Source organism: Prunus avium, chromosome 2 (genome assembly GCF_965620075.1).
Source record: "Prunus avium chromosome 2, drPruAviu1.hap1.1, whole genome shotgun sequence".
Taxonomy (NCBI): domain Eukaryota; kingdom Viridiplantae; phylum Streptophyta; class Magnoliopsida; order Rosales; family Rosaceae; genus Prunus; species Prunus avium.
Window position 1 is genome coordinate 28,411,610 of NC_142285.1, and position 71,397 is coordinate 28,483,006.

The window sequence follows — 71,397 nt, forward strand, 5'->3', positions numbered from 1 at the left end:
ACCAAATCATAAGCTAGAAGGGTAAGAAATAATATACAATTATGAACCGATCAAATACCCCCAAACCTAGATTTTGCTAGTCCTCGAGCAAAACAACACAAAACAAAGTTAAAAACAAAACTAGAAGTTAACTAAACCACTTTCGTAGGTAACTCGATTGCATTTAGCATATGCAACAAGCCTTTAAACCTCTAGGCATCCCTAGTAGGAGGAGTTGTGTCTCCTGAGGGTTTAACAGATACGATACCCACAAACGTTTTACTGACTCTGTAAAACAAAGTAATTAGAAAACTTAAAGATTGTTAGTCCTTAAGCAAAACCAAAAACAAAAACAAACACAAAAACACAAAGAACTTAAAACAATTTTTCCGAACATTTTCTGAAGAGAAATGACTCATGCACATGACTTAAACGTTTTAACAATAAAAGCTCAATTTTTAGACATTATTTACAAAGCGGCAAAGTTCTAAACACAATATGCTCAAAGTGTAGTAGTGTGATAGCCAAATGCAACAAATTCCCCAATCTTAGTTTTCACACAATTTCAAAAATCATACAAAGCATAAGTTCAACTTCAAATCTCACCAAAGTTGTCCTCTCACAAATGAATCACTCAGAAGAGGGCTATAATGCACACTCAGTTATAAACATGAGAATAGAGTTAAACCATAAGGGACTTAACTCGCAATAGAAATATGAAGAACTTGCATTAATATGATCTCAAGAAGGATGTCAAACACTTAAAAGTAGAAAAATGAATGCAATTCAACCACATGACATTTAAGATCAATTTAGGTCTTTAACATGGGTTGTAATGGGGCCAAGGGTGTAAGGTGAGTAAGAAATGAAGGATATGGATAATACAAAGTCCAAGGAACTCGCAATGCAAGAGCATAAAATAATTGTTTACAAGACTTCGAATCATCACGATTAGATTTTTTTCTTTTACCTGATCAAAACTCCTTATACCCTTCATTTACATTGATTCACTCCTTTCCTGAACAACCACCAATTTATTTTGAAGGCCCAAAAATGAAATTTCATTCAACCACCACTTAATTACAACTTTTCTCTTTTCTTTCACCAATTGTGTGATTTTTTTTTTTTTTTTCTTTTTCGAAATGTAACACCCATTCCCTATGAGTTCCTTAGAAAAGTAAATATTTGTTTTTCGGGCTAAGGCGAGGAAATATAATTGGTTAAATGAAAGAAAAGGTTTACATGTAGGCTCAAAATGGTTAACAATGGAAAATCATGCTTAAGCATGCATAAGGTTAGCTTGAAAGGCACAAACGATCCAAAGAGGGCCTTAATATCACTTCTTAAATGTCGTGAAGTCAAATTGCATAAGAATGAATGACTTTTAAGTGTTCAACCAAATCAATAAATAATGAGATCAAACAACAACTTTGATGACAAGAAAATAAGAGTATGTATATAACACTCATGAATTGAAGTACAAGGCTCAAAAGCTCACTTTATATGGTTATATAAGTCTAATTTGTGCTTGATACAATTCTTTGGGTCATGCAAATCCTTTAATTGGAAAATTATGAAACAAATGGCAAGTGTAAAGAAGGTTTCAAACATATCATGCTAGAACAATGCCAATTTTTTTTTTATTTTTTAATAAAGAAAAAAAAACACTAAAATAAAATGAAATCCAATTTTTATTTAAGTCATGCAAACATTTATCACTATCTCATCATAAGTGTTCGGAAAGTGACTCAAAACAAAACAAAACAAAACAATACTTAAAATAAAAACAAGCAAAAAAATAAATAATTTTTTTTTTTTCAATTATTATTTTTTTTAATTTTAAGAAAAACCAAATTTACTTGCTAAACTCCAATACCCCCAAACCTAGAAATGAACATTGTCCTCAATGTTTAAAAATTAGCCACAAACAATGTCATAACAACAAATGAAAGGTATTAAAGCAAATAAATAAAAAATCACAAAATCACAAAAGAAAACAAAAACAAAATAATTATAAAATAAAAATTACAACACAAACAAACAAACAAACAAAAAAATGAAACAGTAAACCCTAATCACACAATTCCGAAACCCAAAAAAATTTTGAAGCCCAAAGCCCACAATTTCGAAACACAAACCACGGTGAATTTAACCCACTTTGAAACCAAAACAATGGTAAAAACCCGACCCACAATGAAATCTGAAGCCCACACGTTTGTTATTATTATTATTATTTTTTTTATATAAATAAAATGAAACTTGAATTGGGAGCGCAAAGGCGGGATTTCTGAAAAGAAAGTGTGTGGTCCCTGATGCCTTGGTTCCTGGGAAGTCACGGGTGAAAGGGGTGAGGGACGTGTCGCCGCGCAGAAGCAGCTGTCACATCCCCCAAGCCAGAATTATTGGCTTCTTGGGTGAAGCGGGACGACTTTTTCACTAGAAGGTGGTGAAAGGTGAAAATGCAATTAAGGGGGGTTGGGAAACGGGTGCGGCGACATATAGAGATAAGCCGTAAGGGCCGCACAGAACTCAGAACCGCAACGGCTAGGGTTTAGCAAACTAAGTCTATAAAAGGTAAAAAGAAAGGGTAAAAAAAACACAAACTCAGAAACACACAAAAGAGAAAAGAAAGAAAGAAGAAAAGAGAGTGAGAAATCAAATGGCCTCTAACTACCCATTTTCGTTGGATCTCAACCTAGCTCCACCGACTCAGACACGAGGCCAAGCAGCGGCACCAGTATGGATGCCCTACTTTGCTTCCGCACGGGGGCCTGTGACAGTAATTGACTCAATACTCCTGGACAACGATGTTGCCATTGGAGTGGCTAGAAATTTAGTGACCCCTAAAGATATACGTGTTCTGGGGACAAGGGATGACAACCGGGTCGTGAGCGATGCCCTAGCACTGAGCGTGCAGAGTACGGCAACAGTCGCAAGTTTGGGTCATCGCCTACTTGCGAAGTCCCATGAGGTAGAGGTGCTGAAAGGTCAATTGGCGGCGGAACGAAGTATGGTTGAGGAGTGTCAGACTGCTATAAAAAGCTTGAAAAGGGAGAGGTCAAGGATAGTGGAGGTGAATCGACATCAGCTAGAAGTATTGCGGGACGAGAATAGAAACCTATCAAAGATGGTAGAGTTGTACTCTCGCGACATGCGAAAACAGCTGGAAGACCTAGACCGACCGGGTAAACGCAAACAAGCAGATCGCGAGAGTAGTTACGCTCAAGCTAAGATTGCGATCTTTGGGAGCTCAAGTGATGAGCCCCAAGAAGCTGTGCGTGAAGCCCCGGAAGAGGACAGCCAGAGGGCCAAACTCAAAGCTCCAATGGTCGAGACACCAAGCACCGAGAAGAAATGATTTCCTACTGCATTATTGTTGTTTTTATTTTATTTTGTTGTTTTTGTATTTTCGTTATTTTATTTCGGAAATAAAAGAGTAAGGTTGCAGAAAGAAAAAGAAAAAGAAAAAGAAAACAAAGACGACAAACGGAAAAGAAAACACATTTCCCTAACTAAAATAAGATAAAGATGATAGCCGAAAGGGAAAAGCAAAAACACAAAGCTCTAGAAAATGAAAGTAACGGGCAAAAACATTAAACACCAGAAAACACGGAAAAAAGAAAAGTAAAGTAAAAGTAAAGGTGCTCCCCCTTGAAGTGATTAGGTCGAGCATGCCCGGGAAATCCGAAATGGTGTTGGCTCTCTCTCATCAGCATATGTCTATTTAAACCACACCTCTGCAAGCGGATGATACCCAGCATTTCTTCCTGCAACTCAAGGAAAAACATCAAAAAATCCAGAAACAGAAAAAAAAAATGGCATCCTCATGCACTCACCTTGATGATCTCAACCTTGAGCTCTCACTTGCACCACCGAATGCCCAGACAAGGGCTCCTCCAACTCCTGTCTTCCCAAACTCCACATATCATCACGGCACGGCCTCAAACTTTGCTGAGGCAATACCGAACTTTTCTGAGGCACTGTCGAATAGAGCAGTGCTGCTAGGAGGCATGATTAGCAGCAAGCTCACTCCGACAGATCATCTGCATGTGGCACAGAGGTCTGATAAGGCAGCGGTAGAGGAGTCCCACAATTTAACTGTGCTCCACGCGGTCTCCGCTACCAATTTGGGCATGCGATTACTGGCGAGGACAAGGGAGTGTGCCGCGATGAGCGAGGAAATAGCTTCCTTGAAGGCTATGGTGGCGGACTTGCAGAAGCGGCTCTACTGTGCCAATCAGCACGTGGAAGCACTGCAGAGAAAAAATGAGGACCATGTGGAGCTGCTGCAGATTCTACAAGTGCGAGAAAATAGAGGCAAGCCATGATGATGATGGAGATGAAGAAGATGAAGAAGATGATGAAGAAAATGATGATGATGTTGTTTTTTTTTTTATTGTTTTTTTTTTTTATTGTTTTGTTTTTTATTGTTTTTGTTTTTGTTTTTGTTTTTTGTTTTTTGTTTTTGTTTTTATGCAATGTTTGAAATAAAAATGTGTTTTAACACTCAGAAATAAACTAACTAACCATACCACGTAAATAAATAAATAAACTAACATAACAAAAAAAACATAAACAAAACAAAAACAAAGACTCAACAGAAAAGAAAACAAAGAAAATAAAATAATAATAAAAACTTAATTTAAAAACACACGAATATACAAGCAACTCACGGATGACCAGTTAAGGGCCTCAGAAAACACAGCCAGGGGATCCGGGAAGGTTGGAGGGGTCACAATGGTCCCGCTTAAAACCCAAACTTCTTAGACACCGAAGGTGTCGCCTAAAGAACTCCTAGACACTGTATTGACGAAGGTGCTCACTGGAGTTACCATAAGTCAGCTCATATGAAAAATAATTTTTTTTTTTTTTTATAAAATTTAAAAAAAAAATATATTCTCGTAAGAAAAAGAAACAAAAACAAATTGAGATAACATGAAACAACAAACCATAAACGAAAATGAACTAAGTACTCTAAACAAACTCAAACAAACGATATAAATTTTTGTACTAAAAGAAACAAACCAAGAAACCAAAGAAAATCACAAACAGCACTTTCTATCACCTATTTATCACCATTTGGACAGATTCGTTTCTATGTTTTTCAGCTTCGACCTATGTTCAGTTTTTAGGCTATAACTTTCCAACCGTAAGTCCAAATTTTACGTTCTTTATATGGTTGGATTCAGCATAGAAAAACAAAGAACTCATCGCGGACCAAAAGGCAAAAACAACTACGAAAATAAACAGAATTCAAAGAAGAGAAAGGATTGAAATGCTCCCCCTTGAAGCAATTAGGTCGAGCGTGATGCATTTGGAGGTCGCGACTTCTCCCACTACTCCACACTTCCTATCTTTGAAGTTGCCATCTCTCTCCATTTTTATTGAGCTATTTACATTGCTAAAACAAACACACACAAAAACTTGAAACGGAATTAAAGGATTACGAAATATAAAAAAAAACTAAAAATGAAAGGGAAAAATCAACACAAGTCCAATTCCATGCTTCAAAGCAACAAGCACCAATGGGTTGTGTAAGCTGGGACTTAAACCCAGTTCTCTTGCTTGTTGGGCAATTGTCCTTTTCTGTTGGACTACAAACACAACTTGTCCATTAACGTCATTAACTTTAAAACTTGAAATTGTCTAGTTAAGAAAAAAAAATAAAGTAGGAAAGCCAAATAGAATCAAACAATGTTACCGATCCCCGGCAACGGCGCCAAAAACTTGTTGTGTGGATTTCAGCTGCACCAAAATGGATTCAGCTGCATCCTCAACTTGTGATACTCGCAAGTGCACGAGCCGTTCGGTAGTATAGCGTATGTAAGTGCGAGGTCGATCCCACGAGGATTGGTGATTGAATGATTCAATTCATTTTCCCTACACAAAACAGAAATGAAAAAGAAGGGAAATAAATAAAACAAGGAAGAAAGAAAATAACTAACTCAAGCAGATAAGTTCCCAAGTTCAATTAGATTAACGGATTGATTCTAGCTAATGTATGATTAAGCCATGGTGTGTGGTCATAACCTTGTGTTCCTAATTCCCTAATTTGATCATTTGTTGTCTAACCTAAAATTAAGCATTAGGAACCCATTAAGCATAGAAGAACAATTTAAACAACCAAGCATGTATCTAATCCCTGTTGTCGAATGTCCATACATACTCTTCCTATTCATAGTTCAATTCGAATTAAAGTATGGTGTCTACTCTTAATTCAAACCAAGATAGCTAACATGCAAGCCTAAATGGTGATCAATCATTCAAACTAGCATATTAACTTATAAGCATAATGAATAAGAACAAAAATCATAATTGAAACTTGGAAACTAATCAAACTTGAAACTAAAGAAAAGAATTTACATAACAATGAAAATTAAAGTAGAACTTGGAAAGACTTAAAGGAAAATTTCAGCACAAAGATCTCATTATAACAATTGAAAACTAGAAAGAGAAACTAAGAGAATTTGAGGGAGAGAAGGGAAGGGAGCTCTAGAGAAGTGTTTGAGAGCTCCCCCCCTTGGGGTGTGTTTACAAGCTTAGAGAACATCCCTATTTATAGGCCTAGGGGAAGTGAAAATCAGAATTCAATAATACTAATGCATACAACACTTGAATTATAAAATCTGAAATGGTTGATGCACTTGTATTAGAAAATCTGAAATGGGTGATGCACTTGTATTAGAAAATCTTGAATTGGTTGATGCACTTCACCACTAAATCCCACCAGCAGCCCTAGCTCATCTTCATGTCACCATGACCAAGCTTCCAACCAGAAATGATAGCTCATACCTAGCTCACCATGACCAAGCATCCAACCAGCACATGCTGAGGTCAGCATGACCAGCAACTTCAAGGGCTTACAACTTGGGCTTCTCTTAATCAAATTAGGACTTTAAGCACTCTAAATTGAAGTTCAGAATGTCTTCTTTCCAGCCATATGTTATTTGGGCCAATCCAAGGTCGGAGGAAGAAGTTAAGGCCGAAACAAATTGCTAACTCATTTTCCGCGCTGATAAGATCCATCCTGAGCATGGTTCTGTGTTTGCTAGGTAACGGACTCCAGATTTATCCAATGGGGCTGAATTTTGGATATGTTATAGTACACACCAATTGGAGCAACCTTCATGAAGAATGTGGCCTCATACGAGCTATGTAGGTTGCTGAAACAAAGCTTGCAATATGACCTACGGAACTGGACTGGCAGGGGGCTGTAGCCATAATGAATTTGTCTTTAAGCTCTTCATCAATTCATCCAAATTAGGCCTTAACATGCTTGAATTGCATGAATTATGTTCTCCAAAGCCATCATTGTTACCTAAAGCTCAATTAACTGAAAGATAAACACAAAAAGGATTAAAAGCACAAGTTTAACTCAAAAACATAACCAAATCATAAGCTAGAAGGGTAAGAAATAATATACAATTATGAACCGATCATGTTAACTACCACATATCCAAATTTGAGCTCCATTGGACAAGTATTGCCTATCCATCCAATCCAACATGTTACCACAGCTCTGGAAATCCGGAATTGTCCAGCTTTTACCTCCTTTGTGTTATCTTGATTTTCTTGTTACCATAACTCTTGGTAACAAGAAGTTACCTTAGCTTTGAGATATTTTCTGAAGCAATTGGCATCTTATTGAGGACAAAACTTCATCATGGCAAGGGGACAATGGGCTAAGGCTTTATCAAAGGTGGTAGTTTAATATTAAAAGGTAAAAGCTGGAAAGGATGAGAGAGGGAAGAGAAGTCAAAGGTGCAATCTGATTTGGGGGAAGCTTGAAACGGGAGAGAAGAGGATTCTATCATTCCAGACAACTAGAGAGCAGATTTTGGAGATTTGGAGCAGCCAAGAAAAGTGGAGAAGAAGACTTCCACCATTGATGATCTTGAAGCTTTCATCATTTTCTGAAAATCTGTAAACTCTTTCTAATTTCATTTTGAGTTTGTATTTGAAATAAGTATGAGCAACTAAACTCCATAACTAGGGCTTAGGTTGAAGCCCTAAACATGATTACCTTAATGTTTTGATACTTGAGTGTATGAATTTCTAGATATTGTTGATGAATTCCAATTCACCAAATTAATCTATCCTTGATGTGTGTTTTTCCTTGGTTGGCCATCTTTGAAAGCATGCTTCTTGAGATTGTTGGGATTATGTGTATCTTCATGTTATCCTAAGCAATAAATGGATGAAGTAAGAATCATCCATGTGAATTGGTTTCTTGAATACCTAATGTAAACACCATGCTATTAGGATTCTTGTGATGTTCATATTCTCTTTGAACTTAATGGGTTCTCCTTGTAATTGAATCGAAGTACGAACCATACCTAGGTTCGGTTATGGGGAGGGCACAAGTATTGTAGCACGAACCATGCACTTTACATACATTAGAGAGAATCAATGCGTCTTGAGCCACGAACCATGGTCTTGATTGCGAACATCTTCATCAACACGTTTAGAGTTCATCACTTGAGTATTTATGAACATAGGTAGAATTGTTTAGGGTGGATTCCGAAACCCTAGTGTTTGTTACATTTTAATTTCACAATTCGATAATTCATCTCTGCCTTTCTCATTTAAATTCAAAGTCCATTTACTTTCATGCAATAGAAATAGATCACTTGAAACAAATCAAAACCCCCCCCCCCCCCAATGTGTGTGTGAGTTGTGAGTTCGACACGTGGTGTGTATTTGATACTGAATTTTATTTGTTTCCGTAATTGTTTTGTACTTTTGGCCCACGTTGTGTTCTTGCATTTTCTGTTCTGAATCCAACCGTATAAAGAACGTGAATTTTCGACGTACGGTTGGAAAGTTATAGGCAAAACACTGGACAGAGGTCGAAACTGAAAAACAGAGAAACGAATCTGCCCAAAAACGACCGGTCGTTACTGTTCACGACCAGTCGCTCATCACACGTTTATTGAAATTTCGACTCTGCCGAAAAACGACCGGTCGTCACTGTTCACGCGACACGAACTGTTCATGTCACTGTTCACGGCACTGTTCACAGGTGATAAACAGGTGATAAAATGGCGATAGAAAATGCTGTTTGTGTTTTTCTTTAGTTTTCTTGTGTTGTTTCAATTCTTTTGCACTTCTTTACTTATTTTTAGTTTCCATTTTGCATTTGCGTATTTGTGGTGTGTCAATTAAGTGTTCTTTACGTACTCAAATTAGAACTTATAGGGAGCCGACAAGTTCTTCGTGGGATCGACCCCGTACTTGTATAATCTATACTTCAATAGACTCGTGCACTTGCGGGTATTTTTAATTGGTTGTTTGCACATTAATTTGTGTCCTCTTAGGAATGCAACAATAACTAGCGATCCAGTCGTTGAAGATACACCCATCATCGGCTTTCAAAAGAAGGACTTGATCGGGCTTGACGTGCCGCATAATGATGCCCTAGTCATCTGCATCCAAATTGAACAAGCTGTGATCGAGCGAGTTCATGTGGATGAGGGCAGTCCAACCAACATCTTGCAACTATCTGTTATCCAGCAGATGGGATTGGAACCCAAGATCAACAAGCTTGCCAGGTCGCTCACCGGCTTCAACGGGGCCACGTCGATTACTGTGGGAACGATCGACCTTGACATCCACTCACCCCCGGTGGTCTGCTCGCAAACCTTCATGGTCATCAACGAGATCTCCCCTTACAACGGAATCTTGGGCCGACCGTGGATCAGCAAGATCGAAGCTATCACATCGGCTTTATACCAGAAGATCCGCTACCCCATCCCTGGGGGCGGGATCGGGCAGATCGACAGTGACCAAGCCACGGCGAGGAGATGCACAGCCCAAGGGCTCAAGAAGTGCAAACAGTTGCAGTTCACACCAGTAATGCAGGCTACTGACGTAGCAGGACACACTCCCAGTAGACAAGCAAGCCCGAACAAGATGGGAGTTACTACCTCAAAATAGCAATTAAGGAGCCAGGATCAAGGCGAGGGAATCCGCCTGGAAGACTCCCCTGAAAAGGGTTGGAAGCTTGAGGATGACGTTGAGTTAGTACCCCCTGATCCTGGCCCGCCAGACAAAGAAGCGCAGATCGGCTCGTGCCAGAACCCAAACAAGAAGGATCGAGACGAGGGAATCCGCCCGGAAGGCTCCCTTGAAGAAAGTTGGAAGCCTGAGGAAGACGTTGAGTTAGTACCCCTCGATCCTGACAAGCCAGACAGAAAAGCGCGGATCGGCTCGCGCCTAAGCCCAGATGAGAAGGTGGAGCTGACCACCTTCCTCCAGAACAACAAAGACATGTTCGCGTGGTCACCATCTGACATGCCTGGCATCAACCCGAACATCATCTGCCATCCGCTCTATGTCAACCTCGCCCACATGCCAGTGGCGCAGAAGAGACGCAACTTTGCTCCTGAACGAGTCGCAATCATTGAAGCCGAGATCGATAAGCTCCTAGCTGCTGGCTTCATCGAAGAGGTCTCCTACTCAGAGTGGCTGGCCAACGTTGTTCCGGTGGCTAAACAAGAAAATGGCAAATGGAGAGTTTGCGTCGATTACACCGACCTCAACAAAGCATGCCCTAAAGACAACTTCCCATTGCCAAGAATCGACCAGCTCGTAGATTCAACTTCTGGCAACCAGCTGCTCAGCTTCATGGATGCCTACTCTGGCTATAACCAAATTATGATGCACGAGGATGACAAGGCGAAGACCTCTTTCATCATCGAAAGAGGGACCTATTGCTACAAGGTCATGCCCTTTGGGCTGAAGAACGCCGGAGCAACCTACCAAAGGCTCGTGAATAAAATTTTCAAGGAGCAGATCGGCAAAACCATGGAAGTCTATGTGGACGACATGCTGGTCAAAGCCCCTAAGCGTGCAGATCACATTAAGAACCTCACTGAAGCATTCAGCCTGCTCCGCCAGTATCGCATGAAGCTGAATCTAAGTAAATGCACGTTCGGTGTATCGTCCGGTCGATTCCAAGGATACCTAGTAACTCAACGAGGTATTGAGGCACACCCACGCCAAATCAAGGCAATTCTCGAGATGAAGTCACCTTCAACGGTAAAAGAAATACAAATTCTGACGGGCAGAGCAGCGGCCCTTAACCGGTTCCTCTCAAGATCCACCGACAAGTGCAGACCATTCTTCAAGGCTTTGAAGAAGGGGCAAAAAGACAAATGGGACTAGGAGTGCGAAGAAGCTTTCCAGAATCTAAAGACTTACCTCACTTCACCTCCCCTGCTCTCAAAGCCAGTTCCTGGTGAAGACTTGTTCGTGTACCTAGCGGTGTCCAACTCGGCCATCAGCTCAGCTCTCATCCGAGAAGAACTTGGGGCCCAACATCCGGTATTTTATACGTCAAAAGCTCTCCTCGATGCAAAGACTCGCTACCCGAAGTTAGAGAAGCTCATTTTTGCACTTGTAGTGTCCGCAAGAAAGCTACAACCGTATTACCAAGCTCACCGGATCATCATCATGACCGACTTTTCTTTAAGATCAATCCTCCATAGCCCTGACGCGTCTCCGCAACTCATGAAGTGGGCTATAGAGCTAAGCCAATACAACCTCCTCTACCGGCCGAAGACTGCGATAAAAGCCCAGGCTTTGGCAGACTTTGTCGCAGAATTCACGCCATCGGCCGAAGAAGAGAAGCTGGTCAGCAAAAAGAAGGAAAGTTCGAGAGCAGACAAGACCTCCGCTGAACCTGACCAACCCAAAGACATGTGGCAGTTGCGCGTAGACGTCGTCATCATCGCCCCAGATGGAACCCTATTGGAGCAAGCTATCACGCTTGGCTTCCCAGCCTCAAACAACGAGGCAGAATACGAGGCATTGCTCGAAGCATTCTTGACCAAAACTGCAAGCAGATGAAAGTCAACCTTGATCTGCTCAAAGAATAACAAGAAAGGGTCATTGTTCGAGTTGTAGCTTTCCAGCAGCAGCTGGCATCTTACTACAATAAGAAGGCCATTGTTCGAGTTGCAGCTTACCAGCTCGACTCCAAGCAGGCGACAAGCCTTTCCTCCATTGCAGGCAAGCTACTTTTCGAGTACAAACTCAATGGAGCCTTTTTCGAGCGTCATGTCCCCGACATACGCCCGTAGGCGACAAGCCTTACCTCCACTGAAGGCAAGCTACTTCTTGAGTACAAACTTCATGGAGCCTTTTTCGAGCGCTATGTCCCCGACATACGCCCGCAGGCGACAAGCCTTACCTCCACTGAAGGCAAGCTACTTCTCGAGTACAAACTTCATGGAGCCTTTTTCGAGTGTTATGTCCCTGACATACGCCAGTAGGCGACAAGCCTTACCTCCATTGCAGGCAAGCTACTTCTCGAGTACAAACTCAATGGAGCCTTTTTCGAGCACTATGTCCCTGACATACGCCAGTATGCGACAAGCCTTACCTCCATTGCAGGCAAGCTACTTCTCGAGTACAAACTCAATGGAGCCTTTTTCGAGCACTATGTCCCTGACATACGCCCACAGGCGACAAGCCTTACCTCCACTGAAGGCAAGCTACTTCTCGAGTACAAACTTCATGGAGTCTCTTTCAAGTGTTATGTCCCCGACATACGCACACAGGCGACAAGCCTTACCTCCATTGTAGGCAAGCTACTTCCCGAGTACAAACTCAATGGAGCCTCTTTCAAGCGCTATGTCTCCGGGCATACACTTACAAGATACAATGAGAATTGAAATTTGAAAGATAACTGAAAATTCCATAGCAAAGCGGCCAACCAGCCGAGTTCAACAAGAAATGAGCCTCATTCTGCTCAACCGGCACCAGCTGCTCTGCAGCCTCAGCTGCCTCCACCTCCGCATCTGCCCTAACCTCATCAGTCGCGCCACCTTTGGCGTCGTCTTCCTCCATTGTAGCTTCATCAGCTACCTGCTCTTCAACTACTTCTACATCCACTGCATTAATCTGCTCACTTTGAGTAGGGGGCAAGTCAAGATAGAGTTGCTCACTATCCTCATGTTCGAGAGGGAAACAAGGAGGAGCACCGTTCTTGCAGCCCAAGTATCCCAGCTTGTATGCATTAGCAGCAATCTCATGCTTGGATGCCTCCGTGGCTTCCACATGGGTGTGAAACTTGGCCAGCAGCTTGTCGCGATCCTGGACCAGAGCAGCATGTTTACATTCGAGATGAAAGTAGGCTTCCTTGCATTCGAGCAGGGTAGCCATAAGAGACTCAAGCTCACCATCCTTCTGGCCAACAGAACTCTTAAGCGCGGACATACTCTCGTTCATCTCGGAAATCCTCGCATCATGGCGAATCCGCTCGTTCGAGAGCTTGTCAGCCAGATCAGCATTCTTCTTCACTAGCTCGTCAAGCAGGACAGAAGAGGGGGCAACAGTACGTGAGTTCCGCATGGCCCCAACACTAAAAATCATCCCCTTTTGAAGATGATACATGGCAGCTTCTTCTTGCTTATCCAAGGAAAGGCTCGAGAAAGCACCAAGGTCACCAGCTCGATACACGTGGTCAACCAGCTTCGCACAGGCAGTTGGACTTGATAAGAAGCCCGTTTTAAGCAGATCAGACACGGACTCACCCCCAGCAGGGTTACCACCAATTTCCGGACCAGCAGTTCGCACAGCTAAAGGACTCTTTGCTCGAGCAGACGACTCTTTAGCTCTCTTGGCTGCAACTTGCAACATCGAGTCAGCTCCGCGCTTGACTGTTCGTGACATTGCAGACGAGTCATGGTTTCTAGGCAGAGGTACAGTCCTCTCAGTTTGATCTCCGGATCAGCGCAGACGCCCCAAACCTTGCTTCTCAGCAACCTGCTTACAAGGCAAATCACGAGTTTTGGGTAGCACGGGTGGAAACTTGAACAAAATATCTCGAACCTCCTGCATGCCACTGACTGTTTTGCTGTTCGAGCTGACAAGGCGTTTGGTCCCAGCAGACGAAGTATGAACAACTCCCACATGGACCTTCTCAGCAGGCGAGACCCCCCTTGAGGAAGACTTGCTCATGGCAGAAGAAAGTCTCGGCTGCTTTCGTTGTGGAGACGTGTCCCTTGATCGTGAGATTGGGGCTTCATCGAGGGCAGATCTGCTGCTAGCCTTCCTCTCCTCGGGAAACTCGGTCGAGGACTCTTCCTGCTCGACTGGCAGATCACCTAAGTCAGAGCCATGCAGCTTCCATCTTTTAATATCCTCCACAAGGGGCAGACCGCCGACCTCCTCAGCAACAAGCGCCATTCACTAAACCGAACAGGGATGTTCAGAGCTTGTTGAACCTTAGACATGTTCGGGTCGAGATCGAGCTTCTTGCATATGTTATTCTCTGCAAGCAGTAGATGGAAGTCAATCAGATACACAGCAAAATTTCAGAAAGGTTATAGCAGATCAAAGAAGTACAACTTACCATCATAGTAGATGTGAGGAACGAGCGGACCGTCGCTGACCTCCCATTCCCATCTGCCGATGACTTCCAGCACATCTGTATGCCACGCATGATCGCCTTGACTCAAACTATCCCTAGTTCGTGGCACAAAAAATTGAAGCAGTTTGGACCAACCCCAGTAACTAAGCTGGCCCGAACTGCCACTCGCTCTAGCAGCAGACCAGCGCACCTCTAGCCCAGTTACAGCTAGACTGCCCAAGTCAAAGTCCAATTGGCAAGTCAAAAACCTCCTCCACTCAGGAGCCCAAGTCACAGAAGGAAGCCCAGTTACAGCTGGACAGCCCAACAGATAATTCACATCTCCTACATGCCACCACGTGCCATGCAGAAGCTGGGGGGCATTTGTGGGAACCGAATTAAATCACCCTAGGTCAAATAATTCCTTCCATTTGGGGATTATTTGACCTAATTGGGAGTTACTCAATTTAATTGGGAGTTACCCAATTAAATTGGCAATTACCTAATTAAAATGGGGATTGATTTGATTCCTACCCTAATTAGGGATTTGATTTAAATCAGATAAATCAAATCCCTAATTAATCAAATCTCACCTAATCGGGGAGGAATAATTCCTTTCCATCTACAGAATTATTCCTCTGAAACCCTAGCCTCCGAGGCTCCTATAAATACCTAGCTACACACAAGGGTTAAGGTACGTCTAAATTCCTACTGAAACTCTGCAGAAATTATCTTTCACAAACCCTAGCCACTAGGCCTCATCATTTGGCCCGCGGGCTCATGGGCTTACGGGGGCCCGCCCGGCCCATTGAAAAAAAGCCCGGCCCGGCCCGTTATGGGCTTTGAGAGGGCCCGGCCCGCTTGGGCTTGGGCCGGGCTTGGGCTTAGGTGTTTGAAGCCCGGCCCGGCCCATAGGCCCGGCCCGATTAAGCCCATGAAAGCCCGGCCCGGCCCGCCCACAAAAACCCGGCCCGTTAGGCCCGCATACATATATAATTATGTATAAATAAGGGTTTAGAATTAGGATTACATCACTTGAATGACAAATCTCCCTCTTTAATTTTTTTTTGTGTGTTACTTGTTATAAAAATTGTGTTTGTTTCCATTGAATTCTACTCATTCCTAGTTTATAATTGGATGATTAGCACATTAATTTGTGTCATTTATTAATACAACAATTATATATATATATATATATATATATATATATAAATAAGACAAACAACATATCATATCACCAAACATAATCATACCACCAAATATAATCATATTTTTCTTTAACACATCACCAAATGATGAGCACAAAATTAATACAAGTTTTATCCTTAAATTTATAGTTTTTAGTATTTTCTTTTGTTTTATGTAAATCTATTAGAGTATTTTCTTTTGTTTTATGTAAATCTATCAAGGAAATATGCTCAAGACAACGTGAAAATGTGATTACATACAAAAACATGAAAATGCATACATAAATTTAAATTTTCAATTTTGTTGTAGCATAATTTTTTATTTTTTTTTTACACATTATTTTTTAGGCCCATTTCGGCCCGGCCCGTTGGGCTTAGCCCGGCCCGGCCCGATGGGCTTTTTCAAGCCCGACTCATGAGATGGGCTTGGGCTTTGAATTTTCTAAAAAAACCCGGCCCGGCCCGGCCCGATATTTTCTCTCTCCTCTTTAAAGCCCGGCCCGGCCCGGCCCAAGCCCATGAAATTTGGGCCGGGCTAGCCCGGCCCGGCCCATTGACGAGCCCTACTAGCCACCATATTCTTTCTCTCCCTCACACAAGGCTCCGGCCTCCACACACGGCTCCGACCACCCGATTTTCCTTGAAACACCCATCCTAACTTAGGCATCGGAGGGCCTTTGGCCAACACCCCCCGGGTGTGGTCCTTTTACTCCGATCTGTTTTGCAGGGAGAGAGAGGTGCGGAGAAGACGAAGGAATCTTTAGGCGAATATTCTCGTGGGAGGAAATGCTATACTAAAATTTCTTTTTAATTTTTAAAATGTAATTATGTTACTCAAAACTTATCACCTCTTCTTACTTACCCTCTCTCTCCCACCAACCCATCCATCGATCGGAGGAAATTTTCATATCTAGAATAGAGGGAAGAGAAGATCTGAACTAGAGAAGTTAAGGAATTCATATGGAAATAATAGAAAGTAATTTTCTTCATTCAAGGTAGGGTCATTGTTTTGATCAATGGAGTCCTTTGACACTTCCCAGGAGTTGTCCACTTTACTTTGGTTCTTAACAATAGATTAATAAATTTTATTTAGATCTCTTTTGGTTCATATCAATATATTGAGAGATCTGGATTGTTGTTTGTGTGCCGAAGATGGAGGGAGTGGAGTGTAGTTGGAGCAGTTGTGGAGAGGCAAGCATCAAACCCTTGGGTATTTTCTTGGTAGTTTTTGCTTCTTCTTTTTTAAATTTTTTGTTAATTAAAAATAATAAAAAGAAATAATATAATTCAAATCACCTTAGATGATGTGGATGTCCACATCAACTGTCACATAAGGTGGTATACAATTGTAGTATAAAAAAATATGGTAAGAATAGCACTACCCTTATGAAATAGATCAAGAGCAGGATGTGAGGAATATGAATAAAAGTTTACATTGGAAAGTTAAGAAATCTTGCATGGGCTTATAAGGAGTTGGGCTACGTAGTATTGCGAATTGATTTTGAAGTAGAACCTCAACTTCCTTCATGGTATATCAGTGTAGTATCGTAGACAAAGGCCTAAAAGGGGAGAGTCTCTTCATCCCACTACGTACGTAGCCTCAAACACTTTGTCAAAATGGCTATAGCATGGCTCCTACGCTGCGGAAAAAAGTTAGAGGGATCACACATGAGCTATGCCATTAATTTTGACGGAATTAATGATAGACTTGACCGTGAGGGGAAAAGTGAGTCGTAAAACATTATTCAATGGGACAATATGAGTCATTGTAACTTTTGGAGTGCAATGTGGAATTTGACGATTGTTTGAGAAGTACTAGTTTAAGTTAGCCTAAATTGAATTCATGTTGTCTTCCCGATTCTACTTGTGAATAAGTCAAAACGGGCAAGCACTTGCATTCTTTTATTATTATTTATTTTTATGAAAGTAATTTTCTTGAGAGTCAACATGAGTTTTGCCCTTGCTATAGGTTAGACCAAATTCAAGCTACACAGAGTAGGTAGCCTTCCACATGGTTGTTTGAGTTGTACAAGCTGCAAATGTGGACTACCGACATCAACCAAACCAAAAAAGGCCAACCCAAAATTACAAGCACCTATACATGAAACTAAGAAATTCCAACAATTATTGTGATGTGATATGCTTGTCTGAGTGAACGGACATTGTTTTGTTTATAAATTAGATGTTTCCCACAAGAAACATGAAACTATATTCTTAGGTTGTTAGAACTAATTATAGTTCGGAACAAAATCATGGGAACTAAGATCATGTTGTACAACCAATAGTTAAATGAAGCAATATGGGTCTTTGTGATTGTTGAGGGATCATCATGAGATTTGACCATAGAAGGAAGTACAACAACTAAGTTTTTAGTTTATTTAGTTAGAGACTTCCTAGGAGCATTTTCCTCTGCTCAAGTAAAGAAATGAAAATAATTACGGGTTATAACACGAGAGCCATTAGATTTCGTCACCTGATTTATTCATCTGGTATTCGATTTAAATTCAATTTTATAAACTTAAAAACAAATTTAAGTTAAAAGACGAAAAAACCTATTTGGTAGGCTTTTTTGAAAACTCAAACCCAAAATAAGCTCAAAAACATCAACAAATTAGAAAACAAAAAAAGTCTGTCTTTTACAATTTTTTTGTAGTCGTCTCATCGCTCTAGTGACGCTTGCTCTGAGCTCCTGGTAGAGCTCAAATATTTGATGCTTCTCTGCAATTTTTTTCCTGTAGTGGTCCAAAAAAAGTCTTAATAAGTTAATCAACTTGTGTATTCTGGTTAACAAGAATTCTTGAATATATATGTAGTCTTTTGCACATCAGCTTGCCATTAGTATGAGCTCTGCAGTCAAAATTAACTCATTTTATTGTGACTGATCTTTTCACTTAACTTGACAAGTTTTGATAAGACCTTGCTCAGTATGTGGCAGTAAATATCATGTATTTTGAACACAATTTTTTTCTTAGACCTTTGTTCAAACTAGTAGGAATTGTTACAGAAGAAGTTGTCAGCTCAAGTTTTCGTTTTGATCAATTTCATTGACACATAGGTATCAAATGTCAATGTTTAGCCGTAGGGTTCCCTTTGGTTGTGGTTTTTGTGAGTTTTGTTTTGAATTGGTTGAGCATTACAGAGCTCTCTCTCTCTCTCTCTCTCTCTCTCTCTCTCTCTCTCAAAGTTTTATATAGCCAGTTTAATTGGTTTAATTGTCAAGCATTGTCATTGCTAATGGAGAGCTAGTTTAGTTGGTTTAAACGAGGCTTTTGGTCTCTAAATGGTTGAATTGTCATTGTTCTGTTGCTCTTTCCTTAATAAGCTCTGGTTTTTATTTTTATTATTAGATTTATATAAAAATTATGATTTCGTCTGCACTACGTAGGTTATGCTCTATGAAGGCTTGAAAGATTTGACAGAGTCTGAGAAGCAAATATGACAGTGCATGCCTTACCAAGTCATTGGATGTGATCAAAGAAAGTTGGGAAGTGTAGGGATGAACCTTGAGGTACAGTTTTGTCCTGTAATTATTTTTGTTATTATTTTCAATTGACTTTCAGTTGCCAATGTCATTTATTGTCTGTAGAAATGATTGAGGGATTATAAAATTCTATAAAGCATTTTAAACCAAAGAATATTTAATTATTAGTTGGAAGATTATTTGATTCATGTCCCAAATGAATTTGCAATTATTAAGTGGAAGATCAGGTCCTTGCCTCCCTTGATATTTATGCAGTAATTGTTGCCTATACTTTTTGAGCATCCATTTATTCATAGATTGTGTTGTGTGGTGGAAATTTTGTATCTCAGCTATATCATGGAATACTTTATCTGCTATTTTAGTTAGAGACTTGTGAAGATTTATTCTCATTCCAATTTTGCAATTCTGCTATTTGGAATTCTAAAGAAGTGGAATTATTGGGGCCCTAATGGAATTTTACACAATTTGCATGATCTTGATGAAGTATAGGGCAATGAAATTAGTGATGCTAGATATTATATAGACAGATATGGATGAATTATGTTCAGAATCATTAGTCTTAGAATTTATTTAGTCTAGAATATTTTAATTTAATATGTATTATTTAAGACTTGAAAATCAATTGAGTTTAACGATCATATATGCATGTTATTAAAATATAGATTTTAAAATTAGTATGTTTAATATAATTTCAATAATGTTTATCAATTGTATAAAAAAAAAAAATGTTTATCAATAGCTTAATTCAACAAAAATGAAAAGAAATTGTTTTCAAGAATTCAACCAAACAAGTTTGCAAATTTTAAAGATTATAAAACAGTTTTCAAGTTGTATACCAAACAAGTTTTTGAATCTTAAAAAATGGATTTGAGAACTCTTTATTTTTTAAAATAATCAAAGTTTTTGAGTTCCCTATTTGAATGGAATCCAAGGACGACTGCTTTGGGCCTCAGAATAAGGGAGGCTAAAATTTAAGGCTCATATTATAAGTGTTTTCTTGAGAGAAAGATACAATGGCTCAAATGAAAATCACTGCAAATTCTTTAACAATACAATAGCATGCATGTATAAAGTAAATAAAAAAAGAAATGGCCCTCATTTTTTCTTTTTTTGGTTAAACCACTCAAATAAATAGTATAAATCAACTCACAAATTATTACCAACTAGTCTTTGGTTTAATGGTATTCGCCTCAATTTAATTGGAAGAGATTTGATCATGTTCGTCTCATTTGGATAGCGACAACTATATATATATATACAATTATTCTCCCATCATGCTGTCTGCACGTTATTATCGTGCGTATGCCATTGTAAACATGGAGGAACTCAGGGAGGGGTAGTAGAAAATGCATGGCGTCTGCACAATAATATCGTCCGGATGTCCCTAGAGGAGAATTTCTGTATATATATACAATCAGTCATACACAAATCAAGCTATATATATATATATAGTGAGCTTCTATTGAGGGATCCCTCTAATAAGCTTATTAGGGTTCACTTGAGCAAGTTAGACATAATGTGTCCTGAATAAGAACATCTTGTATGATATACGAAGAGACTTCAAACCATTCAAAGTGATCAAGGCAAACACAGCATGCCTAGCAGTTGGAAATAAATTTTTAAAACAGCACAAAATAACTTGGTGTGTGAACAACACACTATATAATGTAGGATTGAAATGTTATTGATAAGAAAGCCAGCAATGAATAGGAAACAAATAAATAAGAATATAGACTTTAGACAATTCAGGCATCTCACTCTCTATTTCCCTTCAGTTTCTGACCTTATTCTATTTCCACATGGATGAGATATTTTCCGTTATAATAGAAATATATGTACAGAAAAATAATTTCATCATATTATTGGGAATATAAAGATAAGCTTTGACTAGTGATTAACACGATGCTTAGCCATCACATCTCTCCCATTATCTGATTAATTATAATTCTCTTATTTTATTAAACTTAACCATATGATCTCACACACTCTCTTGCCACTATATAAAATTGGCCCAATCATTTTATTACCTTCTCTTTCATGACCACTTTTCGGTCAAATCATGATTAGAAACTTGAGCAATCTGAGAGATGATGCTAATGCTATCTTACAAGGCTAGATTTTGTTTTATCATAATCTCATGGAAGTGGACTATTCTTTTCTCAATGAGGTCACATTGTAGCACCGTAGAATTCAGTGTTTCTGACTTTTACTTGCTTTTGTTAGTCTGAATAAAGTTCATCTTCTTTATCAGGAATAAATAAATAAAGATTAAGAAGTGTTAATAGGTTCAAAATCGATTAAGAAGTGTTAATCGGTTCAAAATCGATTAAAATGCGGAAATTGAAAATGTTTGGATTTTTCTGAATTTAGAGATCAAAACAACTCTACGGAAGCCATTGAAAAAGAAAAATTCACATTGGATTGGTTGATTTTGGAGGATTATAGACTGGATTTTGAACCCTCCAAAGAAAATCAAAATAAAATTGTACATTTGAATGAACATATTCTACTTATATATCACCTTAATGTCAAAACACTCAAGCTAAACCAATCGATTACAAGACGCAAAGATCAAAAATATAAGTCAAGTTTTGCCAACTCCATCCATCCATCCGATTGATCAGACGTTTTTAATTTTCTATATTCTTTTTAATTTAAGAATTAAATAAACTTTCGTCTATAAGATTTGAAATAAAAAAATACCAACAACCATTATTTATTTATTTTGGTCGAACTATCTATTTCGTCAAACTACGATGCTCATCAACCCTAATTTTCTATTATTCTGTCAAACTTTGATGATCAAACTCCAAATTTTTTTATTGACTCTGATCTGATTTTTCACCTGGACAGAGTGGTCAGCAATACGGCAGCTCAACGGTTGGGATGGAAATTTATAATTCTGGTTAAGATATAATAATTATGTTTAATTGATGAGAACATGTTGGCCTCGCAGTCCTCGCCGTGTGTTTTGTGAGCATGATTTGAAGCATGAAGAAAATTCAAAGATGGTTGAAAAATGCCCGTCTTTTAATATCACAAAATTATTAGTAATTTTTTATTAAAAAAAATTAAGAAAACTAATAAGCCATGCATGTCTTGCGTTGCGCCCGCAAAATATGATGTGATGTATGTGTGTGATATATCTATTGCAATAGTGCCCAGCCTGTTTTAAAGTCAACTGCCCAGACGGTCGGCTATGTTTTGTATATTTTGATATCTCATCTTCATGTTTATATTTAGTCTATTTTCGACCCCACAATTCACGCAACTTTTCTTTGCCCCTTTGTTCTTAGGAAAATAATCCACAATCACGGTGAGTCGTAAATTTAGGGGTTGATGACCATTTCATTTTTCATTTTCACCTTTTTTGAAAATTAAAAACTGAAAATATTTTTGGTAACCGATTTAATTTTCAGTTTTCAAAAAGTGAAATATAATTTTCAAAATCACCCCTTTTTTTTTTGGTAAAACAACTTGAAAGTGTTTTTTTTTTTTTTTTGCGCTCTTTTTCATTCATTAATTTTACATTACAACACATGAAATATACTCCAGTTACCAAACCTTAGTATTTGAGACCTCCCAACTTGGACCAGCCACTCGATTCTTGCATTTAACCACAGCCCCAATCCAAGCCTTGGGACATCCAGATCCAAAATTCACAAAAAATCATCTTAATTTCAAAAAAATACTACAAACTCTTTGTAGCATGCACTTTCATTCTATAATCTCAAATTCCCAATTTGACCACAAAAATATTCATTTCAAAGTTCCACATAAAATTGAAAATTGAAAACTAAAATCAGTTACCAAACAACTTTTGTTCGGTTTCACTTTTCATTTTTTCTAAAAACTGAAAGTAGTTACCAAACAAGTTTTCAGTTTTTAGAAAATGAAAATTGAAAACTAAAAACTGAAATGGTTATTTCAAAAATACTACCTTATAGGTAAGTATTTTATTTTCGAGAACTAGCTAATCAGCCCACATTAGGTTTGTGAAAGAACCAAGGTGGATAAAATGAGACCTAAGACCTAATCAGTCATTATAATGCTGGAACAAAACAACCATATCTGAAATAAAAAGATGTGATATTTTCATTCAATTTACTACCAGGAATCAGCCAATTTCATACTATATATACATATCTTTATTTGAATTTCTAAACAAAATTATATGGGCTGTCAACTAATTAATTGGCTCAATATATATACATCTAACCTGAATGTGAATAGTTATTTCTGCAACCACTATATTCAAATATATGAATGGCATAATTGGGAAGCAGCAGATTTGTCACTGCATGACTTGGTTCAATTGGAAAGGATAAATTTTAATAAATAAAAAACAAATTAGGTTAGATAATCAACTTTTGCCTTTTTAGTTACCCATTTCTTTTAATTTCAATGTTTCCTGAAAAGGATTTAAATCTTAAACATGAACCCACCAAAGTCATGATGCTACTTATACCATGTATTACCAAGCAAAAATAATGTTCCTTCCAGAGGTGCAGATCTCATATAATTATTAGACTTTTGGATAAGAATGTAACAAAAGAAATTTTTTTGGGTCAGATGGGAATAGACCAGAACTATGGTAGACTTATGGTAGCAAAGAGGCTAATTAGACTTTAATAAACAAATTTTAAAAAAACATAAATAAAATCAAAACAAAGAAACTTTCCTGTGCTTACTTGTAGATTTAATGATACAGCTAGCTACCAAATGCATATCCATATATTGACTTTGAATATTTTTTCCTTTTTGGGATTTCACACCCTCCTCCCTCTTACTTTATATGTGTGCAAAGGTTGGATGTTAATTTCATATCCCAAACTCTCCCTTTCATTTTGCAGTTTTTGTGCAGTGGATTTTGAGGTAGAGAGAAAAACACCTGCAGATCCGGCCATGGATTTTCTTCCATGCCATTTTAGATGTCCTATTTCCATGGAGCTTATGAAAGACCCAGTCACCATCTCCACCGGGGTTACATACGAACGTAAGAACATAGAGAAGTGGTTCTTCACCTACAAGAAGAAAACATGCCCAGCTACAATGCAAAGCATTGAGAATTTCGGTATCATCCCGAATCACACCCTCAAGAGGCTCATCGTTTCATGGCAAAGTAATGAGGATTCGAAATCTTCTTGCTCATCACCATCTTTATCTCAATCTCAACCATGTCCTTCCGCTAAACATGATGAAATACAAGCACTTCTCAGCACAATCGTGTCGTCCCCATTCAAGGTAAATTCGATAAAGAAACTCCGATCCATCATCGAGATAGATGATGAGATGAAGGATGATTTTATTCAATCTAATGGAGTCGAAGTTCTTGTCCAAATCCTTGATCAAACTATCATGGAGAGCTCAGATTTCGTGACGTTTAGGGCTTGTGAGGAGGCTCTTTCTGTTCTTCACCAACTTCCTATATCGGAAGAAGAGAAGACATTTGAGTTGTTATCGAAACAAGAATCAACCAGATCAATGGCCATCATGCTTCAGCGGGGAAGCGCTGAGGCACGGCTACATACCATTACCATATTTCGAAAGATGGCGAAAACCGAATATGATTGGAGCTTTATAGTACAAGATCAAGGTATAGATTTCTTCAAATCCTTGTTGGAGCTTGTTTCAGATGAAATATGTAGCAAAGCAAGTTCATGTGCCTTGGAAGTCTTGATTGAAATATTAAGAGCATCAAAGAAAAACAGGTTGAGGGCAATTGAAGCAGGTGCAGTTTGTGTCCTCATAGAGTTGCTGCAAGACTCCAACAGATCCAAATGTGAAAAAATGTTGCATTTGATAAAATTACTATGTGAGTGTGCTGAGGGAAGGCAGGCCTTGGTGGAGCATGGCATAGGCATTGTTGCCATTACAAAAAAGATGCTGCATGTTTCCAATGCTGCCACCAAGATTGGGGTGAAGATCATATGGTTGGTCTGTAATTTTCATCCAACTGAGAGGGTACTGGAGGAAATGTTGATGTATGGATCAGTGAAGAAGCTTCTGGCATTGTTGCACGTGGATGGCCGATCTTCTACTAAAGATAAGGTGGTGAAGATCTTCAAGATGCATGGTAATTCATGGAAACGATACCCATGTTTCCCTTATGATTTGAAGGATTATTTGGGATTTGTGAATGATTCTAGCTAATAGAGTTTTTCTTTCCTTTTTTTTCTTTTTCTTTTTTTGTATTAAATTTCAAACACACAGCAGGATACAGTTTTCTCAAGAAAATTTGAACTGGTATTTAGTATTGGGAGATTCTAAATTAATAATTTAGAATTTTATATGATTTGGATATTGGTTCATCGGCGGTAACACTACTATTTTATTTTTTGTTCATCGGATAGAACCGAATGTGCTTCTTCTAGATATGCTGTCTAAACTTATTTCCTTCTTCTTTTCCCATTATCGGGATGGGCACACTGTATACCAGCAAGCTTTTAGAACATATTCAACTCACATAGATGCGAAATTCTATGTCTATTTGTTGTGTAATTCGAAACAGATCTCTTGATTTTGTTGTGGACAAGTTATGCCTTAATAAATCCATGAGTCATCCCATAAATAATCATAGCTTTCTAAATATCCCATCGATTGGATATTGGTCACATCATTTCAATTTCTAGCAATTGAAGATTTCAGTGTTTGGATTTATATATGTCGAATTTTATAGATTTTGTAAATGACACTATGGAAATTGTGAAATGACGCCTATTTTAGTGGAAATTAAACTTTGGAATTTGATGTCCCAATTTCCACAATTTTTTTCGCGCGTCATTTAATAAATTCCCCGCTTAAGTTGCCAAACATGGGAATTGTCAATTTTTCCTCTTAAATTCCCAACTTTTAGCTAAATTCTGAGTTATTTTTCCTCATCCAAACAGATGGTAAGGAAAAATCTCAACCGTCGGGTGGCCTCCCTCCCTACCCACCTCCCCCTCTCTTCTTCTCATCCCCTGTCATCTCCTTTGTTATTTTGTTTTGTGATGTGGAAGCAGTCGCCATGAAATAGTCATCATTGTTGGCTCACGCATACAAGGAAGATGTCAAGTTTGGGTTTAGACGATGTGGCACTATGGGTTTAGCTGGTATGGCGCTATAACTCTCTTCGAGTTGCTCTGGAGGATGTGGAGTGGTGATCCTGCTTTCAGTTTGTTTAATTAAGTCTAATAATTCTCATGAACTCTTTAGGAGATTGATGTAGTTTGTCTCTCTAGATTGTTTAATTTCTATTTAGCTTTGGTTTTAAATACAAATTTTCCATTTATGCCGTTGCGCAGTGGATCTGTATTGTAGGTTTATAGTACATGTGATTTTAATTGTTGAATAAGAGATTTTAGTCATCTTTGGGTTATGTGTGATTTTCTCATCAATTCAACATGTTGTTGCGTTTTGGTCACTGGAGAAGATTTACCCATATTCAGCACATCGTTGCTTTGTACTTCTATTTGTTTTTCAATGAAAAACTATCGCTTATTCTAAAAATAAATTTTAAAAAAAGTTACTGTTTCATGTAACAAATAAGATGACACAGATTTTGGCTTCAAATATACGCTGGCCAAGTGACAACCATAAGTTTATTGAGGGAAAAACAAATACAAATTGAAAAGATGAATAATATTCAATCATATTAATTCGAGATGGTCACTTTTCCAATAATGGTACTCTGTCAAATTCATGTGGTAAAAGAAAAAGAGAAAAGACAGAAAATTGAGGGGTGTGATTTAAAAAGATGGTGGAATCCTTCCACCAGTCTTTATTACTAAAGAAAGAAGTCAGAAAACGATGGTACCTAATAAGTCTGTGTGAATGCTATAATTACGTTGAGTCCTGCATTGCAGTTCTGACCAGTGACCAAGACCCTACCAGTTTGAATAGGAGTTCTTACAATATAAGCACCAAACCCTAAATTAGTTGACATTTGGAGAAGATGACCAAGATTTTTTAGACAGTAATGTAAAGACTTCATTATCAAATGTGGGATATTCTCAACACGTTCCTTCTCAGGCATGGCATCTTTTGAATCTAACATGTAAACAACACATATTGAATGGGCGTGGAAGCACATACGTGGATAACATGCAGAATTGTGGTGTAGGTCAAACAGATGATTAAATATTTTCTACTATTGAAGAGGACATGAAGCTAAAGAACTTCACCTAGCCCAACTTTAAACACCTCTCTCAGTCGGGAAACTTGTAATAGTTGGTTCAAAGCTGTAGTGTTTCTTTTCTTCTCAACCACTGCTAATTGTGTACTCACTCAACGCCGACCGCATATGGAACGCTACAAGGACATAAGTTGAATAAGCATAGGTGAACCAACCCAACATCAAATTAATTGACTAATTATTTGTTTACCTAAAAGATTTTTCGTCTATTTTTTTTTTCTAAAAGGCCTTTGGAATTTCCCACAAAACTCTAGAAATGTGGAGATAAGACATGGAATGCACGGATGATTTTAAGAAAATTTACTCCCATGGATGATATTTTTTTTCAAGAACCTTTCTTATTGAAAAAGGTGCGATAACATACTAAACCCAAATACACTGTACGGATGCTAGGATTCGAACCCATGACCTTTCTTGGGGGAGCAATTGCTCCAAATCACTACACTAGTGGATCCTTCGCATTTATATTTATAACTGTAAGTAGGGAATTTTCTCTAATATTAAGCATAAATAAATAAATAAGAAAACAGATCAACCAGTCAATATAGTTGAAGTTTCTATTTGAACTGGTCATTCAAGTTTGGGCGCAGCTGCTTTCATATTAAAGTAACCATGAACTTTCGACATACACATGCTGCTGAAGAGGTTGATAGTCGGTGTGCAGAAGATGCACATCTACAATAAATGCAGGCAACTTTTCAAATATGTTTGCATTGAAATTGTATTGAACAGGATGTGTATAAAATAAAATAAGTTTTTACAAATAACACATAATCGAAGCAATTTGGGTTTCCTTTTCTGATCCAAAAATTTGAGACTGACCCCTCACTACATGAATAAAAAGAACAACAAAATGGGAAGAAAACTCTTAGTTACAAGAAAATAGTGTGACACATGAGGCTTGTAGCTCAAGTAGTTAAAAGCATTTACCCCTGCATCCGAAGGGTTTGTTGTTTGGTCTCTTTGTTGTTGTTTTTCATGCTTTTGTGCTCTTTGTTGCTGCTCCACTTCTTTTCAGCCTAGTTTGTTGGGTTTCACTCTTGCATATGGGTTTTGCAGAATGTGAATTTTCTATTGAAACCCGAAAAACGAACAAAAAAGTTGAACAAAGATTCAGAGAGAGGAAAAAGATGATGAAAGAAGAACATTAATATCATCAAATGAATTCCTCTTTTTATACATTGTGCAGATTTGCATTTATATGCTTTAACAATGCATATACTGATTTATTTTCACCTAGAAATACGTATTACATGGCCGAATAACAAGCCTTTCATTTTTATTAACATGAATTAGAGTGGTGTTTTCTTATGTACCTGCTGAAGCAAGAACTTAACTAAATAGTCTGCACAAGTTACAAAGTTTGTGTAGGTTGAAACACCACAATACTCAAAGCTTTGCAATGGCAGTTACAGGCAAGTTTGATCTTGCAGGAAGTTCTAATTCTTCCCATCCTTCATCATCCAACTTCGAGAAGTACTGCTCAACCATATGGTTAGTAACGAGCTCCAAATTAGAAGGCTCCCACTGAATGATGGACCAAAAGGAAACCAAAAAAATATTAAAGTCCAAGTTGTAGAAATACATAACGCTCGCATGTATTTGTATGATTCAAACATGTTCACGTGCAGATACATATATATATGGGTGTGTATGTGTGTGTGTGAGTACAACGATTTTATACCCTAAATTATTTGCCCTGCCGGCAGCGGAGAAAAATATATAACGGTGATTACTTGCATGGATGATCCTTGAAGGGGAACCGAAAACATACACTATAGATTGTCAACCACATTGCAGGTGGTCCTGCAATATAGTTCTTACATTTCTCCAAATGAGGATATCCTTAATAGGAAAAGACCGTGTGCATGAGTCTTGTATGTGTGTGGGTGCATTTGTGCGTGTGTGTCACAATTAAGAGAAACGTAACAAAATGCCCATTTCATTTACCTTTGGGTTCTTATCCTTGTCTAACAATATAGCTCTGCAGCCCTGAAATTAGAAGCAAGGCTTAAGTCACCCAGAAGAAAAAATAATGAACGTGGATAAGAAAATATGCAAGTAAGCTGAACCTCTCTGAAGTCCTTGCTGACTTCTCCTTTCAGAACATGGCAAACCATTCTATATTCACGAACAAGGCATTGACCAACTCCCTGAAGCCTTCCTTCTCTAATCTAAAATTGCAACATAAAAATTAATACCAAGCCTAGCAATTGTGCAAGTCACACTCTTACAACGTCCTCGACATATTATGAAACTTAAATTCCTAGCTTTAGGTGACATTTGTGTGCCAATAAAGACCTCCTTTTCTACTGAGGAAAAATAAAAAGAAGTACCTAATCTTTCAATTATATACTATTTGCCCTTCACAATAGTGCATATTACATGTTAATGCAGGCCTTAAAGACCTTAGATCACCCCTACATATATTTAGGGTTGAACCATTAGTTTCCTTTCTAGTTTGAACTATTAGTCAAATTTCACTTTACTAAAAGAATTTGTCCAATCTGGCTTCTATTCAACAATAAGAAGATAATCATGATTAGTATCAAGCTTTGTTATACAATTACAAATTTTCAAAGCATGACTTCATATTTTTAGAATGAACTTAAGGAACCCTATACTAGAGACAAACATAAAGAGACAAAAAAGGGCAAAAGACACCCCCTTTCTTCTGAGGGTCATATGTCATACCATGCTTCAAACACAAACTAATCATATCATTTTGATATGTGAGAATTAACTAACTGCAATTACAAGGCCTGCAGGAGACTTACCGATTTCAAGGAAATCTTCAAACTCATTGGCGATGCCTTCTTTAGTGCTTGAATTGTTGAAGTTAGCCAAGCATCCGCATTGTTTGTAGCCTCCTTCTCCTTCATTGGCATGCATAAGGTATGGTCAAGTAAAGTGTAAACGTTTTATCTACAACTAGAATCCTAAAAGAAAACTATTTAAGTATCGAGCCACAGGAGTAATAAACTTCCCAAAGATACAGGGCGCAGAGAGAATAATAAACCAACTCTTCTAATATTTGAAATTCGAATAAACTTACAAGGGCAGATAAAATTTCCTCTACTGTTCTTCTAGAAAAGCACTTGTCTATAACATCCATCCTGTACCCAAAACAGCTGAAAAATTTACAAAAACATATTCCCAACTTTGCATTTCAAGAATATATAATTAGTTTATCAACAAATAATAAGTCTAGACACACTAATTTCTTGAGTATCCAAAGGATTTTTTAAGAATGTAGTTACTCTCCTTAATACCTATGACAAACCAGCAATTTCACCTCTAGAACTTCTACATGTGCAGCAATTTGGACATTTCAAACGTGAGAATGTGCTTTCTACACTGATACAAAGAATATTGTGGTGGAATGAGGAATATACGCAATGCCCAAGGTTTCATAGTGTTAATACAATTTTGTGAACTGCGCTGGGGCCTCCAGAAATGGTGTATAAAATCTTGTGTTCCACTGGCAATTCTACTCGAAGAAAAATAAGACCTTGAGAACAGTAAATTCCATAAAGTGAAAATTCAGAGCATCTGGTGCATGACAATTGCATTTCATAAAAACAAAGCAGAAACAAATTCTAGAATAAAAGGTTAAAAATAGAAATACTAACCGGTAGTAAGCACTTTTCTCTTTCAGAGTCGGATTCTGCGAGTATTTATCTATAATTGCTTGAATAATGGCAAAATCACTTGAGTCAACTTTGCATAGAGCTTCTTCTAACAAAGACAATCTCTGCCAATCAATCAAACACAGTATAAGCCCTCAAAATAACTAAGTAGCCTCTAGATAAATGATTGGGAAATAATACAGAGACAGAAATGAAAGCTAACCAAGAAAGCATAATTGGTTTAAAAGCAAAATTACAACATGTCTAAATGACTTCATGGTTACTGTGAGTCTGAATAATAATGATATTTTAGGATCGAAGAATCCAGTCTAAACTTCGCATAGACTTGGATTGGTTGTCTACATACCAAAAACCACAAACTTGCAGACAATGCCTAGATTGCCATCCCGTACATGCTTTCTAGAGGTTAGTAATGCGCGAATATTGATTATAAAAAAAAATCCTTAATTTCCTTTATGTTTAATGAAGGAAATTGAGGTTCCACCCCAAAACCAATTGGCAATGGGGGGAGTAGCCCAACTCCTTATAAGACCTTGCTAGGTTTCTTAACTTTCCAATGTGGGACTTTTTACCTTCACATTCTCTCACACCCCCACACGTGTGGTGAATTTTCAAGCCTAACACGTGGACAACACATATTGGGTGACGTGGAGCACGTGTGGCCGTTGGGCTTTCACACATGGGCTAACTTGCTCTGATACCATTAAGGAAATTGAGGTTCCACCCCAGAACCAATTGGCAATGGGGTGAGTAGCCCAACTCCTTATAAGCCCTTGCTAGGTTTCTCTACTTTCCAATGTGGGACTTTTTACCTTCGCAAAGTTAAAAATAAATTTGAAATCAATAGATTCTCCTACCCACATTTTTCTGCCAAAAGCAGCAGGCTCTTCCCTTAGTAATAAGAAACCCCAACCATGCTATGCACATTACCTTCCTTTCCTCTTGGTCCTACGAATTTACTTCCTTTTGTTCTTTGATGTTAATTTTTCAATTAGCAATATGAAAATATTTGTGGACTTCAGTTTGCTAGACCTTCAACAGTACTGCACCAGGCTACTTGATCCAGCATTTTGGTTTCCATGACCAATTCCATTCTTCTCCCTCTTTCCAACCATTTTTCATCTGATTTATGCAGCTTATCTACCCACGCTTCCTCAACACAATATTTTATATGAAACCCATATAAAAACAGCGGTGTTTAGTAAAATAGTTGTTAATGTAAGGAGAAGTTTATTGCCCAATGACTATCTGAAAATCACAGGTTGCTACAAAATTAAAACAAATGAAAGAAGAATGAATGATTTATTGACTAAACATATGACACTCAAAATATGTCTCATATTGCAATTCTGCACTAACTTAACATACAAAAAGCTAGAGAATAACCTGCACAAGTCTCAAAAGTAAAACCATGCTGATACTTGTTATAATTAGCATAATTCCTTAACCAATCAGGTCATGTTCTTGTTAAATTCCAATTAAGATCATTGGTATAGATAAAAACTAAAAGTAATGGGTAGCATACCGTTGATGGAACAAAGTGAGTAGCAAGACCACATGCAAGCATTTCAGCACCATCCAATCTGGTACCTGTAAGACCAACATATTCTCCTGCAGCACATAAGGGGTGGGGGCAATCAATAATAAAGGACAAAAGGTTTTCTGCAAAGTTCAGTATCAGACAGAATCATAACACAGAAGCATCACTAATGTGATTAAACATAGCAAGAGATTAAACAATTATACATTTGACAGGAAAAATAATCATCAAAATTCGGTGAATTTTACTACTTCCTGAAAGATAGGGAAAAAATTAAAACAAAGTGAAAAATTCCAAGGTAAAACTAAAATAACTACAAGATGTTATCTCGGATTTAAAACTTAATTTGATTTTGTGGTAACAAACTTAAACATATTTAATAATTAGAAAAACCTTTTCAAATTATAAGTGGCAATGCTTCTATGTTTCATACTGTGAGAAACACACTTTAAATAAACAAGGCATCTATTCATCATAAGTTCAATAGAAATTTTAAAACTATGTTATAATGAGTCATCTAGTTGTAACTTTTCTTAGGTAGAAAAAGACAGTAGATTACAAGTTCAAATATTCCCTGCTCAATATTAAGGATTGAACATCATAGATGTCTGATTTTACTAACATGGAAAAAATATATATATTCTACTAATTTTGAGCTATCAAGGATTATGGAACATGGCTTATTCCAAATCTAAAGACACTTAGACTTTTACTCTTAAATAATTCTTTCTTATAAACTTTTTATATACTTCCAGTTCACCAGGGAGCGGCTTCATTTTCAGGGCTTTTCAATATTCCTTTACCAATCATACAACAGATAGTACAGGGAAAAAAATTGATTTACTTGAGAACACAAATATGTAAACCAAATATATAGCAGGGATTACCAAAGAATCCAGGAAGTCTGGACAAATAATAAGAGGCACCTACATCGGGAAAGAGTCCCAAAGCTGTCTCTGGCATTGCGAAAACCTGCAAAAGATTAATAAGAGATACAAGGGATTCAGAATCAGAACTTCCCACAAAGACAGATTGAAAACCAAACAGATTGAATAAGCACACTTTTTTTTTATTGCAAGAGCAAGGCATTGAACAAGTGAGTGAGCTAGAATAAGTAAGAATAATTATTCCAGATTACATAACAGGAAAAAGTAAAAGTCATAAATAGTTCAATCCAAAGGATGCAGCCGAAATTCTTCCTAACTTCAGACATGAGATAAATAAAGTGAGACATACCGAATTCTCAGTTGCAACACGGAATCTTCCGTGTATTGAAACACCAGCCCCACCTCCCATGACAATTCCATTCAGAATTGAAACCTTCAATGATGTGCATGCTAACAGTAAGATTTTTTTTTTTTTTTCAAATAAATGCTAAATTGACCAAGAATACCTCTGACACCAGAAGTCATAATAAAAGGTAATATGAAACCTACACTTAACAAGTGAACTGGCTCACCTGAGGTTTACTGTATGTTGCCAACAAGTAGTTTAAGGTAAACTCCTTTTGAAAAAAATGTGCACCTAATCTCCAATTTCCTAAGTAATACAAACCACGAACACGGTAATATTAGATTGGAAGTAATTTTTATTGCATCTTATTTATAAATACTCAACAGTTCAATATAATTATGCAGAAAATGGAAATGGATATTATTTGAAAATTTAAGGCGTAAGAGATATATGATGCTTGCACCTAAACTGAAGATATAGTTCATCAGTTGATGTTAAGGATCAGAAAATATGGTCAGTAAAAAAATTTAAAAAAAAAAACAAATGATGAAAGAAGTTGTGCCTTCATTAATCTGACGAACCACGGCAGCTACATCACCACCTGCACAAAATGCTCTTCCTTTCCCCTAAAAACATAAAACAGATGACCTGTCACAATATTTTACTTTCACTGTATAGCTGAAACAGGAGTATGAACATTAAAGCTCTAGTTCATAAAAGCAGCCTCTATCTCCCAATACATAATACATCAAAGTAAAATATGTTTTCAGTTCAAATTCACAATCATGTGACTCATGATATCACAAAAGAGTTCAGATCCTTGGTTGGAAATGACCCACAGAAAACCCCATAGTCAAGTTTCGTCTCACAAATACGTCAGGCTCAGGGCTTGGCACAAATGTGCCTACAGCCTTATGTAAATTTAACCAAGCTAACAAAGGTAATACAATTCCCAAGTTATCAGAAACAGAACTTTGGGTTTGTCAAGAAACCAGTCCTGAACTTTGAACTCAGTGTCAATTGAGTTCCTCAACTTTGGTCTTTTGGATTTACTACATGGTTAGTGCTTACTTATGATAATAGTGTCGGGCTTTGTCTTTCGTGAGTAACATTTCAGATGCTTCATAGATACTTCAGCATTGATATACAATACATCAAATACCCCAAGTGGTATGAAATGCACATACACCGAAAATGAAAAAGCATCAAGCCAGTTTTAGTTAATGCCAAGAAACTGTAAAATTTCTCTTGCTCTCAACCATTCATCATGAAAATGATCAAGATGAATAACTATGTGTGGCTGCAAATGAAACATGAATTATACCTTGAACTTAGAAACCTTTATCTTCAAAAAGAAACCCAATAGAATCTTAAATTCACTTTATATCTTCACGGGATTCTACATTCACCACATCAAGCAAAAGACTTTGATGCTCATAATTGTACAAGAAACTCAAGAAAAAGAGCTTAACATGTAGCTAAAAGTAAATGTAAGCACAGAACACAGGTCTGTCGAAAAGAGAGATGATTAGATGCTTCAACATTAACAAACATCAAACACTCCACAGGAAAGATCAACTTTATATGTCTATTAGCTTCATAGTTAGACGATATTACTTGACTTCTTTCTTGTTTCTCCTTGAAACAGTTTAAATATTATACATGAAAACTTGCATGTGGAAGAAGAGTACCTTGACAATCACCAGCTTGACATTATCATCCTTCTCATAAGCCAGAAAAAGTTCCAACAGACGAGAAATCTACAAATGAAAGAAACAGGAAATTGAAACAACTAAGGACAATGAGTACCACAGAGCACATTTACTGAGGACAATAGTACAGTGCAAATTTTTCCAAAAGGAGTTTACCTAAAATTAGCAAGTAAAATCTTAAGAAATCAGAAACTCTTCAATAGAAGAGCACATAACAGGTGGACAAATCAATGCCCACTGATAAAGAGATATAAGGACAATAAACTTCAACCACTGGACTGGCGGTAGTCTCTTGACCCTCAAAAGTCCTACCATTATCTTGCTCTATAAACACCACATAATACAGTATAACATCCAAATTAAAATGCTACAAGAGTTCGGGAAAACCTCTACAAGGCCTATATGGAATTCCGTCCGGACACGTATGTTCTAGACAGTTTGGAAAGGAAGGAACAGGAGAGTATTTCAATGAGCAAAAACAGGAATTTTTCAGCGTGATGATTTTGTAAATTTCTTGACTATCTAGTGTAAGTTAAGGATTCTCCAGATACCTCAATAACAAGACAAAAATTAATGGGACAATAATATGAAGGAAGTGATAGAGAGTAAATGTGAGTTCAGCACGGAAACAAGTTAACGCCAGTGGATACTTCACTTGAAAAATGTAGCTTATCCTTGAAATGTATAATTTAATCCACAAACTTTAGTTCAAGAAAGTTAAGATATGAACCAAATTGATAAGGAACGCAAAATATGAAGCACAAAGAATAGATACAAGAAGAAAACATGAACAAAAATAAAAATAGCATATCCTCAGCCAAGAAAAAAGAAATCAAAATAGCATAAGTTAGTTAATTACATGGCATTTAAGGTATATAACCTCTGTATTCAAGAAACTAAAGCAGTAAAGTACATCATCATAGGACGATACCATTTCAAAGTTAAGCGCGTTCAATTGCCGTTGCCTGTTCAATGTCAATCTCCTCACAAGAAAATTTTGTTGTACCAGAACCTATCAGATAAAAAGAACAAAACATAAGCTTCAATAACAAAACGTACTAAAGGATCACAAATACTCAAAATAAGTAGCAATCAGAAGGAGGGAATGGTACAAAGAAATATAATCTAATCCAATTCTCCAACAACAACAATTACACAATTAAAAAAAACAACTAAATTTTGGAATTTAAACATTAGACATACTGAAGAGATGACGGAAAATGAATTTCAAGAGCAAAAGGACGCGGCTCAATGTTTCATTCCTAATTTTTCGAAGATAAAAATTCCTTTCTGAGAAACGAAACGGAGAAAATATACACATATATGTATTTTCGAGGGTATGGAATTTAGAAAATTTGTTTACCGAATCTTCTTCGCGTCGGGTAGAGCCGAAAGAAGCCATGGTTGTACTGGAAAATGCACTGAAACAACTGAGACGCAAAAACACGAAGCTTTCTATACTGAGGGGTGGTTATCGAAGAGAGAGAAGGAGGAGGGGTGGGTGGCGAGAGAAGAGACAGATGGTGGAAGGTTGGCAGGATAAGAGACAGGGAGGAGGGCGGAGTTGGGTTTGGTGGCGTTGTGTGGGGTTGGCTTTGGCGGCTGTGGAATTCAGTTTCAGTAATTCATTTTTCAATTTTTTTTTCAATTTTAAAATTGGTTATATTCTTGTACTTTAAATTTTAGTTATTTCCAATGGGTGTGTACTATAACATATCCAAAATTCATCCCCATTGGATAAATCTGGAGTCCGTTACCTAGCAAACACAGAACCATGCTCAGGATGAATTTTGTCAGCGAGCAAAACGAGTTAGCAATTTGTTTTGGCCTTAACTTCTTCATCCGAGCTTGGATTGGGCCAATACTTGTGTGGTTGGATCAAACACATTCTGAACTTCACAATAGACATCTTAAAGTCATCATTTGATTCAGCCTAGCCCAATTCGTAAGCCCAAGAAGTTGCTGGTCATGCTGACATGAGGATGAGCTGGTTGGAAGCTTGGTCATGGTGACATGAAGATGAGCTAGGGCTGCTGGTGGGATTTATTGGTGAAGTGCATCAACCAATTCAGATTTTATAATGCAAGTGTTGTATGCATTAGTGAAGTGCATCAACCAATTCATCTTTTATAATGCAAGTGTTGTATGCATTAGCCATATTGAATTCAGATTTATCACTCCCCTCTCCCTATAAATACCACATCCATTCCACATTCAAGACACAACAAATCCTGGGATTCACAACCCCACAATTCACTCCAGCCATCCTCAAACACTCTCAAAATCCCAAACACTCCAACAATCACCAAAACAACTCCAGCAAACCTCTCTTCCATTTCCCTACGAATTTCATCTTCCTTAGCCATCACCACTCACTCAAACTCATCCCAAATCACCTCCATATCCTTCATACATCTTTCTAGAAGTTGGGAAGCTCTTGGAGAAGCATTAGAAGTGGAGAAGCACTTGGAGAAGCTTTGGACACCACAAGAACTTCAGAAAAAAGGGTTTTTCTACTCTTATTGCATTCATTATGTTTTCTCATTTCTGTTCAAGTCTCTTTTCCATTATGAGTAGCTAAATCCATAACTAGGGCTTCGATGTAACCTAACATGAATATTCTGGGTTTATAAGTTTGGAGTTTCAAGTTTGATTCATGATTCATGTTCTTATTCATTATGCTTATAAGTTAACATGCTTGTTTGAATGATTGATCACCATTAGAACTTGTTTGTTAACTATCTTGGTTTGAATTAAGAGTATACACCATGCTTTAATTCGAATTGAACTATGAATAGGAAGAGTATGTATGGACATTCGACAACAGGGATTAGATACATACTTGGTTGTTTAAAATGTTCTTCTATGCTTAATGGGTTCCTAATGCTTAATTTTAGGTTAGACAACAAATGATTAAATTAGGGAATTAGGAACACAAGGTTAGGACCAAACACCATGGCCTAATCATACTTTAGCTAGAATCAATCTTTGAATCTGAATTAGACTTGTTACTTGAATCTTTATAACCCAGAATTGAATTGTTATGGTGATTCGAATGCCCTAGTCTCAAAATCTGTTTTCCAACTCTTAAAACCACTCTTTGTTACATTTGTTTACTTGTTTTTGTTTGCAATTTCATTTTGCTTCTTTTGTTCAACAATCACAACCACTCTTGTTTTAAATTCTGTTTTAGACATAACCTCCTACTTTCTTGAATTTGGTAATCTAAGTACATAACTAGTTTGAACTTCTCAGTCTTCGTGGGTACGACCTCGTACTTGTCTTGCTATACTACTAATTGCCCCGTACAATTGCGAGTTAACATAATATTAACAACAATTTTGGCGCCGTTGCCGGGGATCGGTAACATTGTTTGATTCTATTTGGCTTTCCTACTTTATTATTATTTTTTTTTCTTAACTGAACAATTTCAAGTTTTAAAGTTAATGACGTTAATGGACAAGTTGTGTTTGTAGTCCAACAGAAAAGGACAATTGCCCAACAAGCAAGAGAACTGGGTTTAAGTCCCAGCTTACACAACCCATTGGTGCTTGTTGCTTTGAAACATGGAATTAGATGTGTGTTGATTTTCCTTTTCATTTTAGTTTTTATTTCCTAATCCTTTAACTCTGTTTCAAGTTTTCTATATTTGTTTTAAGCAATTTATGATAGCTTAATAAAAATGGAGAGAGATGGCAACCTCAATCATAAGAATGGGGAGTGTGGAGTAGTGGGAGAAGTCGCGACCTCCAAATGCATCACGCTCGACCTAATCGCTTCAAGGGGGAGCATTTCGATCCTTTCTCTTTACTTGTTTTGTTTAGTAATTTTAAGTTTCTGTTTCTTTTTATAAAAAAAAAATTAACAAAAGATTTTTCATATAAATTGACTTTTGGTCACCCATGAGTTGCTTGTATATTTGTGTGTTTTTTTAAAAAAAAAATTGAAATTTGGGTTTTTATTTATTTATTTTATTTTTCCTTTGTAAATTTCAATTTGGAACTTCTTTGTTTTCTTTTATTATTAATTTTTTTGGGTTAGTTTATTTATTTTTGTGGTGTGGTTAGTTAGTTTATTTCTGAGTGTTAAAAACATATTTTTATCAAACACTGCATTACAAACAAAGAAAAAAAAAAAACATTCAAGTAAATTTAAAAAAAAAAATTATAAAAAAAAAAAAAAAAAACTTCTTCATCTTCATCTTCATCTTCATGGTATGCCTCTATTTTCTCTTACTTGCAGAATTTGCAGCAGCTCGACATGGTCCTCATTTTTCCTCTGCAGTGCTTCCACGTGCTGATTGGCACAGTAGAGCCGCTTCTGCAAGTCCGCCACCATAGCCTTCAAGGAAGCTATTTCCTCGCTCATCGCGGCACACTCCCGTGTTCTCGCCAGCAATCGCATGCCCAAATTGGTAGCCGAGACCGCGTGGAGCACAGTTAAATTGTGGGACTCCTCCACTGCTGCCTTGTCAGACCTCTGTGCCACATGCAGATGATCTGTCGGTGTGAGCTTGCTGCCTATCATGCCTCCCAGCAGCGCTGCTCTGTTCGGCATTGCCTCAGAAAAGTTTGGTATTATCTCAGCAAAGTTTGAGGCCGTACCGTGATGATATGTGGAGTTTGGGAAGACATGGTTTGGAGGAGCCCTTATCTGCGCATTCGATGGCGCAAGGGACAATTCAAGGTTAAGATCATCAAGGTGAGTGCATGAGGATGCCATTGTTTTGTTTTTGGATTTTTTGATGTTTTTCTCTGAATTTGCAGGAAGAAATGCGGGGTGCTCTTCTACTTCACCGAGATGAGTTTAAATAGACTTATACATACGAGGGAGCCGAAAGCACTTCGGATCTCGAGGGTGCTATCCTGTGCTCTTTTCTCACGGATCCCTTCTTTTCTGGGGCAAATTGCGAGCGCGTTTTTTTTAAAAAGGGAGCATGTCTACACTTTCACTTACTTTTACCTCCCTGTTTTCTGATTGCTTTGTATTTTTGTCTATTATTTCCAGTCATTTTGTTTTTCTTTTCTTTTGTTTAAGTTTGGGGAAGTGTGTTTTCCTTTTTCTTTTTATTTTATTTTATTTTTCTTTATTCATTGTTTTTCTTTTTAATTTAAAAATAACTTGTTTTCTTCTTGTTTGACAGGTTTCTTAAGAATTTAGTTGGAAGAAGAGACAAAATTAAAGATGCGTCTTGGACACCTGGTGCAAGAATCCCATCTCTTCTTTTAAATTCTTGTTTGAATTGAGTGTTTCAGTTTTTATGTATTTATTTATTTATTTTGTTTTTATTTAATTAGGTAGTACAATTTAAAACTCATAGGATATTCTTTGAAGGAGCTAAACTTTTGGTAACTCCAGTAAGCAACCGCGGTCTATACAGTGTCTAGGAGTTCTTTAGGCGACACCTTCGGTGTCTAAGAAGTTCGGGTTTTAAGCGGGACCATTGTGACCCCTCCAACCTTCCCGGAACCCCTGGCTGTGTTTTCTGAGGCCCTTAACTGGTCATCCTTAAGTTTTTCTCTTAAAAGAAGAAGCAGCTATTTGTGTGTTTACTTAACTAATAAAAATTTCATGTTTGGGTTTTCGTGTTTTTGTTTGATTGTCATTCTTTAAATTTTGGGTCAATCGTCTCTTTGAGATAGCATAACATTTTTATAAAATTTTAAAAAAAAAAAACTTTAAAAATAAATAAATAAATAAATAAAAATCGAAATCATTTCTTCTTGGCGCTTGGTGTCTCGACCATAGGAGCTTTTAGTTTGGCCGTCTGGATGTCCACTTCTGGGTCTTCACGCACAGCCTCTTGGGGCTCATCACTTGAGCTCCCAAAGATCGCAATCTTAGCTTGAGCATAACTACTCTCGCAATCTACTTGCTTGCGTTTACCCGGTCGGTCTAGGTCCTCCAGCTGCTTTCGCATGTCGCGAGAATACAACTCTACCATCTTTGATAGGTTTTTATTCTCGTCCCGCAATACTTCTAGCTGGTGTCGATTCACCTCCACTATTCTTGACCTTTCCCTTTTCAAGCTTTTTATAGCACTCTGACAATCTTCAACCATACTTCGCTCCGCCGCCAACTGAGCTTTGAGCACCTCCACCTCATGGGACTTCGCAAGTAGGCGATGACCCAAACTTGCGACACATGCTGTACTCTACACGCTCAGTGCCAGGGCATCACTCGTGACTCGGTTGTCATCCATTGTCCCGAACACACGTATATCTTTGGGAGTCACTAAATTTCTGCCAACTCCAATAGCAACATCGTTGTCTAGGAGTATTGAGTCATTGACAGACACAGGCCCCTGTGAGGAGCCAAAGTAGGGCATCCATACTGGTGCCGCTGCTTGGCCCAATGTCTGAGTCGGTGGAGCTAGGTTGAGATCCAACGAAAAGGGGTAGGAAGAGGCCATTTGATTTCTCACTTTTTTCTTCTTTTCTCTTTTGTGTTTCTGAGTTTGTGGTTTTGTTTTTATCCCCTTCTTTTTCCTTCTTATAGATATAGTCTTTGACAAACCCTAGCCATTGCAGCGTCTAAGCATTTCTGAATCTCCAGCATTCATCGAGTCCCACAACCTTCTCACTTTCCAACCATACCCAACTCATTTATCACGACATGTCTTTTCTGAACGGACGCGTTTAGTAAAGTCGTCACGACTTTGTATGAGCCCGTAATTTCTGCTTGTGAAATCTGCGGCGCTTCTATCTGTCGACATGTGGCTCCTGCTTTCTGCCCGTGACTAACCAGGAGACGACATCAGGGACCACATTCTCTCTTTTCAGAAATCCCGCATTTGCGCTCCCAATTCACGTTTCAAATAAAATTTCAAAAACATTTCAAAAACATTTCAAAAATTAAAAAATTAAAAAATTAAAATTGAAACGTGTGGGCTTCAGATTTCATTTTGGGTCGGTTTTTCACCTTGTTTGGGTTTCAAGGTGGGTTAATTTAATTGTGGGCTTTGGGCTTCAACATTTTTTTTGAGTTTCAGAATTGTGTGATTAGGGTTTACTGTTTCATTTTTTTTTTTTTGTTTGTTTGTTTGTTTTGTAATTTTTATTTATATTTATTTTATTTGTGTATTTTAATTCTTGTGTGTTTTGTGATTTATATTTACTTTAGTACATTTCATTTCTTGTTATGACATTGTTTGTGGCTAATTTTTAAACATTGAGGACAATGTTCATTTCTAGGTTTGGGGGTATTGGAGTTTAGCATGTAAATTTGTTTTTTTTCCTTATTTAAATTTTTTTTTTAATTTTTTTTTTTATTTGCTTGTTTTTATTTCATTTTTATTTTGTTTGAGTCTTGCTTTTTATTTTATTTTATTTTATTTTGATTTTGATTTTATTCACTTTCCGAACACATATGATGAGATTGTGATAAATGTTTGCATGACTTAAATGAAATTTGGATTTCATATAAATAAATTAAAAAAAAGAAGAAGTTAAAATTTTTAAATTGTTTAAATAAAAAAAAAAATTGGCATTGTTCTAGCATGATATGCTTGAAACCTTCTTTACACTTGCCATTTGTTTCATAATTTTCCAATTAAAGGATTTGCATGACCTAAAGAATTGTATCAAGCATAAATTAGACTTATATAACCATATAATGTGAGCTTTTGAGCCTTGTGCTTCATTTCATGAGTGTTATACATATACTCTTATTTTCTTGTCATCAAAGTTGTTGTTTGATCTCATTATTCATTGATTTGGTTGAACACTTAAAAGTCATTCATTCTTGTGCAATTTGATTTCATGACATTTAAGAAATGATATTAAGGCCTTCTTTGGATCGTTTGTGCCTTTCAAGCTAACCTTATGCATGCTTAAGCATGATTTTCCATTGTTAACCATTTTGAGCCTACATGTAAACCTTTTCTTTCATTTACCAATTATATTTCCTCGCCTTAGCCTGAAAAACAAATATTTACCTTTCTAAGGAACTCATGAGCTTTAATTGGGATGTGTTTTTCATACTAAGTTTGGGAAGAGGTGTTACATTTCGAAAAAAATAAATAAAAAATCACACAATTGGTGAAAGAAAATAGAAAAGTTGTGATTAAGTGGTGGTTGAATGAAATTTCATTTTTGGGTTTCATTTTTGGGCCTTCAAAATAAATTGGTGTTTGTTCAATTAAAGGAAAGGAGTATGAATCAATGTAAATGAAGGTATAAAGAGTTTTGATCATGTAAAAGAAAAATAAATTCTCATTGTGATGATTCGAAGTCTTGTAAACAATTGTTTTATGCTCTTATATTTTGAGTTCCTTGGACTTTGTTTTATCCATACCTTTCATAACTCACCTTACACCCTTGGCCCCATTACAACCTATACTAAAGACCTAAATTGATCTTAAATGTCATGTGGTTGAATTGCATCCATTTTCTTACTTTTAAGTGTTTGGCATCCTTCTTGAGATCATATTAATGCAAGTTCTTCATCTTTCGATTTCGAGTTAAGTCTTTATGGTTTAACTCTAATCTCATGTTTATAACTGAGTGTTGCATTATAGCCCTCTTCCGAGTGATTCATTTGTGAGAGGACAACTTTGGTGAGATTTGAAGTTGAACTTGTGCTTTGTATGATTTTTGAAATTGTGTGAAAACTAAGATTGGGGAATTTGTTGCATTTGGCTATCACACTACTACACTTTGAGCATATTATGTTTTGAACTTTGCCGCCTTGTGAATAATGTCCAAAATTGAGCTTTTATTTTTAAAAACTTTTGAGTCATGTGCATGAGTCATTTCTCTTCAGAAAATGTTCGGAAAGATTGTTTTGAGTTCTTTTTATTTTTGTAATTGTTTTTTGTTTTGTTTTGTTTTGTTTTGTTTTGTTTTTTTGTTTTGTTTTTGTTAATGTATTTATGTTGTTTTTGTTTTTGATTTTGCTTAAGGACTAACAATCTTTTAAGTTTTCTAATTACCTTGTTTTACAGAGTCAGTAAAACGTTTGTGGGTATCGTATCTATTAAACCCTCAGGAGACACAACTCCTCCTACTAGGGATGCCTAGAGGTTTAAAGGCTTGTTGCATACGCTCAATGCAATCGAGTTACCTACGAAAGTGGTCTAGTTAGCTTTGTTTTTATCTTTGTTTTCCTTTTGTTTTGCTCGAGGACTAGCAAAATCTAGGTTTGGGGGTATTTGATCGGTGCATATTTACATATCATTTTGTACCCTTCTAATTTATGATTTGGTTATGTTTTTGAGTTAAACTTGTGCTTTTAATAAGTTTTGTGTTTGTTTCAGTGTTATAAGCTTGAGACTCACTAATTGCATTTTGGAGACAAGTTAGCTCAAAACGGTGTCTGCAGATCAGTCAACTTCACGGATTTGACTGTACTTGCTCAAGAAGAACCAGATGATGAGCCATACATCATTGGAAAGATACGGAAGTCTAGTTTCTGTATAATTTTACGGTTCATGATTTCGAGTCTTCTAGAGAAAGTTATACATGTTTTGGCAACTTAAGGTCAAATTCGGCAGCATCTGCGTTACTGGGCCAAAAATCACATTTGAAGGGCTTTCCGATTTTTCCTTGAGTTGGGCTGCATATGCTTGGAAAGATAATTCAAAGAGCTTCAAGATCCATATTTTTCCAGATTTTTCAGATTGGAGTCACAAGCCCAAAACGAGCCCACAAGCTGGCTGCAATGCATTGTCATGCATGACATATGCATGATGAAGTGTTGTTGATTGTGGGAAAGTTTGGTGAAGCATATTCAATACCTATTTTTGAGTGGAATTTTGCAGCAGCCAAATGAATTAATTGAAGTTGAAGTGGATGATGCAACACTAAGCTTAATAACAAGAAGAATTGTTTTCAAATGCAATAGTGTGTTAGGTGAATTAAGTGTTGTAAGTTGGTGAAGTGAGTGTGGTTAGTGAACTCTATTGTATAATTCAGATTTTCACTTCCCCTAGGCCTATAAATAGGGAAGTTCTCTAAGCTTGTAATCACACCCCAAGGGGGGGGAGCTCTCAAACACTTCTCTAGAGCTCCCTTCCCTTCTCTCCCTCAAATTCTCTTAGTTTTGCTTTCTAGTTCTCAATTCTAGCTTTCTTTAATGTTTTCTTAGTTGTAATTTATTTTTCTTGTAATGTACATTCTTTCTTAAGTATTCAAGTTTAATTAGTTTCCAAGTTTCAATTATGGTTTTTGTTCTTATTCATTATGCTTATAAGTTAATATGCTAGTTTGAATGATTGATCACCATTTAGGCTTGCATGTTAGCTATCTTGGTTTGAATTAAGAGTATACACCATGCTTTAATTCGAATTGAACTATGAATAGAAAGAGTATGTATGGACATTCGACAACAGGGATTAGATACATGCTTGGTTGTTTAAAATGTTCTTCTATGCTTAATGGGTTCCTAATGCTTAATTTTAGATTAGACAACAAATGATCAAATTAGGGAATTAGGAACACAAGGTTATGACCACACACCATGGCTTAATCATACTTTAGCTAGAATCAATCCATTAATCTAAATTGCTTGCGAGAGGCTTTTTTTTTAAAAAAAATTTAAATTTTATTTTAGAATTAAAAAAAGATAATGGGTAATTGTTTTCCATAAAAATAGGATCCATTATCCGATTTTTCTTTTAATTTTAATTTTTTTAAATAAGAAAAAGTGTGAATTTATCATATTATCCTTATTTAATTAATAATTTCAAATCTTAATATTTGCATTAACCAAGGGCATTTTCTGGTATTTTGAATGTTTCACCATTCTCTGCCTTTTGCTTTATATATACTAGTCTCTCTGCACGCGCCTGCAAGAGGTTTTTTTTAAAAAAATTTAAATTTATTTTAGAATTAAAAAAGATAATAGGTAGTTGTGTTCCATAAAAAGAGGATCAATTATCTGATTTTTCTTTTAATTTAAAATTTTTTTAGTATGAAAAAGTGTGAATTTACCATAGGATCCTCATTTAATTAATAATTTCAATTCTTAATGTTTGCATTAACCAAGGACATTTTCTGGTATTTTGAATGTTTCACCATTTTATGCCTTTTGTTTTATATATACTAGTCTCTCTGCATGCGCTTCTGCGCCTACGAGAGGCTTTTTTTTTAAAATAAATAAATAAATTTATTTTAGAATTAAAAAAGATAATGGGTAGTTGTGTTTCATAAAAAGAGGATCCATTATCTGATTTTTCTTTTAATTTTAAATTTTTTTAATATGAAAAAGTGTAAATTTACCATATTATCCTCACTTAATTAATAATTTCAATTCTTAATGTTTGCATTAACCAAGGGTATTTTCTGGTATTTTGAATGTTTCACCATTCTCTGCCTTTTGCTTTATATATATAGATGTTTGCATTAACCAAGGGTATTTTCTGGTATTTTGAATGTTTCACCATTCTCTGCCTTTTGCTTTATATATATAGATATATAGATTAAATTTGATTTTTGTGGTTTTATATTCTTTTAATTTTAAATTGAACATACATTTTTTTTATAAAGATATTAGATTAGTTATTAGAATTTTTCACAATTTACTCGTATTGTAAAATGCGCGTAAATACACGAAAATTAAATGTAGAGGCTCAGGATCATGGAATAGGATACTAAATAAGGAATTGAATCGTATCAATTATCCCCTCTTACTCTTAGAGCATCCACTATCATGCTCTCTATTTTTTAGTTAAAATTTAGCTAAAAACATATCAAAGTTATTTTAGGAGCTCTCTATAAAATTTAAACTTCAATCATGCTCTCTAGTTTAGAGAGTTGTAATGTTATAACTCTTTTTTAATTGGTCCATCTTTATTAAAAAATAATATAAAAAATAGTTAGCATTAATTAAAGGTTTGAAATACTCATTAAATTATAAGGAGTCACTAGGAGTCCTTACTCTCTTATCATACTTAGGAGCTTCTAGAGGTCTCCCTATCTTAGGAGGTAGATAGGGAGCATGGTTGGGGTTGTATTTTTCCAATTTCTCCCTAAAATTTGTCTAAGAATGTGGTTTTGGGAGGCCATCGTGAATGCTCTTAATTGATATGATTCTTAATTTTTGGGTATTTGATTACAGATTGAAAAAAACTTGGCTCCTTAAAATTGAGGAGGAATTCCTCCTTACAACCAATGCAGTTTTGACACATGCCAAATTGTTTTATTTTTCTTTTTTCTTTTTTGTTGAAACTTTGTAAATATTGTTGGAATTTGACAAGTGTCAAAACCACGGTTTTAAGGAGGAGCTCATCCTTAATCTTAAGGAATCAAGCTATGCTCCCAACTCTGCACCTAAGTTCAAATTCCCCTTCCTGTAGTTTATTAAGGATCTGAATCCTCTGCTTAGATTTTTTATCTGCCATAATCTGCTTTGACTTCTCTCCTGCATACATCACCTCATTAAATTAATCCAAAGGACTTTAATGGAGACATCATCTTTAGAATATAACACAATTTTCTCATAATTAGAAAAGAAAAAAACAACCCTAATTGAACTAACAAGAAACTTAGGTCTCGTTTGGGATTGCTTTTTTTGGCCAAAAACCTGCTTCACTTTAAAGTTAAGCAGTTTAAGGTGTTTGGTAAAAAGAAAATATCCTGATTATTTTAAAAGCAATGGCTTTTTGACAGCAGCTTTTAAAAGCAGATTCTAGGTTGCTTTTCAAAGAAGCAAATATGAACATTTAATGATTTTTTTTAATTCCCAAAATACCATCATTCATTTTTAAAAATGACACCACCTCCAGTTCCACATCCAACTCCACCACTTGCACCACCACATTCACTACCTCCACAACCACCGCCACCACATCCTCTTCCTCCTCATCCTCCACCACCACCACCACAACCACCACCTCCTCCACCACCTCCACCTCCACCTCCACAACCACCACCACCACCACCACAACCACCACCTCCTCCACCACCTCCACCACCTCCACCACCACCTCCTCCTTCACCTCCACCTTCACCTCCACAACCACCACCACCACCACAACCACAACCACCACCTCCTCCAAAACCTCCAAATCCACCACCACCACCACCACCACCTCTACAACCGCCATCCCCACCACCACCAACTCCACCTTCATTACCACCACCACCTCCACTCCATCACTACAACTACCACCACATGATTAGTACATAACAATTTTAACATAATGTCTATTTTAGTCATTATTCACAGTTACAATAATTTTATATTAAAATTTACCAAACGCTTTTTACACTGCTTTTTGTACTAACAGCACTTTAAAAATATTATTTACCAAACATAGAGCTACTTTACTTTACAGCTAATTATTTTCAAAGCACAGCAGAAGCAACTTTTTTTCAAAATGACAGCAATCCCAAATTAGACCTTAACCCGTACATTAACGGTGATATTGACGGAGTCATAAGGTAGGCTCAATTTGACGAATAATAAAGAATAGAGGGATGATTTGAATGAAAAATTTAGTTAAGGGAGCAAAATGTAAAAACTAATTATAAGAGGCAAATATAGTTCGTTCGTTATTCTCTTGCCATCACCATTTGACTTTCCCCTCGATCTCCAGAGTCCAGTCTCGTAGTATCATAGAGAGCAGATAAGAGAAGATCTTTATTTTTATCTATTCAAGAAAGGGAAAAATGGGATTACAATTTAAGGAGGAGGAGTTCTTCGCATGCTGTGAAAGCACCAAATTCGGCAAAGAAATGGCGAAGGCATCCCCTTTCTCATCTCTCGACGAAGCTGTGACGGCGGCCAGAGAAATTTGGTTCAACCAGGTTGATGTCAATGCTTGGCTCCAAGCGTTCTCTGCGCATCCTCAGATCGGACACTCGTCTTCTTCTTCTAACGCCACCTCTGCTCAGTTCAGTTGCTTAACCTTTTCTTCTTATTTATTTTCTTTATTTGTTACTAATTCACAAATTTTTGTTTAAATTTTGACAACCATGAACGAAATCTACATAACTTATGTAAAGATTTTAAGGGTACTTGAATTTTGAGACCATTGCTGATCAGATGGATTGTTAACACTTTTTTTCCTTCTTCCTAACCTTCAATTAAGGCAATTAAAATAAAAATGGTTATTTTGTATCATCTTACAGAGAAGCCCAGTTCAGGTTTTAAACTCATCTATATGTTCCTGGGTTTTGGTAGATTGAGTTGGTACATGTCATCAATGGGTTTGCTCTGGCTTGCTGAAACTTACTGTGTTTACTATTATTTGACCTTATTTCTCTCTGAATTTGTATTGAACTTACTGTTTTCTAATTTAACTTTTTAATGATGGCTCAGTACTACTGGGCACTAGTTACTCGGTGCTTTTAGTGATAGTATCATATTCAGTTAAGATTCTAATGCTGTTGTTTCTTTAGTTTACATTTTAATGTTTTAAACAAATAGGTTGACCATTTCAGTCCTCAGTTTCTTACACCAAGTTGTGTTTAGGCTGGGTTTCATTTACCATCAAGACCAGGCCTTTAAAGTTTCATTTTTTGCCAGAAGCCTTGTAGTATTTTTTGTCAGTATATATAAATACATATATGAACAACGAAAAGACGATTGCCCTTGTCCTGCTGCCTAATTGATGCTATTTAACTGACTTTCTTTCTCCTTCCAGTATTTTTAGATATGCACTTCTATTGAAATAAGTGGTCTAGACATAATTTTGCAGGTGGAGTAAGGGAGAGCAGGCAACTGCCTTTGCAACTGCCACTAATTCTAGCTTGCAGGTTTGTGTGTTTCAGAACTGAATGAGTATTTTTTTAAGCCTTTATTCCCCCTTCAAAAGAAATCAAATGTACTTAAGGTTTTGCTGTGCTTGCTTCTTCCTGTTTTAATAGTTTGCAGAAGTGAGAAAAAGAAAAATAATTTGATGTTTCCATTTCTGTTTGTTTATTTGAATGTTATGATCCTGGATTTTGTAGGAACTGTCTGAATGGAACGCTAAATACAGGCAGAAGTTTGGGTTTGTATTTCTAATTTGTGCATCTGGAAAGAGTACTGATGGGATACTTACTGAGTTGAAGGTAATTTTTCAAGCACTTTTTCCAATATCTCCCCAAAACAGTGTTGGAACTTGGCAGCAAATAAATTAGTATGGGATGCTGGAATAACCCAGCTTATTTTTGCCTCGATAAAGAGCTTAACCAACAATTTCAATGCAATTGGACAAGTAAGAGATCAACGATGAATGTGTCCCTCTCTGAAGAAATTGTGTACATGAGATATCCTGCGTTTTAGCAATCGCCATGAAATCAAACAATGACAAACATTGTTCTTCTATTAGCAATGCAGTAAACAAAGACCAACGCTTGAAGAGCAGTTGCTATTGTCCTTATTTTTGGCCATGTTCAAATACATACTATGCTTGGCAACACACAAGGAAATGTAAAGGCCATGTGAGAAATTCATCAGACCTTGTGCTGATGTTGATTTTGTGATGCCTGTGGAATGGGGAGAACGATACTACTTCTGTGAAGACCATGCTCTACAGACTTTGCATAAATTGTTTCTCAATTAATAAATTTACTTTTCCTCATTGCAGAAACGATATCCAAACAGGCCGATAGCTGAGTTTGAGATTGCAGCTCAGGAGCAGATGAAAATAACAGAACTCCGTCTTGCGAAGCTCTTTTCAACCAAAGAAAATGTTACCTCCACATGCAACAAGAATCCCACACTTGCAAAGAAAGTGGAAGGTACTTTTGATTTCTTTTCCAGTTCTTCCATAATTGTAATTTCAATTCCTCATTATGCTTTTATGCAGTTTTGGGCTTTGCTTATATCACAGTGTTAGGATTGTCTATTTTACATTAACATACTATGACAACTTTCCTGACTAGTCATACTGAAGATTTAGGCATCACTTATTCTAGGTTCGCATAATGTGCGCTGTGGAAAAATTGGAAAAGGCTGAGTATGATATTACTTAACATTTTGTTTACCAATATTTCCCTCTTAATTCAACCCAAAGCTACTTGAACTGCTCTGTTAATTTGTGCCCATTTCTTGCTTTCTAACAGATATCTGGTATGTTTTTCCAGCTGACATTCAACTTTAAACTTATGAGAATTCTTAATTCAACTTTCTCATTTCTCCAAAAGAATCACAATTTCTAAATTAATATTATTGATTTTTTGGAACCCTAGAAGATCGTGTGAGCGTTATTGGAGCGCATCTAACTGCTGCTTCCGATGCTTCATCTGTAAAAAAATCTCAAGCTCCACCTCGAACCCGTCCACCCATCACATCCCATGTCTTGGATGTTTCTCGAGGATCTCCAGGTGCCGGTATTGAGGTATGTTTGGAAATGTGGAAGGGTCCTCAACCTCGTCCCATGTTTGGTGAGTCAGATGCAGGCGGTTGGGTGTTTCAAGGGTCGTCAACTACAGATAATGATGGTCGAAGTGGTCAGTTGATGAGCATAGCTGATGCAGTGAACCCAGGCATATACAGGATAAATTTTAACACAGGTAAGTACTGCCCAGGTGGGTTCTTTCCTTATGTTTCTATCGTGTTTGAAATCAGAGAGTCACAGAAATGGGAACATTTTCATGTTCCTCTGCTGCTGTCACCTTTCTCATTCACAACATACCGTGGAAGCTAGGCTTATGTGTAGTTCAGCTGAAAAATGAATTGTCTGTAATTTTACTTGATATTTTCTTGTTGGATGTGTAGTCAAAAGACAGCTTTGTTGATGTGAACTAAAATCTTTAAGAAGATAAACTCTAATGGAAAACAATATCGTTCTCCATGTGGTAGTGCTGATAAGACAAATGAAATAATGTTGTTGAGGGAAAATGTGAACACGATCTCCCAACACAATTTCACCAATATTCAAAGAGAATAAAGGTTTTTGTTAATTCAGTTCGACCCATTCAAGATAACAATATCTCTTAATTACAATCCCTTATGACGAACATAAAAAAGAAACACCATTAAAACTATGAAGAAAACACAATTTGGGGGGAAAGTGGATTTGTTTGGTTTTGTGGCTGCACTTGGCACGAATACCAAGTTGACTATGTATCCTTTTGACGGAATCAAGTCAACTTGTGGTTCATTGGGAGTAATTTTTGATTTATGGTGATGGATATTTGGATGGAGATTTGGGTATGGAGATGCTAGCGTTTGAGGATGAATTTGGTTAAGCTAAATAATGGATTCAAATTTGGTTGCGGTTGCCTCTAGTGGGATGCTAGACTGTCAACGTACTCTTGGCAGGATCAAACCAACATAGTTGAAATTTGAGATGGCTCAAATCCATCAAGCGTGGAAACCGATCTTGGGTGAATTGATTTGCACACCATTTGATGGGTTTAGTCCACTTCACATTTGGGTTTTGACCCCAATCATCACACGGCTTCACTTAGCTGGGCTTTAACTGCGGAGTCCAAAAACCTTTGTGGACCAGAAGCCATATCTTGCTTGAATTAGATTACTTGCACCACACAAATTCGTGTTGGCAGCCGAAGTGGTGGTCTTGGATTTCTTTACTGTTCAGTTGGCGGGGTCTAAACCCCACTGCAAATATGCATATGTGCGCATAAATTACGGATATTACATACATATAATTTACACAACATGTGTATATTTGCTGTAACTTTGAGCTATTGAGGTAAGAAGATTGTCGCAGAATTCCTTTCGGCTTCTTGACGTGCGACTGTAGTGGTGGGTTTAGAACTCTGTCTTATTTAGTCGTTGATGGTACCGAGACCCGCCACACTCTCTTCTTCTCTTTCTCTTTCTGTCGTTGTTGACTGGGCTACCCGAACAGAGGATACGGCCAGCGATTTATTTGATCAAGACACCAGCAAAGCCAAACTTTTGTTTAATTGGAACAGCTCGTCCGCTTCGATTTGGTGACAAAATCAATTTCTTTTTTCCCTCATTTTCTGGCGTGCTCTTTTTTTTATTTTTTATTTTGTGTGTGTGGTTACATTGGAGGAAAGAAATTCCACTGGAGTACGATCCTGGATGTCAAGGGGAAGGGGAATCCACCACCACTATGGTGGGAACCATTCGCAGTTTATTTTTATGTTGAAAATTTAACGCCAAACAAATGTAAATAGCAGTTTCCTTCATTTTTGGAGAATTACTCTGTTCAATGGATCAGTGCATCTAGAACTGCCCGAGCTGGCCAACGTCGGTTAAATTGCTCCTCATCCTACCAGGAGAAATCTCAGAATCCTATTCAAGTTGGATTGAGGAGAACTAACCCATCAATTCTTAGGTAGGAGGTTGTACTCTAATTTTCGGAGAACTAACCCATTAGGAATTCATCTTTTTTACCCATTATATTCTCACATAATTTTAAAATTTGCTATATACTTTAACCCAATAATGAGAACATTTTAGTAATTAGTATCACTCATACCCCAATTCCATATGGTTTAGTAAACAACGTCAATAGGAACTCAACATCTAACTCACCTCAATCCATATGGTTTAGTAAACAACTTCAATAGGAATCCAGAATCTAATTCTCCTCAATCTAACTCCTACTTAATTCACTTCCTCTTAATTCAATGTAAACATCTCATGAATCTAAACATTTAGTTTTAGCTGTACTGAGTAAAACATTCTCTTTTTTATTTTTTATTTTTTTGGGTCCAAGCCCAAAGTTTTTTATCATCTGAAACATCCTTTCGGCAAAACTTTTGGTACTTAAAACTGTGCTGTTTATGCGATGAGGTAATTGTGATTCACAATTTGTAATTTTAGAGATGAAATTGAAAATAGACAAGATTTGCGGTTACTAATAAGACTGTTTCGACCATAGCACATTTCTTTTTCTTTTATTTTATTTTTCTCTTTTTCTCAGTGCAAGTCATATTAGAAAGGAGAATTTTGAACACAAGACCTCGATCATAGATAAAAGATATGGTTATGAAATCGGGCGAGACTAAGTCCAAAGTTGAAGGGGGCTGTTGATGGAATTAACCCCAGTTGAAAAACACACATCAATGAAGGACCTTATTTAGAAATCTTATATGTTATAAGAATTCAACTTAAAAACCGGATCTTGGATTGGCATTTGGGGATTAGAATTTAGAGCACTTGATTCAAGTCTCCTCAACATCACCCATTAGTTTATAGTAAACATATGCGTGCTTGCCATGTGTCAACTATACATCCACAACACTGAGATCAAGAGAGAGAGAGAGAGGTCACCTGCACTGCTAGATCGTCTAAACATCTCTATATATATGGTACATTTGAGCATTCTGTAGTTGAACTAATTAAATTTTTGTAAGGTTGTTTTTAAGAGAAAAGGCAAGATGCAGGCTGTGAAGGACAAGATAAATGAAATGGGCGCCCTGCGCAAGGTCAAGGCCGAGGCCAGGGCCGAAGAGAGGGTATGTATCTTACAACACTCGACACTAAAGAGTAATGTACATGAATCATATTTCTGGGTTACATCACCGACCGCATCTCTACAAAATATGAAATCACTTATACATATAGGTCTTAAAATATGATCCACAACATGTAGTTGGTAAATGTCGCCCTCATAATCTTAGTATATACGAATATATAAAAAAAATCTCTCTCTCTCTCTACATGTTTTTTATTAAATTATTTGTGGATTCTAATTATATATGCATTGTAGGCTGAGAAAGAAATAGCCAAGGCGAGATCCGACGTAGCTCATGAGGTGAGATTGGCTAAAGAGGCTGAGGCATCAATGTCATTGCATGTGGCGAAAGCTGGGGACCTTGCTAGAGCTGGAGAAAAGGCTGCGCATGATCATCATATGGTAGCTCATGCGCCTCAAAATACTACTAACGCTGCTCATCAGGCTCGTTCTTCTGACAAGACATCGGGAGGTCCCCCAACTTACAACCCAATGTCTTAATTTTTCCTGTTTTGCAATAATTCATTCTCTATATTTGTATCTAAGTATTTGTAATCTATTATTCATTCATAAGCATGCGCTTTGTGTTGTTCATGCATATTGTCTATGTATGTTAATTTGTTTCTTATAGGAATTAATTCGACTTCTCATTTAATTTCAGACAATATCGTTCTGTGTTGTGTAATATTGATGTTTAATGTTATGATAGTTGTATCTTTATTCTCATGTATTAATGTTTCCCTAAATGTGCTACTTATTTTTTTTAAAAAAAAAATTAAAGTTTTATGTTAGAATAGAGTTGTTAGGAAAATTGAGAAGCATAACGTAGGAATGTGAAGAAGAAGAAGGAAACAAAAAGGGAAAAGAAACTTTCGATTTCGGTCATCAGCCAACTTTTCTTTTCCTAATTCATCAAAAATTTGGCTGATATGGTTGCATAAAATCAGGCTGCATGGAAAAGGATATACGACAATAAACAGCAAAGAAGGAAAGGGAGAAAAAGAAAAAGAGAAAAAAAGGAAAAATCCCTTTCCTTTTTGTTACCCGACTTTCCTTTTCTTAATATGAGAATGTTTCCTAATACGAGAAACCTTTTAGAATTTGCCTAAAGTGAAAAATAGAAAGCAAATCAAGAACTTTCCTTCGTTGTAAAAGAGGTTGGGCCTAAGTGAGATTGGAAGGTCCATGGGCATGTCCATATTAGAAATTACTTTTACCAAGAGACATGAAAGAACGCCAAAAATACATAACTGGACTGGACAGTAAAATATTAGGACGAACAGAACATTTTCCTCATGCGTTGGACCAATGAACCTCAATGCTATATACATAAGTGTCCGAGATAGACATGACCTTAGCCGAGTTGGTTAGAGTGGATGTGCTCTCCACTCTGCACTCTGAGTTTGAATCCCTCTTTCCGTAATTTAGATTAAATTAAAATAAAACTATCGCTTGTATCAAGAAAAAAAATTCCAATTGGACCAATGAACCTCAATACTAGCCAGATATGTTTATAATATGCATAATAAATACATGTGTACGTCATAAATGAGTCATCCATAATTTTTTCAACACCATAAATGGTCCAAACAACCCACATCTATCTGGCTTTACAATTAAAACATCGTCAACTCTATATATATATACCTTGCTTTGCTTCAAGGAGAATGAAACTACAACAGAGCCACCTTAGAATCATCAAATCTCCCCATCTCTTCCTACAAGAATCACTAGCTCTTCCTCTTCATGACAAGAAAGAAAATTGACCTTGCATACATAAAAAATGATGTTGCAAGAAAAACCACCTTCAAGAAAAGGAAGAGCGGACTGATGAAAAAGGTAAGTGAACTCAGTATTCTGTGTGGAACTGATGCATGTGCAGTAATTTATGGTCAACATCAAGCTAACCCTGATGTTAGTCCATGCCCTGATGGAGCCCTACGAACAATCACAAGGTTTAAGCAGATGTCCAAGATGGAAAGGAGTAGGAACATCTTGAACCGAGAAAGTTTTCTTATGCAAACGATACTTAAAGCTGATGAGAAATTGAAGAAACAGATGAATGACAACCAAGAGAAGGAAATGATGATACAAGCCATTTACGGGAGCCTTCCAGCTGACTGGTTGCAAAAATTGAGTCATGTTGATTTGAATGACTTGTGGTTGTCAGTGGAGAAGAACATAGAGGCAATTGAGGAAATGATGACCTCACTGGAAAAACCATGACCATGAGGCCTTAAGAAATTGGATGTGTATCTTTGAATTGGATTTTTTTTTTTTTAAAACCCTCTTATTGAATTTCCTAATATATTATTTTTATATCTTATATTCCAATATGTTTTGATTTGTATTCTTTTTCGTCTTCAATGCATCTTGAACTCAAAACATTCAAAATCTTAACCACTATCATGTCCTCTAAGTATGATGGACACTATTGGGCATTTCTTCCAATTAAAGAATGAACCCACTTTTCCTTGTATGCAATCTAATTAAATACATACATTTTTTCTTGCAAAGTTTCAGAAACTTATTAATTAGCCACTATGTAATTTGGATTTAATGCTAGAAAACGATAAGAATGATTTAAAACTCATAAATATGAGCTTTGGTTTAAACTCAATAGGGAGTTTATTATTGTGATAGATAATAACCCAAGTTCACCTAATCGGGATAAGTTCAATGACTAAATTATATCATATAATTTTACAATAATATAATTTAAAAACTTCAAAATTACACAAATTGCTACTCCTTCTAAGTCATTCACACAATTTAAGAGGAGGGCATCATTGAAATTTGGAAATGAAGAAATTGCCTTCAATAACCCCAACAATGTGTTTGGATTTGGTAAAATAACTCAGGATTTTAATAAAAGTCGAGATTTAGCGTTTAGCAAAATCAACTTAGGATTTGCCAAATTACACGCAGAAAATACGTGGGAATTCCACATCTAAAATCCCAATAGAGAGGGAATTTTCATCTTATGCCCGCCAAATCTCATTGATAACCTATCTTTTGCCCGCCAAAACTAGGATTATAAATGCATGCTTTGTGTTGCATAACTTCATTCGAATCGGGCAACACAATGACCAGGTGTTACAAGATCAAGATCTGGAGTTTTTAGCTTCTGTGGATCATGAGATATCAAATCATTCTACAGTAGAGGGTAACACAAATAGGATTACAAGTGTTCAAGTCACTGATCAATGGACTACTTTCCGTAACACATTAGCAATGCAAATGTTTCTTATTATCAAGCACGAGGCGCCACTCATTCATGATTTTCAGTCATTATATATTAATTGAGTTGGAACTGTCTCTAGTTAAATTTATGTATGGAATTGTAAACATTTGAATCATGTTTTTGTTATTAGTTTTAATAAATGTACTCTTCTTTATTCATTGTTTTTTCTTATTATTCAGCTTTATGTGTCTATTTTGTTATATATATTGATCATTTTTTGATGCAAATATATGTTGATCATATTTATTAATATTGTTGTTATAATCATTTTAAATACATAAGATGGCAGAAAAAGTAAACAAAATAAAGCAGAGGAGAAGAAAAGACAGGCAAAGTAATGACAATGAAGGAGATGACAAAGCCTATTTTCGATGGAATATACAAATGGAGCGTTCATTAGCGGATATACTTAGAGAAGAACGTCAGATTGGTCACAAAGGAGATGGTGGTTGGAAAGCAGTTGCTTATAACACCACTGCTGCCATATTGTCTACACAATTTGATATTGAAGTAAGTGCTGATAACATAAGAAATCGTGTTAAAACCTGGAAATTAAAGGTTTTATGGTATAGTCAGTGATATATTAAGTCAGAGTGTGTGTTAAGGATAAATGTGAACCTCCCAACACAATTTCACCACCACTAATTAAATAATGGGGTTTTATTATTTTAGGTTCGATCCATTCGAGACGCAAGTCTCTTAATTACAATCCCTTGCTTCAAGGGAAAACCCTTTGATTCCATCATAAAGAAACAGAACGTGTACGTTTGGTTTTGCGGCTGCCCCTAAGTCGAACCTCAGGGTGCCTACGTATCCCTTGCAAGAATCAAGCCACTCGTAGTTCAAAGAATTGCAATGAATGAATGACTCATTACAAAAGAAAAGATTTGTATGAATTTGATTGAGAAAGTGTTTGAGTGAATTTAGCTGAATAAACTAGGGATTCGATTTTGATGTGTGTTTGGGGTGAATTTGGTTAATAATAACCAAGGATTCTGTTTGGATTTGAGATTTGGGCGGTTGCATCTAGATTGAATCTCTAGATTGCCTACGTACCTTTTTGAAGGGATTAAACCAACGTAGTTCGGAGTTGATTTGGAAATTAATGGGTAAGTGTGGCCCACTAACTAAGAATTTGTGTCTTTGAGACAGTTTGGAGATTTTGATATTTCCATGGGTAGATGACCCATGAGGACAAATTGGAAGTTGTTGAGGCCCAAAAATCCAGGGGTTAGGCCCAAGCTTATTGTCAGCCCGGTGCAAATAATTAATTACAAAAGAAACTTGACCGGGGCATAATAGGGAATTGTAGGACACCTACACGAGCCACGGGTCACACATCACGCCAAGCAAGCATGCCAAAAACGCAACGGCTATATAAGTTCACGCTCATGAACCTATCCGGTGTTATTTAATTCGAGCTCGGCTTATTATAGCACAATTAAACTCAAGCACAAGCACACCGAATAAACATGCGATGCCATCACGCCATGCTACAAGCTCAAGTGGGCCCAAGCCACGTAATCACCCGGGGCTTGCTGAGAAGGTTGTGGCATGGATGGGTACAAGCACTCACAGGGCCCATTGAGGGACCGAGGGATGGAAGCTTTAGGCTACTTGGGAGCACTAAAACTCAGGCCCATTCCTCGGGCCCAAATACATGGGTTAGCATGAGAGAGAGAAGAATGGGGTCCAAAGCCTTAGGAGAACATCCCATAGGCTGCTGTAGCATTTAGGGAAGTCCATAACAGTTAGAATGCCCAAGAACGAGTAAAACCACTTCCAGCAGCTGGATGAAAGCGTGCGGGCCGTTGGAAGGGAAAACACCAATAACCTCAAAACTGTACTCGAAGCCCAGCCCAGCGTCTCTTAGAAAATCCAACATCGAGCTCCACCCATACCAGAGCTCCCATGTGGTCAACCCAGAATCACAGCAAGGACCATAGGAAATCCATAAGTGTAGGAGAAATACCCAGTGGACAAACAACTTCCTCTATTCTCAGTTTTCCTTTGTAAGCTATGATTTGAAAACCAAGGGAGAAAGCAAGTGGCGCCTTACCCCCATGGAGAGGCTCAGCCGCACAAAGCCTTGGAACCACAAGAAGCCATTGATTCAAGCGCTCTGGTCAATGATTTTGCACAAGAAAGGGAGTAATCGGAGAAAGGGAAAGGAAAAGTAGGAATGGATGATCGACGAAATTAGGATTCCAAACGCCTATAAAACAGAGCTTCTTCTACCCAACAACACACACCATTCCAGAGCAAGACCAAGCTTTGTCAAGCGAACTGGAATTTTCCCATCTTCTACTCCCAACGTTTCTCTCTGTTCTATGATAGAAGCCATCCTAATTCCCCCCTCTCCCACTCTAAAACCTGTTTCTCTGCAAGAAATTCATACTTTGGTCTCTCTCTCTCTCTCTCAGATTGCTAAACCTGTGAAAGCTCAGCTCCCATGCCATAAGCTCCTCACGCTAAGTCATTAATGAATTTCATGCGTTCTTCTGAGTGTTGGTGAAAAGAACCCAAACGTATTTTTTTTCTAAGGCTTCAACAAGTCTTTTTTAAAAAATTCTTTTGGGAGTCTGGTTCTTGAACTCAGGCTTCAGGAGGATCTTTTTGTTCGCTTTCTTCTCACAGTAGCCCAAGCCCATTCGTTAGGCTGCTGGAACAAAAAGACCCCCACAGAAGTTAATGGGTAAGTATGGCCCACTAATTGAGAATTTATGTTTGAGAGATTTGGCAAATTTGGTTAGAATAAACCAAGGATTCAAATTTGGTTGTGGTTGCGTCTATTAGTATGGTAGATTGCCTACGTACCCTTGATGAGATCAAACCGGCATAGTTCTAAAATTTGGAAATTAATGGGTAAGTGTGGCCCACTAATTGAGAATTTGTGTTTAAGAGATTTGAATTTAATCCCATTGGAATTTTCATGGGTAGATGACCCATAGGGAAAAATGGAAATTAATGGGTAAGTGTGGCCCACTAATTGAGAATTGGATTTGAAATTTTCATGGGTAGATGACCCATGAGGACAAATTGGAAATTAATGGGTAAGTGTGGCCCACTAATTGAGAATTTGTGTCTTTGAGACAATTTGGAGATTTTCATAGGTAGATGACCTATGGGAAAAATTGGAAATTAATGGGTAAGTGTAGCCCACTAATTGAGAATTTGTGTCTTTGAGACAATTTGGAGATTTTCATAGGTAGATGGCCTATGGGAAAAATTGGAAATTAATGGGTAAGTGTGGCCCACTAATTGAGAATTTGTGTTTGAGGGATTTGAATTTAATCTCATTGAAATTTGCATGGGTAGATGACCCATGGGAATAACTGGAAATTAATGGGTGAGTATGACCCAATAATTTAGAATTTGTGTCTTTGAGACAATTTGGAGATGTTGAAATTTTCATAGGTAGATGACCTATGAGAAAAATTGGAAATTAATGGGTAAGTGTGGCTCACTAATTGAGAATTTGTGTTTGAGAGATCTGGGATTAATCTCAACGAAATTTGCATGGGTAGATGACCCATGGGGAAAATTGGATGGTTTTGTACCATCTTTCTTTTTTGTCAATGTCCAAGAAAAATAATGAGCAATTTTGATTAACCCACTAATTTTCTAAAATTGACATTTGCATTTGGGATTTGGTGTGGTTTTGTACCACTTGGGTCTTCACTTGGCGATTTGGGAATTAATGGGACCCTTTTTATTTGAGCCCATTAATCCATAATTTGTGAATTTGAGACTTTGTATCAATTATTCACCAACTGGAATTTTTAAATGACCAAGCCCGTTGTATTTGAGAATTGAGGCAGATAAACCCGAATGCCATAAGCATTTTATTGAGCCTTCGTGCATTTGCTGCCATTTTGCTTAGCTTGGTGCTGCAAGTAGTGACCTTGCGTCTTCGTCCCTTGGAATACAAAGGAGCACAAGTGCCTGGACACCTTGCTTTCATTTGTTGCAGACACCAAAAGTGATGTGGGGGACTTGAAATGGCCTTGGTTTCAAACCTTCACATTGTCTTCTATCTGTGTGAAGCTCAATGCTTGCTTTATATTGTAAAACATATTCCTGAGCTTACTAGACATTTACAAAGAATGGGCCCTCTCAAACAATTACACCTCTGACTATTTTTTTATCGTCTCTGACTTCTTGACGTCAGTACAAGCCAGCTACTCTGTGAGTTTGTTGCTAAAGCTTTATTTGAGCCTTTTGGTTTGAGGGCTTCCAAATGCTTATTCAAGTGAAATGGTGTTAAAGCAATTTGAGCAATCACTTTACCTTGTGGCTTGATTCCCTTCCGCTTGTCATTGGCATGGGGCCATTTGCTTCTCCATGAAGCAAAAGGAAAGTATTGTATCTCCTCGATTTATCTTATTTTTCCATAGTTATGCTCCTTCCTATTTAGAAGCTTGATAGCTTGAACCGTGGAGGATGAACTTAGAGAAATCTGCACTTCCCTTGGATTGGTTAGCATGAGTTTGCACCCAAACTTTGTGTATTTAGGTTGATGCAGCTGGCAGCTTTGGGTTTGTTAGCTTTTGTCAAACTTGCCAATTCTTTCTTCTCTGGTCTCTTGCATACGACTTGTTGGAGGGGATAAGAATTTGGCAAAAACACATGTTGCATGCATCGAACCTTTTTTGTTTCTCCTTGTTTGTAACAATCAAGGAGAACCCAATATCAAATTTTCTTTGATAGCCAATCAGCCATATGGCCCGTTTTCTTCCCAGTCAAAAGAGAGGTCATTCGACATGTGGCCTTCCTTTTTAATTCTTTTTAACCTATAGGCTTTTCCCATTATTGTTTGTAACAAATCAATTATGGGATGCCATATTTGAGAATGTCGCAGAGGCACAACGTCATGGACCAGGCAAACCATCTCCCCAGCTGCAGAATTTTTCCTATCTGTATCTAAGATTGTTTTCGGGGTGCAAAACCCGATACTTTGATTTCAAGGTTTAATACCCAACGACGGACTTTGCATCCAAATAATTTCTGGGTTACTCACCCATGGATTTGCATCCAAAATATTTTCGGGGTTACTCACCCATGGATTTGCATCCAAAATGAATTTCGGGGTTTCTCACCCAATAATGGATTTCGTATCCAATGATATTTCGGGGTTTCTCACCCATGGATTTCTCATCCCAAATAAATTTAAGGGTTTCTCACCCAATAATGGATTTCGTATCCAATGATATTTATGAGTTTGATCCCAAAACATATTCATCATCCATAGAATTTGGTTAAATGGGTTTTATACCCAAGCAAGGAGGACTACAGGAGGGGAGCCTTGATTGCCTCTGTCATGGCTCCATGTTGTGCTACCTTTGATATGGACAGTTGCATATGGAATTGCCTCTGTCATTTTGCTTCAGCACAGATGTGCTCCATTCTTCCCCAAGGCCTTGCGGCTTCCCCTGTTTTTTTTCCTGCCAGCCGTCCCCTTTGTATCCTTTTCATTGCCTTTTATAGGCTTACTTCGGATCAGAACCAATTTGAGGACTTTCAATTCCCATGAAGATCAGCTGAGCCCCACAAATATCGAAACTGCCGACCTCTCTTGAGATTGGCTGGTCAAACTCCCATTTGTTCTGAACTCCTTTCTTTCAGCTAGATTACCAAGCTTCAAGGAAAATGAGGGCACTTGCACGTGGGATCAACCCCACTAATCTTTGGCTTTGAAATTTGAAAAGCACATGGGATAATTGGATTTAATTGCCTTTTTTTTTATTTGTTTCTTTGAAACACTTATCATCTATATTAGATAAGGGTTGCTGGACATGGGCTTAGACAAACACAACCCATGTGATTTTTTTTTTTGTGATTTTTTTTTTGGTTCAACAGTGTGGATTCAATTGGGATGCAACAAAGAAGATGATCAGTGTAGATGAAGACAATGTTTGGGATGATTACGTGAAGGTAATTTATAATGCAATTATATCTTTTTGTATGACTAAAATTGTGGTAAATAAATGGTTAACTTTGATTTTCTACTTGATAGTCTCATGAAGATGCTAGAACTTTTCGATTTAAAGTGATTGCAAACTAGGATGATATAGTGGATTTATGTGGCAAAGATAGAGCTACTGGAGAGGGTGCTGAAACATATGCAGAAGCTGCTGAGGTTATGATTCCTGAGAGTGATCCCAATATTATGTTTCACCCAGCTCTAGTTGTCCAAAGAGAAGAAATCAAAAACCTTCTGATATTCCCCCACTAAAAAAAGTGGTACAACTAATGTTCTTGCTGATTCAGTGGCTAAAATGGCTTCATCTTTGGAACACTTTATCAATTCTACTACACAAAAGCTTGATCCAATAGAAGTATATAATGAAGTCATTGCAATTCCAGATTTTAGTCCAAATGAACAACTGAAGGCATGCTCTTGGTTTATAGAAAATGAGAAATAGTTTCTCATGTTAAAGACAATTCCAACTGAGAGGAAGATAGGGTTTAGGCTGCTGTGATATATCTGTAACGGTGGTGGTGTACAAATTTGTGGGCCAAGATTGAGGCTGCTGTGATATGATTGCAGTGGTGGGGGTGGTGGTTGAGTCTACCACAATCCTAGGATCACGGCTCAGATACCAACTTAAAATATGTATATTAGGGTAGAATAATTCAGAGTGACTTATTCTTCTCCCTATGAGATATTTATATATGTACAAGTATGCAAAAAATAGGAAAGTAATTACAATCCCATCTAATATGGGAAACCCACAAATATACCGGATTACAATTCCTAATTACAATCAATTACATGATTCACGCCAACACAATATGAGAACTCAATAACGAGGCAAATCACGAGTTAGAGAATTAGGGAGAGGTAAAAGATGTGAAGGTTGGACTTGATTATGATAGAGAGATTGAAAAAAAAGATTAGAACTTTGTTTTAGACTTTAGTCGCTCAGTGTAAGAGAGAGAATCAGGAAGAGGGAAGGCGAATGGTTGTGTTGGAATAAGAACGTATGAGTCTGTACGTAGCATGGGTTTAGGAATTAGGGTAACTTTTAATTATTATATTTTATTTATTAAAAATAAATACAACACTTATCGAGCTGGATTCGGGGATGGGGATGGGGATAACAATACTATCCCCGGGCCATATCCGATCGGGTATTTTTAAAATCCAAGATCCGCGTACCACCGCCCAAAAATTTCCCCTCATTAGGGTGGGGGATCCGACGAGGATTGTTCACTAAGACATAAGAGCAACTCCACCCATTTGCCCTTTGCCATGACAAGGGGGGAGCTAGGGCAGCCACTATTCATGTGAATAGTGGTTGCCCTTGCAAAAGGCAATGTGTGTTTCCACCCGTTGCCATGGCAACCACTATTCACATAAGATATGAGGAGAGGAATTTGTATAGATTTTTTATGTGGAAAGTAAAAAATATGACTAAGTATTTCTTTAAAAAAACATTCTGAAATTTTTAGTATTTTTTATAAAAAATTTAGATTTTTTATAAACTTTTTTTGGTTATTGACGTCAGCAAACCCTGGCTAGCACTGGGGCTAGTTTTGCCTGAGGGCCAGCCCAGGCTTGTGGAGCCCACACTCAGCCCGGGCAAACAAAGCCCGCTTGAACACCTTTTTCTTCTTGAACCCCCCTAGCCCCAGGCTTGGACGCACCGCTGCACTTGCTCTAAGAGCAACTCCACCCATTTGCTCCTTGCCATGGCAAGGGGGGAGCTAGGGCAGCCACTATTCACGTGAATAGTGGTTGCCCTTGCAAATAGTATTGTGTGTTTCCACCCGTTGCCATGGCAAAGGGCAATTACTATTCATTTTTTTGTTTTTTTTCACAAATTTGTTTACCTAAACAATTAATTTGGATAATATTTTCGGATAAGATTTTTGGGTTCGTATGTGTCAATATTTATTATAAAATTCATATCTCAATCGGATAAAATTTTGGCATTTATAGAAAAAAAAATCAACAATCTTTTTAAAAAAAATTTGATTTTTTTTCTTTTTTTTTTTGCACAAAAATTGGTTGCCGTTGGATTGGAGAAAAAAATCTGATCGGAGAGCCCAGAGCGTGACACGTGGACTGTAGCAGCATTGTAGCGATGACGTCAGCACCAAAACGAGGGTTCGACCTCGGGCTGAACTGGCCTTCGGGCCAGCCCGACTTGCTGGGACCCACAGCCTGCCCGGGCTTGGGCTGTCCGCTGGAACAAGATTTTTTTGTTTTTCTCCCCCCCAGCCTTGGGCTCAGCCCTCCGCTGGAACTGCTCTAAGGAAGAGCTGGGCGGTTCAAGAAGGGCGGGAGTGTGGGTGTTCAATTAATAGAAGCATGGGGTGTGTTATTGAGGGAAATTATATCCCAGAAATGAAGAGGCAAGAAAGAGTTGGAGTTGTGCAGGGTATATATGAGATGAGTTGTTCCTGGTAGAGACTCGAGTTGAATTCATAAAGATCTTTAGTTTCTAACATCTTGTCTTGTAATGAAAGTGATTACAGAGTTTAGGTAACTTTTTAATTTTTATATTATATTTATTAATTAAAAACAAATACATCACTTATTGAGCCGGATTCGAGGACGGGGATAACAATATCATACCCGGCCCATCTCTGCGTTAGAGCCGGGACCTGACCCGGTTAGTCAACCACATTTCCATTCCAGTCTGGTAACAGATGGGCAGATCTAAGTTCAAAACTTGCCAACCAAAAACATAGAACCTAAAAGCTAATATATAAGACAGACACGAACTCTGGGTTTTCATAGCCTTTGATATTAAGTACAATCTGTGTTTTCTTCTTCACTTCTCCTCTCATGTCTATGCAGATCCAGTTTTCTTGATTCTTGCCAAGCAATTGTCTTTTGGCCTAGTGTGTGGCAAGTACATCAATGGGCCGTCCGGATTAGTAGGTTCCATCCTGCAGCACCAAATTACAGAAACATTAGAAGAACATACAGAAAAAATTAAAAAAACAAAACAAAATAAATAAATAGTAATTTTAGTCCTGGAGAGGAATTTGGTTGCAAGATGACTCACTTATAGTTAAGGAGGAAATGGTGAAGGAAGATAGCGATTTCCAGCTTAGCTAGATCATTTCCGGGGCACAGCCGGCTTCCAGCTCCAAAGGGAAGAAAAGTTAATGGTTTGGGTGTGTAGTTCTGAGCCAGCAGGGAGCAGTTAAACAAGTCAGATCCAAGATATAAATTACTGTTTGTCATAATTATCAGTACATCAAAAGTGCTTCTGAACTTACATCCCATCGATCAGGGTTGAATTCCAGTGGATTTGGATATATTTCAGAATCATAGTGAATGCTCCTGAACCAGACCAAAACTTTCCAGCCCTTAGGAACGCTATAACCTGAAATCAAAGCCATTAAGTTAATTTTTTAAGGTGGTTCCACATCAAAACAGATAAATTGAACAAATATACAAATTCTGTTTCCTCTAAAACAAAACATTTAGAACCATGCACTCACCGTTTATATTGACATCTTTCTTTGCCTCTCGAAAAACGGTAAGGGAGAATGTTACGACACGAAGAGTTTCATCAATCACCTATGGAGTTTAAAAGGGTTAGCGGGAATATGATGGCAGGGGCTGAAAAAAGTTGGAAGTGAAGTCACTTATGTACCTGGGAAAGATACTCCATTTCTCGATATTCCTTAAACGTCATGCCCTTCTGTGTTGGTGGCCTCCTTTTTACAATCTCTTCTTGCTCTGCCTGCATTGACCAAATATTTTAGCAAATCAGAATTCATTAAAGCACTAAATCAAAGTGAAGGCTAGAAATTACTATGTATGATGAATTGTCACATTGCACCAGCAAAGGTAAATTAGTCCCCAATATTATAAAAAAAATTTGACAAAATAAAAGAACTTGATCCAAAACTACGTAAATTCATGTACCTTAGCTTTCTGGAAAAATTCTGGGTGTTTTTGTAGGAAAACGGCGGCCCACATCATTGTATGGCCAGAAGATTCATGGCCTGCATTCAAGTACATTAACAGAACATCTATAATTTCCGCATCTGTAAGTTTTCTTCCATCGTCATCAACAACATCTAGCAGAGCATCCATCATATCTTTCTTCTTTGCCACGTAGTTTCCAGCCTTCCTTTGAGCTCTTCGGTCATCCACAATGGATTGAAATGCAGAGACAAGATTTTTCCGAGCCTGAAATGAAAATGACTCGGTTAGATGCTAAAACAAAATGCAAATACTAATGTCCATGTTACGAAAACAATAATTCCCTCACCTTAAGTGCTTTATGGTATGCAAATCCTGGAAGATTGATTGCCATGGCTCTAACTCCATAGTTAAGAATTGTATATTCCCTCTCCAGAGCCTCCATGACTGGCTCGCTCTCTGAGCTGAGAAAGATGTACATGATAATCCTGAAAGTAAGCTTTCTGAGTTGAGTTAAGAACTCTATTTCTCCCATTTTGGACCATTTCTCCAAAGATGATATGACTCTCTCTTCGATATACGTCGTGTACACGGACAATGCTTCATAACCATTGACTGGAGCTGCTGTTAGCTTTCGTAGACGTTTGTGTTCTTCAAAAGATATACTAGTGAATGAGTTCTTTCCAATTAGTTCCTCTGTGGAAATAGGCCACCCGGGTTTAAATGCATCATCATCTGTCAAAACTTTTTTACTTGCTTCAGGCGTTGTAACGATGATACTTGGGCTCCCAAACATGAAGGTTTTGTAGATTCCAGTATGACCAAACCTGCATTGTTCATTGATTAGGCAATCCAGTTAGATGTGTGCGAGTGTGTGTTTCACTTTTAACTCGAAGTGACCAAAAGTGGATAGCATAAATCACATCATCAAAAACACTGGTATAACTGCCAACGGGGTCTAGTCTAGTGAAAAAGGGTCTTATTCTATAGATCAGAGGTCTCAAGTTCGAATCCTCACGGCATCATATTTTGTAAAAGAATTGAGTAATGGTTACCAGAATATCGACAATGTACTAGATACTGTAAATTGATATCCGGTACCAGATAATTCATCTGGCTTAGAGAAAGTAAAGAAAATACAAATAATTGTAGACGAGAGAGAGAGAGAGAGAGAGAGAGAGAGGTGTGAACCTGGAAACCATGGAGTTGAGGAAGGCTTCAGGGTTGGAGGACTTGAAAGCTCTGAGAAAAGACCACATGTTGCCAATGAAAGGCCAGCCCAAGTCACCAGGAGGGAGAGAGTACTTCTTTTCACCCAGCGGGGTTTCATAGTACCAGGAATTTGCGTTCTGCAGAAGCCATTTGAGGGCCACAAGAGCACCAAGGCTGCACAAAAGGACCATCCACATGGAGGAACCAAGCACCCTTCCAACTCCCAAAACCAAACCCAACATGATTGTATACCAAACTCTGCTCTTTTACTTTGTGATCACTATACCCAGAGAACGAGAGAAAACAGTTGCACACTTAGAGAGAAGAAGCTCACAGTCTACTTGTGCTTCTCTATGTGTTTGCACCCCCTTATATATAAATACTCTTGGGCATATGGCCTTGAATGCAAATTCCTGGAAATAGTTAGTTGTTTTACCAAACACAAAAAAAAGTTCGTGTTGTGATATATGGAGAAAATAAAAATAAAAACAAAATAAAGGATATGTGAATTGGAAAATAATTACATGGTGTATATGGTCGGCTTTACTCTTTATCTATATTTGATTTTGTCGTGTGGTAAATGGTTTTAATTCTTTTATGTGTACCACTATTTTTCTATTTTTCTTTTTTTGTCTGTGTGGCTTATTTTATCATCTTAATGCCATATAAAGTAGGTTCAAAATGGGTGATCGGCATTTTTGGTAAAGATCCTTTTATGGAAGAAAATAAATACAATGTATATAGATTATGAAAAGAAATAGTGTAATGTACATAAAATTGAATATGAGTGTATCATAATTAAATTTGAAATGACTAAATACAATGAATAACAACAATAGTTTTCCATTTCAAACATGACAAAAAAAACAATAAGGATAAACATAAATGCATAGGCCGATATGGTAAATCATCTACATGGTAATTACTTAAGATTGAATATATTGTGAGGGTTCAATGTTTCTTTTGTGCAAAGGGCCCACTAGTGTAACACATGCACTGAACATTTTGAATGTGTTGGTAAAGTGATTTATCATTGGTACAAAATATCGGTACCTAACACTTAGTGCCCGTTTGGCATTGCTTATTTGGGGTAATAAGTGATTTTAAAAAAAAATTGGGAAGCCCAGCCCGTTTGGTAAACTATGAGAAAATCACTTATTGTTAAAAATTGCTGTGAGAGAAAGCTATAAGGGAAAGCAGCTAATGAAGTGCTTTCATTTTCTGATTATGCAGGAATCAGTTTCGAAGAGGCGCTGGGTTTAATAATTATGCTGCAATTTTTTTTTCTAATTATGCTGGAATCAGTACCAACAATACTTCTAACAAAAAGTTTACCAAACGCCAAACTGCTTTATCTTACAGCTGATTTCTCTCACAGCAAATCTGACAGCGATTATTTTCACAGCACAGCAATGCCAAACTGGCCCTTACTATTAATTATATGAAGTGTAAAATTAGTCAGTATTACACAATTTATTATTATTTTTATATCATTTTTATTTGGTTAATGTTTGTAACCATGGTCATTACTTAATTTGCATCGATCACATCTTCACTGATTTGATATAGTCAGTATTCTACTAAAGTAATGTGTTTTCTTTTGCGGTATGTTTTAATGAGGCGGTTCGAAAGTATTAGAGAAGAAAAAAAGTTCGGTATTTCTTGTTTGAGTTCAATGTTGAAAAAGTTAGATATTTTCTTCCCAATACTGAAAGATGTTTTATGTTCAAATTTCCCCACCCCATTGATTAAACAATAGAGAATTTCAAGACATAAGTATTTAGAAAATTAAGATTTATAGTTTTAATTTTTGTAAAAATCTCTTTGTTTACACCGTAATCATGACGTAATTTAGAGGCGGAATTTATATGATAAATTTTTTTGTATGAATACCCTACAACATGAGTGGCTATGATGAGACAAGCATTTGCGTGAGGGTGGAGGCAATCGTCGCGGTGGGAATGATGGTAAGTAACAATCTCCAGAGGGCAACAAACTAACATATTAAAAACAAGGTCAAAAGTCACTTTTGGTGCCTGTAGTTTGGCACTTCGATCATTTTTGACCCTGTAGTTTCAATTTCGTTAATTTTGCCATTGTAGTTTCATATTTGTAGCAATTTAAGGACAAGTTAGCATTCTTGTCAATTTCTTTGATGGTGTAAGGGGCATTTCATCAACTCAAAACCCTTGAGCATAAAAGCTTGTCTTGAAACTCTACCCATTTCATATTAGGGCTCGAAATTAGCCATTTGGGTTTAGGTTTCTTCAAAAATTGAGATTAGTGGTTTAATTTCGAGTCCTAATATGAAATGGGAAGTGTTTCAAATGAGGTTTTATGCTCAAGGGTTTTTGGTTGAAAAAATTGCCCCTTGCACCGTCAAAAAAAATTGACAGAAGTACTAACTT

At 37.2% G+C, this 71,397-nt stretch overlaps 5 protein-coding genes and 2 pseudogenes across 7 annotated transcripts; 5 read left to right on the forward strand and 2 right to left on the reverse strand.

Moving 5' to 3' along the window:
- Window positions 1–23,781: 23,781 nt before the first annotated feature.
- Window positions 23,782–25,551, forward strand: LOC110756076 (E3 ubiquitin-protein ligase PUB23-like). The gene has a single exon (XM_021957459.2). The coding sequence runs from the start codon at window positions 23,816–23,818 to the stop codon at window positions 25,154–25,156; it is 1,341 nt and encodes a 446-aa protein (XP_021813151.2). The 5' UTR covers window positions 23,782–23,815; the 3' UTR covers window positions 25,157–25,551.
- Window positions 25,552–27,874: 2,323 nt separating this feature from the next.
- Window positions 27,875–36,956, reverse strand: LOC110756067 (3-hydroxyisobutyryl-CoA hydrolase 1). Of its 2 annotated transcripts, XR_002526610.2 has the most exons (15): window positions 36,678–36,956; window positions 36,246–36,326; window positions 35,294–35,362; window positions 34,165–34,228; window positions 33,829–33,908; window positions 33,606–33,689; window positions 33,257–33,341; window positions 32,355–32,440; window positions 30,812–30,933; window positions 30,235–30,295; window positions 29,957–30,055; window positions 29,252–29,353; window positions 29,130–29,171; window positions 28,496–28,706; window positions 27,875–28,250 (listed from the first exon to the last, which is right to left on the reverse strand). XR_002526610.2 is itself a non-coding variant. In XM_021957452.2 (14 exons), exons 1-14 carry the CDS (start codon window positions 36,714–36,716, stop codon window positions 28,569–28,571), a joined length of 1,152 nt encoding a protein of 383 aa, XP_021813144.2. In that variant the 5' UTR covers window positions 36,717–36,956; the 3' UTR covers window positions 28,307–28,568. The 2 variants fall into 2 exon arrangements, 1 of the variants encoding a protein (XP_021813144.2); XM_021957452.2 differs by lacking the exon at window positions 27,875–28,250 and having other exon boundaries at window positions 28,307–28,706.
- An 11,852-nt stretch (window positions 36,957–48,808) lies between these two features.
- LOC110756066 (transthyretin-like protein) lies at window positions 48,809–52,037 on the forward strand. 2 transcript variants are annotated; one of them, XM_021957450.2, is made up of 5 exons: window positions 48,809–49,148; window positions 49,956–50,013; window positions 50,209–50,310; window positions 50,829–50,982; window positions 51,433–52,037. In XM_021957450.2, the coding sequence occupies exons 1-5, from the start codon at window positions 48,925–48,927 to the stop codon at window positions 51,888–51,890; spliced, it is 996 nt and encodes a 331-aa protein (XP_021813142.1). In that variant the 5' UTR covers window positions 48,809–48,924; the 3' UTR covers window positions 51,891–52,037. The 2 variants fall into 2 exon arrangements, with proteins under 2 accessions (XP_021813142.1, XP_021813143.1); XM_021957451.2 differs by having other exon boundaries at window positions 51,436–52,037.
- Window positions 52,038–54,534: 2,497 nt separating this feature from the next.
- ATLEA4-1 (Late embryogenesis abundant protein, group 1 protein) lies at window positions 54,535–55,311 on the forward strand. The gene is made up of 2 exons (XM_021957396.2): window positions 54,535–54,642; window positions 54,897–55,311. The coding sequence occupies exons 1-2, from the start codon at window positions 54,565–54,567 to the stop codon at window positions 55,140–55,142; spliced, it is 324 nt and encodes a 107-aa protein (XP_021813088.1). The 5' UTR covers window positions 54,535–54,564; the 3' UTR covers window positions 55,143–55,311.
- Window positions 55,312–56,344: 1,033 nt separating this feature from the next.
- On the forward strand, window positions 56,345–56,867 carry LOC110756034 (agamous-like MADS-box protein AGL80 pseudogene; annotated as a pseudogene).
- Window positions 56,868–58,269: 1,402 nt separating this feature from the next.
- On the forward strand, window positions 58,270–64,367 carry LOC148296784 (uncharacterized; annotated as a pseudogene).
- A 2,074-nt stretch (window positions 64,368–66,441) lies between these two features.
- LOC110756078 (ent-kaurenoic acid oxidase 1-like) lies at window positions 66,442–69,406 on the reverse strand. Its single transcript, XM_021957461.2, has 8 exons — window positions 68,969–69,406; window positions 68,127–68,604; window positions 67,778–68,044; window positions 67,503–67,592; window positions 67,348–67,426; window positions 67,123–67,229; window positions 66,906–67,027; window positions 66,442–66,786 (listed from the first exon to the last, which is right to left on the reverse strand). The coding sequence occupies exons 1-8, from the start codon at window positions 69,229–69,231 to the stop codon at window positions 66,687–66,689; spliced, it is 1,506 nt and encodes a 501-aa protein (XP_021813153.1). The 5' UTR covers window positions 69,232–69,406; the 3' UTR covers window positions 66,442–66,686.
- Window positions 69,407–71,397: the final 1,991 nt, after the last annotated feature.

Bases quoted from the DNA above. Each gene is read 5' to 3' on its own strand.
- ATLEA4-1 (XM_021957396.2), top strand. From the start codon at position 54,565: ATGCAGGCTGTGAAGGACAAGATAAATGAAATGGGCGCCCTGCGCAAG. The intron at 54,643-54,896 runs GTATGTATCTTA...TATGCATTGTAG, and splicing joins AGGCCAGGGCCGAAGAGAGG to GCTGAGAAAGAAATAGCCAA.
- LOC110756078 (XM_021957461.2), bottom strand. From the start codon at position 69,231: ATGTTGGGTTTGGTTTTGGGAGTTGGAAGGGTGCTTGGTTCCTCCATG. The intron at 67,427-67,502 runs GTACATAAGTGA...TAAACTCCATAG, and splicing joins AAATGGAGTATCTTTCCCAG to GTGATTGATGAAACTCTTCG. The intron at 66,787-66,905 runs GTGAGTCATCTT...TTGGTGCTGCAG, and splicing joins CATTTCCTCCTTAACTATAA to GATGGAACCTACTAATCCGG.
- LOC110756076 (XM_021957459.2), top strand. From the start codon at position 23,816: ATGTTAATTTCATATCCCAAACTCTCCCTTTCATTTTGCAGTTTTTGT.
- LOC110756067 (XM_021957452.2), bottom strand. From the start codon at position 36,716: ATGGCTTCTTTCGGCTCTACCCGACGCGAAGAAGATTCG. The intron at 36,327-36,677 runs GTAAACAAATTT...TTTATCTGATAG, and splicing joins CCCGACGCGAAGAAGATTCG to GTTCTGGTACAACAAAATTT. The intron at 33,342-33,605 runs GTATGTCTCACT...AATCTTTTGCAG, and splicing joins GTGTTGCAACTGAGAATTCG to GTTTTCGCAATGCCAGAGAC.
- LOC110756066 (XM_021957450.2), top strand. From the start codon at position 48,925: ATGGGATTACAATTTAAGGAGGAGGAGTTCTTCGCATGCTGTGAAAGC. The intron at 50,311-50,828 runs GTAATTTTTCAA...TCCTCATTGCAG, and splicing joins GGATACTTACTGAGTTGAAG to AAACGATATCCAAACAGGCC. The intron at 50,983-51,432 runs GTACTTTTGATT...TTGGAACCCTAG, and splicing joins ACTTGCAAAGAAAGTGGAAG to AAGATCGTGTGAGCGTTATT.